Raw genomic sequence first — 72,089 nt, forward strand, 5'->3', positions numbered from 1 at the left:
TAAAAAAATAAAATAAAATACACATATTAGGTGTCACCGCGTCTGTAATGACCGTCTCTATAAATATATCACATGATGGACCCCGTCCGATAAACACCATAAAAATAAAATAAAAAAAACAGTGCCAAAAAAGCTATTTTTGTCACCTTACATCACAAAAAATGCAACAGCAAGCGATCAAAAAGGCTTATGACCCCCCAAAATAGTACCAATCAAATCGTCGCCTCGTCCCGCAAAAAATGATACCCTATTTAAGACAATCGCCCAAAAAATAAAAAAGCTATGGCTCTCAGACTATAGAGACACTAAAACATAATTTTTTGGGTTTCAGAAATGCCATTATTGTGTAAAACTTAAATAAATAAGAAAAAGTATACATATTAGGTATTGCCACGTCCGTAACGATCTTCTCTATAAAACTATCACATGACCTAACTCCTCAGATGAACGCTGTAAAAATAAATAAATGAAAACTGTTCCAAAACAGCCAATTTTTGGGTCACCTTGCCCCATAAAGTGTAATAATGAATGATCAAAAAATCCTATGTACCCAAAAATAGTACCAATAAAAACCTCAACACTTTCTGCAAAAAACGAGCCCCTGCACAAGACGATCGGCAGAAAAATAAAAAACATGGCGTTCAGAAAACCAATCCAGCACAATCTACCTTCCAAAAACCGTACGGCATTCCTTTCCTTCTGCGCCCTGCCGTGTGCCCGTACAGCAGTTTACGACCACATGTGGGGTGTTTCTGTAAACCGCGGAATCAGGGTAATAAATATTGAGTTTTGTTTGGCTGTTAACCCTCAATGTGTTAAAGAAAAAAATATATAAAATGGAAAATCTGCCAAAAAAGTGATTTTTTTTAATTTCATCTCCATTTTCCTTTAATTCTTGTGGAACGCCTAAAGGGTTAACAAAGTTTGTAAAATTAGTTTTGAGTAACTTGAGGGGTGTAGTTTCTATAATGGGGTCATTTATGGGGGTTTCCACTATGTAAGCCCCACAAAGGGACTTCAGACCTGAACTGGTCCTTAAAAAGCAGGTTTTGGAAATTTTCTTAAAAATTGTAAGAATTGCTTCTAAACTTCTAAGCCTTCTAACGTCCTAAAAAAATAAAATGACATTTCCAAAATGATGCCAACATAAAGTAGACATATGGGGAATGTTAACTAATAAATATTTTATTAGGTATCACTTTCTGTTTTAGAAGCAGAGAAATTTAAATTTGGAAAATTGTGAATTTTTCAAAATTTTGGGTAAATTTGGGATTTTTTCATAAATAAAGGTGAAATATATTGACTCAAATATATGAATATCATGAAGTACAATGTGTCACGAGAAAACAATCTCAGAATGGCGTGGATAAGTAAAAGTGTTCCAAAGCTATTACCACATAAAGTGACACATGTCAGATTTGTTAATTTTGACCTGGACACTGGGGCACCAATGACCATTGGTCATGAAAGGGTTAAATCACCTTTCCTTCCCATTAGTACATTGTATATATTTTAAGTAGAAAAATTCCCTGGTAACCCATACACAGTATTTCACTATGACTGCGGCCCAGTCTATGCTGATGTAGCAGTGATGTTATAGGAATAGCTCCTTGTAGTCATTGCAGTGTCTCGCGGAATGTTCACAGTAAAATCCTTAATGTTCTCCTTTAGAAGGCAAACGTAGGAGAGTAAGTTCTCCGTGTGGCCCTTGGCACCGACATGGCACCCATCTTGAGGATGGCGCGACAAAGAGACTGAGACTGTACAGTTAAACTTCAAGAAACTTTACTCCAACAGGGAGGGCACAATGTCAGATGGTTATGCACACGGGCACATTGGCATGATGATTACTAGAGATGAGCGAATCGAATTCCGCAAAGTGGAATTCAATCTGAATTTCAGGATAAATTCGATTCGCCTTGAAGCCGAATTTCCTTGTGCTTCGTGTTAGCGTATTGATTTAACCTGAAAAAGTGTTAAAAACAAAAAAAAAATCATACTTACCTCCTCTATTTGCTCGTGACAGGCCGCCAGCCACCATCTTGATTGAAGATCTCGACCGAAATCCCGTGTGTGATGATGTATGATGCCTTCATGCCCGCCCGTCGCGAGCAAATGAAGGCGGTAAGTATGATTAAAAATAAAATGTTTGTTAATTTTACACTGGTTTTACCCTCAGATGCCGCGATCATGTATGAACGTTGCATCTGAGGGGTACAATGATGGGGGGCGGTGCTATCGCAGCTCCCTGTCATTGCACCCTCTACTTGTAAGCCATGTACCCGGGTGGGCTCCCCAGGATACATTGAAGTCAAAAACGAGGAAAGCAACCCTAACACCAGCTTTTGCCAAAACAGAATCTTACTTAAAGGGAATCTGTCACCTGCTTTTACCATTTTAAGCTGTCACCATCGCTTTGTTCACTAAAGTACCTTATTTCCAGCAGTCTTCTTCTTACTTTATTTCGTTTTGTCCTTTTGATATAAAAGCCCTTTTTATGATATGCTAATGAGGCTCCAAGGTGCCCAGAGGGGCGTTTTTTTTCCCTCTCCGGTGCCCAGTGACGCCCCCTGCAGTGCCCAAGAACGCCTCCTGATCCTGAAATAACCTCCCACAGCCCCGGCGAACGGTTCCGCCCCCTCCCCACGTCATCGTCTACCTTCTTGAAATGCTCCGTCCTTCTTCCTGTCGGCGGCCAGAAAACTCGCGCAGGCGCAGTACCGCCTGCGGCCTGCGCGATCATCAACCTCCTCAGGGCAACAGCCTCAAAAGTCTCACTGGCATGCACCGAGCCCAGTGATGTAACCTGAGCGCTGTTGCCCTGAGGAGGTTGATGATTGCGCAGGCGCAGGCCGCAGGCAGTACTGCGCCTGCGCGAGTTTTCTGGCCGCCGTCAGGAAGAAGGACGGGGCATTTCTAGAAGGTAGACGATGACGTGGGGAGGGGGCGGAACCGTTTGCCGGGGCTGTGGGAGGTTATTTCAGGATCAGGAGGCGTTCTTGGGCACTGCAGGGGGGCGTCACTGGGCACCAGAGAGGGGAAAAAACGCCCCTCTGGGCACCTTGGAGCCTCATTAGCATATCATAAAAAGGGCTTTTATATCAAAAGGACAAAACGAAATAAAGTAAAAAGAAGACTGCTGGAAATAAAGTACTTTAGTGAACATAGCGATGGTGACAGCTTAAAATGGTAAAAGCAGGTGACAGATTCCCTTTAAATGTGGCAATAAACACACAAATGCTGAGAACATACAATAAATTTACATACACCCAGCCTGAAGGCTGAGACGCTTGTGCTGCACAGCATGGCGCCCTCAGATAGATAAATGAGGAAAGTGCAGTAATTTACCTACTGGCAGGCACAACTAAACTGACACACCTTACCTGTTATTACCCTAAAAACAAGAACCACTGTATGGGTGTGTGTTACGGGCTATCCTGCGGTGCAGCACAACAGCTTACAATCTTACCAAGTGGTACAGTATTCCCCCTCCCATAACTGGTCCTGTAGCACGTGCCTGAGTATTCCTCCTGAGCAAACGTCAGCCTGGCTTGAGTTTGTGAGAATTTTATCAGCTCTCCATAACTTAAAGTGACATTTCACATTGGAGTCCTTGAAATGAACAGTAGTAACACTTGTGGCCTGACACAAACAGAAACCCTAACTAACTAACTACAGGCCTGGTCTCAGTCTCTAGGCGTCAACACTGTAATGAGGTGTGTGCACGATCTTACCAACCCGGGTCTGCTTTGCATCCGCTGGTGACTCTGAAAAGAACAAATGTCTCTCCAACAAGCATGCGGTACTGCTGTGTATGTTGCTTTATTCCTCTGCTCTCATTAGCATTCCTGGCAGCAATCTTCCTTACTCTGGACAGGATCAGGGTCTTGGACACGATCAGCTTCATTTAGCTGCAACTCTGGTCACTGAGGGATGATCTCACAATTGGATGCCATCAGATTCTCTCTGCTCACAGACAGATCCTCGGTCTCAGCTTCCCCTAAGATGGCTGCTTCCTTTCCTTCTCCAGGCTCTGAAACCCCACCTCTCATGGATATGAAAATATATGCAGTCTGTTAGCTGTATTTTAGAAACAGCGGCATCTTGTGGCCAAACAGCAGGATGTCAGTCCATAATATTTAATTTAATCCATACAAACAGTGTTTAAACAATAACAAACGCAAAATACAAATGCAATAGCACTCTGCAACCAGCATTCTGCCCTGCCTCTATTCTGAATGAGGCATTGGTGTACATTTTGGCCAAAGCGTAATAAGCCACTCACCACGTCAAGGTCGCCTCTATGGAGTGGTCCCTAACATTAGTTCCTACCTGTTTATGGGCCATTACAGCCACACAAAATCCAGGGAATGCAGGTGCAGCATGCACGCCAAGCACACTCTGCTTTTAACCCCGTCCGGTGCCATTACAGCTTTCATCGGATCCAGGGATGCAAGTACCAACATGCATGCTGAGCCCACTATATACTTCTCCTGGAGCCAAATGGCTACTGGTAGGTGCTATATACGCAGACTCAGTTTTATACTGACTTTAAAACCAGCCTCCAGGACAGATTGACTGGTCAGGTGTGCATGACTGCATGGAGATCGCCACGCCTCCAATATATACTACAAAGAAAAAATGTGGGTGATTGAGTCAGCACAACCCTGTATGCAGGTGCACATCGCTATGGCGAAATACATATACAAACGCAAAATACAAATGCTTGTGCAAGTGTTTAAACAATGAGAGCTGTTTCCCCATCTCACATGCCACCCCAATAGAAGTTGTGGTCCTCGGCAACCCTCCCCAGACAAACTTATCCTGTGCATAATGCTGTGGGGGCACACCAGCATTGGGCCTTGTTGACCTTTCTAGAGTGACAGGCTCAGACGCACTGGAGACGTCAGGCACATTTAATGGGAAAGGAGTTGCTGACCTCTCAACCCTTTCCCTGGGTGGCAAACTTGCCAAAGCTGGAGCCTCTGTGGGCACCGGGGCAGGGACAACCCACCATTCCTCCTCCTCCTCTAAGGGGATTTCCTCTGTACTCTGAGCAGGAGGAGGCATCTTCTCCATCTACACTGGCTCATCAAAATTACAATGCCTCAACATGCTACGGTGCAAGTTTCGTGAGGGCCCCCCAGTCCCTCTTGGCTCTACCTCATAGACTGGTATGGCAGGGTCTACCCTACTCTTCACCATATATGGGACCGCCTCCCACGGCCCATCCAACTTCCCGGACGGCCGCTTGACTTTGACCATCACTCGATTACCCGGGGCATACCCATTCCTCTGCATCCCATCCCTGTACCACTTGGACCTGGCTCTCCTCCAAAACCTTATGGATCGCTCTCAGCCGGCGGCAGTGCTCTTGCACCCATGCGGTGGTATTTCTCATGGTGGCTCCATCGGATCTGGTATCTGGAGATCCTCAATCTCCCGTCCGGCTCTCCCAAACATGAGCATATGTGGTGAGTATCCGGTGGTACTGAGTACCCTGTTGTTATAGGCCCACATCAGTTCACGTAGGTACTCGGGCCACCGAGCCTTTTGGCTGTCTTCCAGAGTCTGCAGCATCTGGAGCAAGGTGCAGTTGAACCGCTCACACGCCCTGTTTACCTGGGGGTGATACAGGATCGTTTGATTCCATACAGTTGGTGCAACTCATTCATTAGAGTGCCCTGAAAGCATGCCCCCTGGTCCAAATGTATCCTCAGTGGACATCCAAACACCTGTATAAAGTGCTTGCAGACCCCTTCAGCAGCTGACTCTGCCGTATGGCCTCTGGTGGGTACAGCCACCCCATACTTTGTGAAATGATCTGTTATAACTAGTGTTGATCAAGCACCAAGCACAATGAAAGTCAATGGGAGAACCCCAGGCACCCCCTGCTCTGAAGAGGGGAGGGTGTCCAGATTCTAGTTCAGCTTAGGAGTCCCTGCTCTGACTCCATATATGGAGTCAGTGCTTTGGGACACCCCAGTGTATTTAAAGAGGACCTTTCACCGATTCTTACCCTATGAACTAACTATACAGATATGTAGAGCGGCGCCCGGGGATCTCACTGCACTTACTATTATCCCCGGGCACCGCTCCGTTCTCCTGCTATGCCCTCCGGTATCTCCGCTCACTAAGTTATAGTAGGCGGAGATACCAGTCCCTAAGTTATGGTAGGCGGAGTCTGCCCTAGCGCTGGCCAATGGCAGCGCAGAGCTCACAGCCTGGGAGGTTATTTTCTCCCAGGCTGTGAGCTCTGCAATGCGATTGGCCAGCGCTAGGGCAGACTCCGCCTACCATAACTTAGGGAACGGAGATACCGGAGGGCATAGCAGGAGAACGGAGCGGCGCCCGGGGATAATAGTAAGTGCAGAGAGATCCCCGGGCGCCGCTCCACATGTATGTATACTTAGTTCATAGTGTAAGAATCGGTGAAAGGTCCTCTTTAAATCAAATTTCTGAAGTTTCTGCCAGGATTTGAACTCCCAACCTTGTACATTAGAGGGAAGGACCTTATCCACTCAGCTATAAAGCTGAATGCTAAACTGTTTCTGCTGTGAGCATTCCTATTCAGCAGAAGACTTATTTTATATTTCTGTGCAGGTTAACATGTAACCATATAGTGTAGTGGTTAATGTCCTTTCCTCTAATGTACATGGTTGGGAGCTCGAATCCCGACAGAAACATTTATATATATAAGATTTTAGCCATAATATATTATTATATATTTAGAATATATAATATATTATAATATATGTAAACATATTATGGCTAAAAACATCAGTAGTAGTTTCCCACATATTATGCATTCATATATATCAGAAGTATGATTTTATATATATATATATATATATATATATATATACAGTACAGACCAAAAGTTTGGACACACCTTCTCATTCAAAGAGTTTTCTTTATTTTCATGACTATGAAGGCATCAAAACTATGAATTAACACATGTGGAATTATATACATAACAAACAAGTGCGAAACAACTGAAAATATGTCATATTCTAGGTTCTTCAAAGTAGCCACCTTTTGCTTTGATTACTGCTTTGCACACTCTTGGCATTCTCTTGATGAGCTTCAAGAGGTAGTCCCCTGAAATGGTCTTCCAACAGTCTTGAAGGAGTTCCCAGAGATGCTTAGCACTTGTTGGCCCTTTTGCCTTCACTCTGCGGTCCAGCTCACCCCAAACCATCTCGATTGGGTTCAGGTCCGGTGACTGTGGAGGCCAGGTCATCTGGCGCAGCACCCCATTACTCTTCTTCATGGTCAAATAGCCCTTACTTTCAAAGTTTTCCCAATTTTTCAGCTGACTGACTGACCTTCATTTCTTAAAGTAATTATGGCCACTAGTTTTTCTTTACTTAGCTGCTTTTTTCTTGCCATAATACAAATTCTAACAGTCTATTCAGTAGGACTATCAACTGTGTATCCACCTGACTTCTCCTCAACACCACTGATGGTCCCAACCCCATTTATAAGGCAAGAAATCCCACTTATTAAACCTGACAGGGCACACCTGTGAAGTGAAAACTATTTCAGGGGACTACCTCTTGAAGCTCATCAAGAGAATGCCAAGAGTGTGCAAAGCAGTAATAAAGGCAAAAGGTAGCTACTTTGAAGAACCTAGAATATTACATATTTTCAGTTGTTTCACACTTGTTTGTTATGTATATAATTCCACATGTGTTAATTCATAGTTTTGATGCCTTCAGTGTGAATCTACAATTTTCATAGTCATGAAAATAAAGAAAACTCTTCGAATGAGAAGGTGTGTCCAAACTTTTGGTCTGTATTGTATATATATATATATATATATATATTATATAAAAATTATATATATATATTTTTTTTGTAATTACACATTGATTTTGTGCTATACATTTTTTACAATTACAAAAAAAATATAAAATCTATAAGTTTAATCTCTATTTCTGAAATGTTTCTGCCAGGATTCGAACTCCCAACCTGGTACATTAGAGGCAAGGATGTTAACCACTAAACTATAGGGCTACATATTAACCTGCACAGAAATATAAAATAAGTCTTCTGCTGAATAGGAATACTCACTATATCAGAAACTAATATGAGGTTTTTCCTGACACAGGTTAATGTTCAGCTTTATAGCTGAGTGGTTAAGGTCCTTGCCGCTAATGTATAAGGTTGGGAGTTCCAATCCTGGCAGAAACTTTTCAGAAATAGATGCTAAATTACATTTAAATACACTGACTCGAGCATAGCGCTTGAGCACACGTGGTGTTCGGCAGAGCATGCTCGATCAACACTAGTCATGACTAAACAGTATGAGTGTCCAGAGGTAGAGTACCCAATCTGTACATAATCGATCATGGGGAGCTCCAGATGGCCTGGACAGGAGCCCGCTGTTCAGTACTCTTATTCAGCCCGCAGGTCCGACATTTAAGACATGCCTCGGCCACCATGTCTGCCAAATCTGTACAGTATACCAGCTGTTGGAGCCCCTTAACCTGTTCAGGACACAGGGCGTACCGGTACGTCCTGAGAATTTCCGATCACCGCAGCGCCGCCTGGCACTCTGTACCAATGCCCAGGGGGGGTCTTGTGACCCACCCGATGTCGGCGATCGCAGAAAACCGCAGGTCAATTCAGACCTGCGGTTTTCTGCGTTTCCGGGTTATTCGGTTCTTTGATAACCCGGAAAGGACGGTGATCGGTGGTGTGATTATACACCACCAATCACCGTTCTGCGATCCTGTGAGGTGGTGATCACGCCACCTCTTAGGAACGCCTGCGATTGGTCCCCATGTGGGCGGAGAGCGGCAAGTTTGACTCTCCGCCGCTGCTCTCCTAGCTCATTCCGGTCCGTGGAGCAGGAGATCGTGCTGCCCACCGACATTGTGAGTTTTTGGTGCCATAAGTCACCTTAGGAGGCAGGGGCAGGCAGGTAGTGGGAGGTGTAGGCAGGGGTAGTTAGGGAAAGTTTAGGGTTAGATTAGGTAAAAAAAAAAATATATATCTTTTTTGGTCTGTGAGCCCCCTGATCGGGTGTCTGGGGTCCACAGCAGTTAGCTGTGTGACCCTAGACCCCTCCCCCAGGGGTGCTGCAGCTTGCCTTCCCCCCCACACACACTTTTTGGGGGTGCAAGGTTATTTTTTTATTTTATTTTCTTTGCATGCGCTAACTGAGGCCGGCACTCTTTGCGTCCGGCCACTGTTAGCGCATCGTCCACCCCGCCCTACAGGACATTTGTATTTTTTTTTTTACACTTTTTTTACTTTTTTTTTTTAGGGATCTTTTTTTAATAAAGTTTTCAACGCACGCGCACACACACACAAGCAGACACACACTCCCCGATGGCCCGCCGGACGTTGTCGGCCGAGGAGGCATACGCCCTCCTTGCCTCCTAGTCCGAGAGCCCCAGTGAGGATGAGGATGACCCCACGTTCCTGTTGTCATCCACATCCTCCTAATCATCAAGCGATGATGAGCCCCCAAGGTGGCGGAGATGCCGCCAGGCGGATCGATGGGACCCCCATGCTCTAGACCCTGTGGCCCAGCCTAGTACGAGTAGCTCTGGGGCTCGTACTAGTTTTCCGGCCCACCAGGTCAGTCCACCTGAGCCCCCTGTAGGTGGACTTGTCTGGAGTACCCCAGAGAACTTTGAGCCCGTGATTCCTGATTTTCTGGGTGAATCAGGAATCCAAATTTACACAGTGGGCTTCACTGAATATGACTTTTTCAGTCTTTTTTTCAGTGAGGAACTGGTGGTGGAGCAGACAAACCAGTACGCCCAACAGTTCGTCGCTCAACATCCGGGCTCGTTTTTGGCTAGGGCCGGTGGCTGGACTCCGGTCAGTGCAGCCGAGATGAGGACGTTTTTAGGGCCTCGTGCTGCATATGGGCCTAGTCAAAAAGCCCAGTGTCAGGCTGTACTGGAGTGGGGATGTCCTCTACCAGACCCCACTCTACAGTATGGCCATGACACGTTCCCGATTTGAGGCCATCCGGAAATGCCTGCATTATGCAGATAATGCAGCATGTCCCCCCCAAGGTGATCCTGCCTATGACCGCCTGTACAAAATCAGGCCGGTCATCGATCACTTCGGGGCCAAATTCATGGAGGCCTACGTACCTGGAAGGGAGGTCGCGGTTGATGAGTCTCTCATTGCTTTTAAGGGGAGACTCATTTTCCGCCAGTATGTTCCCTCTAAGCGAGCGAGGTATGGCGTAAAGCTGTACAAACTTTGTGAAAGTACCTGAGGATACTTCGTGTACGAGGGGCGAGATTCCCGTATTCAACCCCCAGAATATCCCCCCACTCTGGGTGTTAGCGGGAAACTTGTGTGGGACCTTATGCACCCACTGCTAGATAAGGGTTACCACCTATACGTGGATAACTTTTATACTAGTATCCCCTTGTTCCAGTCCCTCGCCGCCAGATCCATGTTCGCTTGTGGGACCGTGCGGAAAAATCAGCGCGGCCTCCCTACCTACCCCCTCCAGGTACCTATCCCCAGGGGTGAGACCCAAGCCCTTACCAGTGGAAACCTGCTGCTGGTCAGATATAAGGACAAGAGGGATGTCCTTGTACTGTCCACAATTCACGGTAACGGCATCACCCCTGTCCCTGTGCGAGGTACCGCGGCAACGGTCCTCAAGCCCGATTGTATCGTCGACTAAAATCGATATATGGGAGGAGTTGATCTCTCTGATCAAGTGCTCAAGCCATATATAACGCCATGTGCAAAACCAAGGCATGGTACAAAAAAGTTGCGGTCTACTTGGTGCAGGTTGCCATGTACAACTCTTTTGTACTGTTCCAGAGCGCTGGCAACACAGGGACATTCCTCCAGTTCTATGAAGCAGTCCTCAAGACCCTGATCTTTTCTGACCGGGAAAGAGCAGGTGGGAGTACCTCGGGAATTGGAGGCACCAGGAGAGTGTGTCACAAGAGGGGGATACGGAAGGACACCACCACTCAGTGTGACACGTGCCCCGATCATCCGGGCCTCTGCGTTATTGGTTACTTCAGGGAGTACCACACTTCCATGGAGTTCTAAATTTATAATCCCCTTCACGAACTTAGCCACTGACTATTCCAAAAAACTATGGTTCTCAAACTTGAGACACCAAAAAAAAAAAATTTTGTAGAACAAAAAAAAAAATGGAGATTTACTAGGTAGCGCCGCGTCGGTAATAATCTCCTCTGTAAATATACCCCTAACCTCCCAGATTAACACGGGAAAACAAAAAACGGTGCAAAAAATGATTTTTTTTTGTCACCTTACATAAAAAAAAGTGTAATAGCAAGCGATCAAAAAGTCATATAGCCCCCAAAATAGTGCCAATAAAACCGTCCCCTCATTCCGCAAAAAATGAGCCCCTACCTAATACAATCTGCTTAAAAACAAACAAAAAAATTACTCTTAGACTATAGAGATACAAAAAATTTCTTTTTTTGTATCCAAAAAGATAATATAGTCTAAAACCTAAATAATTGTAAAAAATTAGACTTATTAGGTATCACCGCGTCCGTAATAATCTCCTCTGTAAAAATACCCCATGACCCCACCCCCCAGATTAACACGGTCCAAAAAAATAAATAAAAAATGGTGCCAAAACAGCTATTTTTGGCACTTTTCCATTTCAATCTGTCGTTTCAGGTAAAAACCAAGGGTTAACAGCCAAACAAAACCTAATATTTATTACCCTGATACTGCAGTTTACAGAAACGCCACATTTGTGGTCGTAAACTGCTGTATCAGTAAAAGGGAGGCGCAAAAGGAAAGGACCAACATGGTTTCTGGAAGGCAGATTTTGATTGCCTTTTTTATTGACACCATGTCCCTTTAGAAGCCCCCCTGATGCCCCCCTAGAGTAGAAACTCCCTAAAAGTGACCCCATCTAAGAAACTACACCCCTTAAGGTATTCAAAACTGATTTTACAAACTTGAGGAACACCTAAAGGGTTAATAAACAGTTTATGGCAAATGGAGATGACATTTCAGAATTTTAATTTTTGGTAACCTTACCTCACAAAAATGTAATATAGAGCAAACAAAAAACAAATGTACCCTAAAAATAGTCCCAAAAAAACGCCACCTTATCCCATAGTTTCCATAATGGGGTCACTTTTAGGGAGTTTCTACTGTAGGGGTGCATCAGGGGGTCTTGAAATAGGACACGGTGTAAATAAACCGGTCCATAAAAATCCGCCCCCAAAACCCACACAGCGCTCCTTTCCCTCTACACCCCGCCGTGTGGCCGTACAGTAGTGTACGACCACATATGGGGTGTTTCTGTAAACGGCAGAGTCAGGAAAATAAAGATACAGTCTTGTTTGGCTGTTAACACTTGCTTTGTTAGTGGAAAAAATGGGTTGAAATGGAAAAATTGGCAAAAAAATGACATTCTGAAATTTCATTTCCATTTGCCATTAACTCTTGTGGAGCACCTAAAGGGTTAATAATGTTTGTAAAATCAGTTTTGAATACCTTTTTGGGTGGTTTCTATTATGTAAGCCTCACAAAGTGACTTCAAACCTGAACTGGTCCCTAAAATTTTTTTATTTTTTTTAAATCTCTGAAAATTTCCAAGAATTGCTTCTAAACTTCTAAGCCTTGTAACGTCCCCAAAAAATAAAATAGCATTCCCCAAATGATCGAAACATGAAGTAGACATATGGGGTATGTAAATTAATGACTATTTTTGGAGTTATTATTATGTATTGTAGAAGAAGAGAAATTGAAAGTTAGAAATGTGCAAATTTTTCAAAAATTTTGGTAAACTTTGTATTTTTTTATAAATAAAAAAGATTTTTTTTAATTCAATTTTAACATTGTCATGAAGTACAATATGTGACGAAAAAACAGTCTCAGAATGGCCTGGCTAAGTAAAAGCGTTTTAAAGTTATCACCACATAAAGTGACACTGGTCAGATTTCCTTAAGGTGAAATAAGGCTGTGTCCTGAAGGGGTTAAGCATTTTATCGCTCCCAAAATGGATTCTCATTGGCTTCCTGGGCAGCCTTTGGTCCCAATGACATGGGGATGACAATCTGTCGCCTGTACAGCAACTCTGATTGCAAGTATGTGGTCTGACACAGGAGGCCCTGGGTAACAGTCAGCTTATCCCACTGCCTCAACAACTTTTGGCCCTCTGAAGTCAGACGGGCGCCCTCTTCTGGCCAAGGCCAGATCTTGGTCCGGACCCATTCTTTCATTTTCCACAGGTCCGGGCAGCCATTCTGGACCCTCTCCCAATCAGCCAACATCTTTCCCACCACCGGGAGAGTGCGTCGGCATTGCCGTTCTCCCTACCTGACCGGAACTTGATGCGGTATTGGTACTCAGAAAGGCGAGTCAACCACCTCTGCTCAAGCGCTGCTTGGCATTCTCCAGATGTGCTAACGGGTTGTTGTCCGTCATCACGGTCAACTCTGCACCTGTCAGGTACTCCGTGAACCTTTCGGTCATGGTCCACACTAGTGCCAGTATTTCCAATTTAAAGGAGCTATAGTTGTCAGGGTTGTGCTCTGACTCCCTCAGAGACTGGCTGCCATAGGCAATGACTCTCTCACATCCATCCTGGACTTGGGATAACACAGCCCCCAGACCATGTAGACTTCCATCAATGTACAGCAGGAATGGGGAGTCGAACTGCGCATAAGCCAAAATCGGGGCACTGGTCAGAGCCTCCTTCATTGCTTCAAAGGCTTCTTGCTGCCGGGGTCTCCACTCAATGGGACGATTGTTCGGGCCTCCCACAGTGCCCCTTAGTAACTCATTTAACAGGCCCACCAAATGAGCAAATTTGGCTATAAACCTCCTGTAGTACCCGGCCAGTCCCACGAATGCCTGTACCTCTCGTAGTGTACTCGGCTGGGGCCACTGCTGGGGGCTGGCTTTACCCCCTCCTGGGTGACCAAGTGTCCCAAATACTCTATCTGCTGTCGCAGCTTCTGGAGGTGATCCTCAAAGGAGGCCCGAAACACTACTATGTCGTCCAGTTATATCAATACCGACTCAAAGTTGAGATCTCCCAGACAGTGCTCCATCCAGCCCTGGAATGTTCCTGGGCCATTGGAAAGGCCGAATGGCATCCGGTTGAACTCATAGAGTCCCATAGGTAGGATGATGGCCGTCTTCGCTTTGTCCTTCTTGGCCACCGGTACCTGCCAATACCCAGGATGATTCAGGGCAGACAATGACTCCTCAATTAACGGAAGGGGATAGACATCCTGGACAGTCTGGGCATTCAGGTTCTGATAATCCATGCAGAACCGGAGACTCCCATCTTTCTTCCGCACCAAGACTACTGGATCAGCCCAAGTACTTTGACTCTCCTGGATCACCCGGTTTTCTAACATGCTGGCAACCATGTCCTTCACCTCCTGGTACATTTTAGGCGGGATTTGCCGGTAACGTTCCCTGATCGGTGCAGCATCGCCGGTGGGGATTTCGTGTTCGATGGTGGAAGCACACCTGAAGTCCTCATCATGTATCGAGAACGCCTCCTGAAATTCGCAAAGGGCGTCTTCCAGCTAATTCTGTTGTCCTGAAGTCAGGGTCTTGCAGTCCACCCCCATCTGGGCCATAATAACTCGACCGTTCCACTCCGCTGTTGGTTACTCCCTTTGATGGACCTCTACCTCATAGGTCCAGGCTGAACTTCTATGTGGCTTTAGCGTGAAGCCCCTTCGTCAAGGGATGTCCCCATCGGACATATAAACTTTGGCCAGCAAGGTATTTCCAGGAACGGTTAACTCGCAGTCTTTACCGTTGAGGCAGCATACAGGCACACATCCATCCTTCACAATAGCGAGGGCCCGGACTACCAGTGAGTCTGCATTTCCTCTTGGTAAGCGGGCTCGATCAGGACCTCCAGTCCATTCAGCTGTTGTCCAGCCCCCACCAGCAGCATAAATATTTGTTCTTATCGAGGTGGGATCTTCACCGGGGTCCTCCGCGGCACCCTCACGTGTCCAATGAGCTGACTGGACCTATTGCTCTTTCGCAGACTACAGCTCCTCACCATCTCATGTAGAACCTTCTGGGTTGGCCAGTGTGTGGTGGCCCGTTGCCAATACTTCAGCCCTTCTTTGGCATATAGTTGATGGTCTAGGTCTCTCAGCACATTCATACCTAGTGTTACATCCATTCCTCTCCGGGATGAATGGTCCACCAGCACGACCCCCTTCTTCTGACGTCTTGCCCAAACAGTCAGACCTGCATCCAGACTATCCCTCAGATGTCCATCTCTCTGTTATTCGCAGCCATCCGCCTGATGGCGCTCCCGTCTTACAGCTCAATCATATGTCCAAAGTGTCTTTCGAAGAACTCCAGAGGCATAAGGGTGCACTCTGACCCTGTATCAACTAGGCAGCATACCTTCTGGCCTTCCAACTCAGCTTCCATAATGGGGCTGCTGGCATACAGGTCGTGTTCCTCACACATAGGGCTTAGCTTCTGGTGTATTGCGGCAGGATGCCCAGCTACTGCGGTGGTCGGAAGTTTAAAGGGGTTGTCTGAGTTATTTTTTTTGTTCTTTGTATGTTTCTAACTAGGCAAATATAAGGACTTTACTATGCATCTCCAGTTGCTGCTTTCTCAGATTTCATTGGGGATCACATGACCTGTGATGTCAGCTTCTCTCCCTGCTCTGATGATGTTTCGTGCACAAGCCGAGAGAGCAGATATGTGCCTGTACACAACATCACAGTGCTAGCCACACCCCCTGCACTGTTGCTGCTTATTGCTCTCTCCCTGGATTCTTGAGGAAAAACATTAACCCTGCTGCATATACTCAAGGCTGAAGGCTTTACTGAGTAGCTGCAGACAGTGAGGAGACAAATGCTGGGCACAGGAGCTGACAGAGGAGTTCTGCAGAGCATTGCACAAGAACAGGTAGGGGGAAGATCCTGTGTGTATGAGCGGTGTTATACAGCTAGGACTTGTAGTCCTACACATACAACATGCTGCTGTGTCTCCCAGCAGGCAGACATGTCACTCAGGGCAGCTCTTGTATTCACTCCCTTTGCAGAGCAGGGGAGGGGCAGAGATTGTTGTTATTTCAACAAAGGCTTATTATCTTAGCTTAGTTATATATATATATATATATATATATATATATATATATATATATATATATAGCTTAGTTAGTCACTCTGGAACTCGCTACCCCAACATATCAGACTCTCACCTACAGTGGAATCCTTTAAAAGAAACCTAAAAACCCACCTCTTCAGACAAGCCTACAACCAGTGACCCTGCTGCCTCTATACCGCCATGACCAACTTCACCCGCACCTACTGTGTCCTTCTCCCATACCATGTAGATTGTAAGCCCTCACGGGCAGGGACCTCTCTCCTTCTGTACCAGCTTGTAACTCGTCTTGTTTATGATTGTATACCCCTTTTCATATGTACAGCGCTATGGAATGAATGGTGCTTTAATAATAAATAATAATAATATATTGCTGCCCATCAGATTTACAGTGCTGTCTTTAATATCCGGTATGACTGTCGTCTTCCAGAGTTTCGCAATCAAGATCCTATATGCAATGAGGATATGGGTTGTCTGGAATTGGACTAGAAGGTTCAGTTTATCTATTCCCATATTTAGTAATGTATTACATCAATGAACAGATATATGCAAGGTGCTCAGGCAGGAATGACAAAGTACTCTTGTTGTGGAATACATGGCTGAAACATTTCCCCAGACAGTAGATTGCGTACTGTGTGTGTCAAGGATTGGTCAAGAGACGAGAATTGACTAACAAATGGAAACTCCCGTCAAATTCTTTATTTTGTCATAAGTTGTTATACATGTTGTACCTCTGAGTCTAGATAATGAATCTATTTCCAAATCTATAACATAATCACACGATCCACTTACTTACAACAAATGTTGATAGCATTAAAGATTGTCCACATGCTTATGATATGAATATTAATATCCATACATGTACCCTCTATTTGTTTGCTTTGTTTTAACATATTATATGACTACATATTTGAAATATGATTGATACTGTTCTTATGTGTACTATCTTCCCTTATGTTTTAAAAAATTTGAAAAACCAATACAAATTACTTTCAAAGATTTACAGTGCTATATATATATATTTTCATAACTTGGACAACCCCTTTAACGTCGGCTTGGACTCATCTATTCTGGGCACTCTCTGGTCATATGGCTGTACTGTCGACAAGCCCAACAGAGGGGCCCTCTTTTGACGTGACCCTGCGCCTGAGTTATCCTGGGTGGAGTGGTCCAGGGTTCTGGGGTTCCAGAGACCGGGAATATTCTGCCTTCATCTGAGACACTTCCAGCCGAAGTTCTCTCAATTATGTCCACAGGGCCTGGACCACATCCTTTAAGGACTCTGAGTTTTCCGACCCCGACCGGTCCCCTGTAGCATGGGTGCTACTCACTACTCTCTCCGCCACAGGCATGTGCTCTTCCTCTCTCTCTATGGCGGCTAGGTAGACGTTGTAGAATGTCATGTCAGCCATTGTCTGGGTCATTTCTTGCAATTTGTCCTGTAAGAACTTGTTGGAGAGCCCCACTATAAACTGGTCTCGTAGTAGCCGGTCCACCTCCCAGAAGGCTCCCATGGCCTCTGGTTCTCGCCGCTGTATTTCATTTAGCGTCTCCTGTAGGGCATTGGAGTACTGCATCAGGGTCTCGCCCTCTCGCTGTCGTCAGTTGAAGAAGTGACTCTGCAGCTGCACTACTTTAGCACGCCTCCCCTGGGCTCTTTCCAGCAGGGAGAAGATTCCCCGCCACGTTCCCGTCTATGATGGTCGCTATATCCTGCCGACTACGCCAAGATGCAAGCCGTGTAGCGGGGTGGGCTCCCCAGGATACAGTAAAGTCACGAACGAGGAAAACAACCCCAACACCAGCTTTTGCCAAAACCGAATTTTACTTAGATGTGGCAATAAACACAACCACAAATGCTGGGAACATACAATAAATTTAAATAAACCCAGCCTGAATGCTGAGACCCTTGTGCTGCACAGCGGCACCCTACTGTACCTACTGGCGGGCACAACTAAACTGCCACACCTTAGGCTACTTTCACACTCGTGTTTTGAGTGGATCCGTCATGGATCTGCAAAAACGGATCCGTTACAATAATACAACCACATGCATCCGTCATGAATCCGTTTATATTATCTGTAACATAGCCGGATCCGTTTTCTATTGTGCCAGATTGTGTCAGAGAAAACAGATCCGTCCCCATTGACTTACATTGTGTGCCAGGAGAGATCCGTTTGGCTCAGTTTCATCAAGCAGACAGCAAAACGCTGCAGGCAGCGGATTAGAGACTGATCGGAGGCAAACTGATGTATTCTGAGCAGATCCTTTTCAATTCAGAATGCATTAGGGCAAAACTGATTTGTTTTGGACCGCTTGTGAGAGCCCTAGACGGATCTCACAAACGGAAAGCCAAAGCGCGAGTGTGAAAGTAGCCTTACCTGTTATTACCCTAAAAACAAGAATCACTGTATGGGTGTGTGTTACGGGCTATCCTGCAGTGCAGCACAACAGCTTACAATCTTACCAAGTTCTACAATATCCCCCCTCCCATGACTGGTCCTGTAGCACGTGCCTGAGTATTCCTCCTGAGCAAAAAAACACCAGCCTGGCTTGGGTTTGTGAGAATATTATCAGCTCTCCAATGTGAAATGTCACTAAGTTATGGAGTCCTTGAAATGAACAGTAGTAACACTTGTGGCCTGACACAAAGATAAACCCTAACTAACTAACTACAGGCCTGGTCTCTAGGCGTCAACACTGTAATGAGGTGCGTGCACGATCTTACCGACCCGGGTCTGCTTTGCATCCGCTGGTGACTTTGAACAGAACAAATGTCTCTTCAACAAGCATGCAGTACCGCAGTGTATGTTGCTTTGTTCCACTCTCTCATTAGCGTTCCTGGCAGAAATCCTCCTTCCTAGACAGGATCAGGGTCTTGGACACGATCAGCTTCACTTAGCTGCAGCTCTGGTAACTGAGGGATGCTCTCACACCTGGATGCCATCAGATTCTCCGCTCACACAGTTCCTTAGTTTCACCTCCCTTCAGATGGCTGCTCTCTCCTTCTCTTCTCTCCAGACTCTGTGTAAACCCCACCTCTCTCATGAATATAGAGATATATGCGTAGTCTGTAGCTATGTTTAGGAAACATCGGCATCTTGTGGCCAAACAGCAGAATGTCAGTCCAGAGCATTTAATTTAATCTACACAAACAGTGTCCAGACAAGGAGAGCTGTTTTCCCATCTCAAATACTTACAAAAAAATGTGCATTGTGACAAAGTATTTAATCACGCAGCAAATATTTTTGTAAAATTTGGCAAAGCAGCCGAATTGAACGTTCTAAAAATTCGCTCATCTCTAATAGTTACAGTCACAGATGTGTTCAGAGCATGGTGGTTACAATAAATGCCACTTGGATCAATGGTTACAGTTCTCAGGTGGTGCAAAGCTTAGTGGTTGTAGTTCTTTGGTGGCCACACAGCTTAATGGTTACAGTTCTGTGCTAGAGCTTAGCTAAGTGGTTGCAGTGCCCATATGAATGGATCGGCGGTTGAGCATGCACTTTGGTGCTTCCAGTAAATAAAGGTTAACTTGATGTAAGCAGAGTACCCCTAAACCCCCTAATGCTAAATTAAGTACATATACATAATTTCTGTGTAGGGAATGTATACACATGTATTACTCTGATCCTGGTCATTTAACCCCTCAGATGCTCAGATGCCTCAGATAGCAACCGCAGCATCTGGGCTCCCTCTGTTCTCCCATCGGCAAAATCACAAGGTTATAAATGGTTACTATGGCAGTCTGAGGCCTTGTGAATAGCAAAACTGACTGTTAAGCCCCGCCTATGGCAAGACTTATAGGAAGCCAGTAAAAATCCCATAGACTGCCATGGTGTATTGCGTATTTAAAGCACCCTAAAGGACCAAAAATTATAGTAAATTAATTTTAAAAAAAAAGTTTTCAAATATTAAAAAACACCAAAAATATAAAAAAAGAAATTCAAATGACCCCATTTCTCAATTTTGCATATAAAAAACATGACTGGTACTGACAAAAATGTATTACAATTTAAAAATATTTATCCTACATGGAGAATGCAGTAATGGGGAAAAAAATTGCGTAATTCACTGTATTTTTTTTGTCACTTTGCCTGCCCAAAAAATTTAACAAAAAGTGATCAATAAGTCATATGTACCCCAAAATAGTACCAATAAAAACTACAGCTTTCTCCACACAAAAAAGTAATTGCCGTCATTATACTGACTTATAGAATATGGGTGTCATATAATTTTAAGAGCTCAGTAAACCCTGTCGAAAAGACACCATGAAAAATCAGATCGAACATAGCGGCTAGAATACTCACCTCTTCCGCTCCACCACACTCTAGGCATCTTGTCAGCTTCCCATTTTCTTGTTCCCGCTCTAGCTAACCAGGGGTGCACCACCAATGAGGCCAGGTGAGGCAACTGCCTAAGACAGCACCAAGAAGAGGCAAGAGGAGGGCAACAGAAGGGCCATAAGCAATGAGTTATTTCATTGTGGCAAAGGGGTTAGGTTAAGAAATTGGCATTGGGGGTTGGGGCGCTGTTTCCGTTTTTGCCTCAGGCAGCAGAAAGACTAGGTGCATCCCTGTAGCTAAAACACGTCCCCCTACGGTGTGCAGATGCGCAGCTTCCTTTTTCTTAAATGGCCAGCATGTGCACAGGCTAACCTGTCCCAAGAATTCCCCAAGGTATATATGGCTCCTTCCCCTGTGGAAAGATACCTGAGCAAAAGGTTCCTAGTGTGTCTAGTTCATGCTAATGTTTGTTTCTCATGTTTTCTGACCTTCATGCTTAACCTCTGCCATATTGACCCTGTGCTGCCTGCCCAAACTTATTACCAGACCACCATATTGCATGAATTCTGCCTGTCTTTACCTTGGCCATTTCTCTAACCACACTTCTGCCTGTCTACTTGGCGCCACAGACTGGTGTCTCCGGACCCACCTGGGTCAGCAGTCTCTAAAAAGAGACTACACCTAGAAGTTGCGGCTTGCTGGCCTCTGCAGTGAAGTTTACATCCCTGTATGGGGATGAAAGGGTAAATACCAGGGGATCAGCCTAAAAATACTCATAATAGCTCTGGTCCATTCAGTGTCACAGTGGATGTACACTCACTGTATTAGAATACCAGTGGCAAAGCTAAACACACTAGAAGAGACATTAACTGCTCATGCACATGGCCGTTCCGTGCATTGGGGACCACAATTTGAGGTCCCCAATGCACAGGCACCATCTGTGCGACTGCCGCAGATGGATCCAGACCCATTCAATTTGAATGGGTCTGTGATCCGTCCGCACTGCAAAAAAATGGAACGTAATCGATTTTTTTTGTGTTGCGGAAGTACGGAGAGAAACCCCATGGAAGCACTCTGTACTGCTTCCGTAGGGCTCTGTGCCTCCGTTCCAAACAGCACCTTCTGGATTGCGGACCCATTCAAGTGAATGGGTCCGCAATCATGATGCAGTGAGTACACAGGCAGTGCCGCTGTTTGCCGGCCACAATACGGACAACGGCTATGTGCATAAGGCCTTAAAATAGACTTGTAGAAAAATGTTGTTATATGTATACAGCCTCTGTGCTGTTCAATGTGTCTCCATAGTATCATAGTTAGTAGGGTTGAAAAAAGACCATTAGTCCATCTAGTTCATCCAACAGACAACAAACCTATTCTGTCGATGGGGGATAACTTAATCTAACCAGAATACCCCTTTAAGTATTTCTTCCTGGGTTCCTGAAGTCTGTCTGTCTGCCAGTGCTCCTAGTTCTGCTTCATGCCTGTATACTAGGTTTGCCTTGAAATTGCATGTACTCTGCCTGTCTGACCACTGCCTGGTTTTTCCTGTGTGCATTGACTGTTTCTCTAGTGCTTTGCACTGGTATCTCTGATCTACATCGGGACTATCCCAAGAGGTAGCGGCCTGGTGGTTCCTCTACAGCAAAGACAAGATCCGCGTTCACCCTTTAACTCCTGTACAGGGATCTGCTCTTTGCTGTAGAGGAACTCCTATACGGGGTTTCCTTTGCAGCAAAGACCAGATCCTCGTACAGGGCTTAAAGGGAACCTGTCACCTGCAAAACGCATATTAAACCGACCACAGTACCTTACAGTATCCCCCAGTGTGTTGCTAATTATGTTTTTCTTTCCTCTTTGTGTTTCTTCATACTTGTTAAAAACGCAGTTTTAATGTTGGTTGGCGCTGTCTGCAAGTCAGGCTTGAAGTCAAGGGGGCAGCGGCCTCCTTGCTTCAAGTAAAGCTAAGCCCGCCCCTTACCCCTCCTCTCTACAATTAGATGGACATGCTGCCATGATGCTCTTCTAGCGCATGCGCGGTACGCTGCCTGTTACAGCGCGATCCTCACTCACCCGCCTGCATTTTGCTGACTGCGGATGCGCCGGACAGTTCGATCGCTGTAATAGGCAGCATATTCCGGCATCATGGCAGCATGTCCATCTAATTGTAGAGAGGAGGGGTAAGGGGCGGGCTTAGCTTTACTTGAAGCAAGGAGGCCGCTGCCCCCTTGACTTCAAGCCTGACTCGCAGACATCACCAACCGACATTAAAACAGCATTTTTAACATTTTTAACAAGTATGAAGAAACACAAAGAGGAAAGAAAAACATGATTAGCAACACACTGGGGGATACTGTAAGGTACTGTGGTCGGTTTAATATGCGTTTTGCAGGTGACAGGTTCCATTTAAAGGGTCAAGACCAGGAGACTCCCAGAATTAGCCCAATGTCCATCTGGTTGGTTGGCACAGTAACAGTTAATCTGGTCATAAAGTAAATGATTAATTAACAATTATTCATCCTTTCACTGGCAGTTCCCTTCCCTGCATCTGTAAGAGGACATATACTGTACACTACACTATAGAAATATGTAATGCAGCCTTTCCTTGGTGTCTGGCCAAGATGAAAGTTAGGATTGTTTGAAGAACACACAAAATCTAATCCAAAATGTATCCATGAAGGCAAATGAGATGCCATCGGATGGTCTTTGATGGATCCCCACACCCCATTTATATGAGACCAACCACTCTCACACACATGGTTTTACTGATGATCCTGATAGAAAAATCTTGTCACCATACACAGTAACCAATGCAGGAAATATACACGAGGGCAATGGAAAATGAGCTGTGACCTGTATGAGGGTATGGGTGCTGAAATGTATACAGATAAGAACACGTGTGATAGATAGATAGATAGATAGATAGATAGATAGATAGATAGATAGATAGATAGATAGATAGATAGATAGATAGATAGATATGAGATAGATAGATAGATAGATATATGATAGATAGATAGATAGATAGATAGATAGATAGATAGATAGATAGATATGAGATAGATAGATAGATAGATAGATATATGATAGATAGATAGATAGATAGATAGATAGATAGATAGATATGAGATAGATATGAGATAGAGAGATAGATATGCGATAGATAGATAGATAGATAGATAGATAGATAGATAGATAGATAGATAGATAGATAGATAGATAGATAGATATGAGATAGATAGATAGATATGAGATATATAGGTAGATAGATATGAGAGAGATAGATAGATAGATAGATAGATAGATAGATAGATAGATAATAGATAGATAGATAGATAGATAGATAGATATGAGATAGATGATAACTATGAGATAGATAGATTGATACATACAATTTATATGATAGATACTATGATTGGGCGCGAATATTCGAATCACGAATTTTAATCGCGAATATCGCCACTTTGAGAATTCGCGAAGATTTAGAATATAGTGCTATATATTCGTATTCACGAATATTCTAGATTTATTTTCATCAGTAACCTCCCTTCTTGCTTGTGGGCCAATGAGAAGGCTGCAATGTCTTTGTCAGAGCTTAGCAACATCCCTAGCAACCAATAGGAAAGTTGCCTTCCCCTTACTATATAAGAACCTCCCCAGCAGTCGTTTTCTGCAGATCTGAGAGAGCAGTGTCATTGCTGTGCTCTGTGCTTTACTGTGTCATTACATTAGATAGTTAGCTTATACAGTATGTATAATACAGATAGTCAGTGTAGGTTAGATGGTGATATAGTGTAGCTGATAGGTTCCAGTGCAGGGTGTTAGGTAGTGTGATAGGGATTACTGTTTCTCTGCTGTCCATACATACATACAGACATAGTGCTGTGATGTCACAAGTTCACAACAATACTTAGTTCAGACCTGTTAAAATGGGAAGTTGCACGTATTGCGCAAAAAGATGCGCATCAATAATTGCCGATTTGCGCAATTGCGAATATATTGGAGCACTCTAACTGCATATAAAGCTATTGTAATGTTCTGCCGTGCCAACCATTTTCTGCCAGTCTCAGGAAACTTCTAGCAGCTTGAAAAATTTTGCAAAAGTGACCCACGCCTGTATTTCGCGCATATTACATTGCCGATTTTTCCAATCAAGAAAATAATTGCGAATTCACGAATTTATGATGAATATTCGCCCAAATATTCTCAAAATATTGCAAATTCGAATATTGTCCCTGCCGCTCATCACTATTGGATAGATGATAGATATCAGATAGATAACCTGTTAGGGAAATAAACGGGTCTAACACCCTTCACAGATGCTGGAGTGCTGCCTCATCATCTGCTTTTGGATATTGTCTATGGATTTTTGCCTGAAGTCCAGGAGGGATTGTACCCATTTTCACCACTGACTGTGCTGCTGCCATTTTTTGTTTGTTGTATTAGATAGATAGTACAGTCGTGGCCAAAAGTTTTGAGAATGACACAAATATTAGTTTTCACAAAGTTTGCTGCTAAACTGCTTTTAGATCTTAGTTTCAGTTGTTTCTGTGATGTAGTGAAATATAATTACACGCACTTCATACGTTTCAAAGGCTTTTATCGACAATTACATGACATTTATGCAAAGAGTCAGTATTTGCAGTGTTGGCCCTTCTTTTTCAGGACCTCTGCAATTCGACTGGGCATGCTCTCAATCAACTTCTGGGCCAATTCCTGACTGATAGCAACCCATTATTTCATAATCACTTCTTGGAGTTTGTCAGAATTAGTGGGTTTTTGTTTGTCCACCCGCCTCTTGAGGATTGACCACAAGTTCTCAATGGGATTAAGATCTGGGGAGTTTCCAGGCCATGGACCCAAAATGTCAACGTTTTGGTCCCCGAGCCACTTAGTTATCACTTTTGCCTTATGGCACGGTGCTCCATCGTGCTGGAAAATGCATTGTTCTTCACCAAACTGTTGTTGGATTGTTGGAAGAAGTTGCTGTTGGAGGGTGTTTTGGTATCATTCTTTATTCATGGCTGTGTTTTTGGGCAAAATTGTGAGTGAGCCCACTCCCTTGGATGAGAAGCAACCCCACACATGAATAGTCTCAGGATGCTTTACTGTTGGCATGACACAGGACTGATGGTAGCGCTCACCTTTTCTTCTCCGGACAAGCCTTTTTCCAGATGTCCCAAACAATCGGAAAGAGGCTTGATCGGAGAATATGACTTTGCCCCAGTCCTCAGCAGTCCATTCACCATATTTTCTGCAGAAGATCAATCTGTCCCTGATGTTTTTTTTTGGAGAGAAGTGGCTTCTTTGCTGCCCCTTCTTGATACCAGGCTATCTTCCAAAAGTCTTCGCCTCACTGTGCGTGCAGATGCGCTCACACCTGCCTGCTGCCATTCCTGAGCAAGCTCTGCACTGGTGGCACTCCGATCCTGGCACTTGCTGGACTTTCTTGGACGCCCTGAAGCCTTCTTAACAAGAATTGAACCTCTTTCCTTGAAGTTCTTGATGATCCTATAAATTGTTGATTGAGGTGCAATCTTAGTAGCCACAATATCCTTGCCTGTGAAGCCATTTTTATGCAATGCAATGATGGCTGCACGCGTTTCTTTGCAGGTCACCATGGTTAACAATGGAAGAACAATGATTTCAAGCATCACCCTCCTTTTAACATGTCAAGTCTGCCATTTTAACCCAATCAGCCTGACATAATGATCTCCAGCCTTGTGCTCGTCAACATTCTCACCTGAGTTAACAAGACGATTACTGAAATGATCTCAGCATGTCCTTTAATGACAGCAATGAAATGCAGTGGAAAGGTTTTTTTGGGATTAAGTTAATTTTCATGGCAAAGAAGGACTATGCAATTCATCTGATCACTCTTCATAACATTCTGGAGTATATGCAAATTGCTATTATAAAAACTTAAGCAGCAACTTTTCCAATTTCCAATATTTATCTAATTCTCAAAACTTTTGGCCACGACTGTAGATAGATAGATATAAGATAGATAGATAGATAGATAATACGCTACTTACTGTAGGTTTTCATTGATGCATAAGAAATCTATTTATTCCCACTTACAAATCTTTGAACCCATAGATAGCACATGTATGTGAATCCTCATTATATAGATCATTTTACCCTGATTCCTTGAAAACCACAAGTCATCCAAACACTCTGCAGTCATTATGTTCTTATAACAAATGGTGTTGAAGATATTTGTACAGTAATTAACATTACGTGGTGCAAAAATGTATCAGCAGGGAGATCAGAGACATGACACACCATACTGCCCTGCTTGGGAACGACCAACGGAAAGAAAGATATAATGCATGTGTTCTATGAAATTCCGTGACTTTCCATAATTTATTTTATATTTCCAGATGTTTTTATAAATGGGTAACCAGACAAAAATGAAATGTGAATTTTCATAAGTGTAAAGAGAAAATTTACGTATTTGTTTTTACTAAAATGTTCTCCCCTTTCTCACTAAGACTACTTTCACACTCGCGTTTTGTGCGGATCCGTTCAGATAATACAACCGTCCGCATCCGTTCAGAACAGATCCGTTTGTATTATCTTTAACATAGCCAAGACGGATCCGTCTTGAACACCACTGAAACTCAATGGGGACGGATCCGTTTTCTATTGTGCCAGATTGTGTCATAGAAAACGGATCCGTCCCCATTGGCTTACATTGTGTGCCAGGACGGATCCGTTTGGCTCAGTTCCATCAGACGCCTCCAGAGCGGAATGGTGACTGAACGGAGACAAACTGATGCATTCTGAGCGGATCCTTTTCCATTCAGAATGCATTAGAATGAAAAACTGATCCGTTTTGGACCGCTTGTAAGAGCCCTGAATGGATCTAACAAACGGAAAGCCAAAACGTGAGTGTGAAAGTAGCCTAACTGAAAAAGATGAAAGGGTCAAGGCTTATAAATTAAACATTCTCAAGAAGGAATCATCACTGACAAATCTATAAGAAAATCATATCAGTGTGGTCCTGTAAGGCTACTTTCACACGAGCGTTCGGAGCGGATCCGTCGGATGTTTCATCAGACGGATCCGCTCCTTTAATGCAGACGTTCGCATCCGTTCAGAACGGATCCGTCTGCATTATAACTTAGAAAAATTTCTAAGTCTGAAAGTAGCCTGAACGGATCCGTCCAGACTTTACATTGAAAGTCAATGGGGAACGGATCCGCTTGAAGATTGAGCCATATGGTGTCATCTTCAAGCGGATCCGTCCCCATTGACTTACATTGTAAGTCTGGACGGATCCGCTCGCCTCCGCACGGCCAGGCGGACACCCGAACGCTGCAAGCAGCGTTCAGGTGTCCGCTCACTGAGCGGAGCGGAGGCTGAACGCCGCCAGACGGATGCATTCTGAGCGGATCCGCCTACACTGAGAATGCATCAGGGCTGGACGGCTGCGTTCGGGACCGCTTGTGAGCCCCTTCAAACGGAGCTCACGAGCGGACACCTGAACGCAGGTGTGAAAGTAGCCTTAGATGGCGCTGTAGCCTGATGGTCCTGGACCTAATAAAGGCTCAGCTGGGCTGTCCAGCATTGGTGTCTGTTAGAGAATATACTAGATATGCCTCTACCGCAGCTCTGTGCCTTTTACATGCAGGTATTACTGTACTTTCTGAGATCTTGATACTACAACATTGTTATGGAAAGTGGATGTGGAGCCAGTGTGCCAACTAACCGGTTTGGCTTTGGGCTAAACCAAATGGCGTTAATCTGGTGCTTCCTTGATATTCACCCTTTAACACTTGTACAGGGATCTGGACTTTGCTGCAGGGAACCAACTAGGCCTCTATCTTCTGGTGGGAGCAGAAGTTATACCTTAAATGGGTTTTCCCATCTCAGACAATGGGGGAATATCACTAGGATATGCCCCCATTGTCTTATAGGTGTGGGTCCCATCTCTGGGACCCGCACCTACACCGAGAACGGAGCCCCGAAATTTGTGGAGGGCACACTGCGCATGCTCGGGCGCCCTCCATTAATTTCTACGGGGGCCACCAAAAATAGCTGAGCGCTGGCTCAGCTATTTCCATCGGCCCCATAGAAATTAATGGGAGCCGGGGCTGCACATACGCAGTGTGCTTCCATTCACAACTATGGGGAGAGTTTTGAAGGTGGCCGGACCTGAGGAAATGGACCCAGGGTCCTCCATCCACCACCTTCTCCACTCCGTTCTCTGGGACCCGCACCTATCAGACAATGGGGCATATCCTAGCAATATCCCCCCATTGTCTCAGATGGGAATACCACTTTAAAGTGATTGTCAGTTTAAAAAAAACATAGCTGCTTTCTTCCAGAAACAGCATCGATAGAGGCAAAAAATAAATAAAAATAAATTCCCTTGGTCCTCAAGGCTAAAATTGGATTTGTCCCTTAGTGGGTAAATACCTTTCAAAGGTAATTTTATTCTTGATGAAATTTACTAGGTGTCGAACCCTGAGATTAGAACTTTCTGGGAAATGAGTTGATATTTCTCATCAGTCTGCAGAGAGTGATTATTGTGGGAATAAATTTAGAAAGTAAATTGGGAATGGTTTTACTAGGGCCTGTACTCTCTCAGCTCCATGATAGCATTCACACTGAGGGATAATATCTTACATTGTCTCATATTTTTTATGTAAAACATAAAGAAGCCAAAAATATCTTTTGTTTTTACAACCATATATTCTGTAGTCCCATAGCAGTAGTATAGATGGACCTTGGAAAAACTAGCTGGTTAGAATTTCATATCAGTCAAGTAAAATTCCCATCAGCATTGGATCCCTCATGGCAGATTCTGTTGATTTAGATGGGAAAAATAACTTTGCGTGCAAAGTTTTTAAGCTACTTTCACACTAGCGTTCGGGGCTCCGCTTGTGAGTTCCGTTTGAAGGCTCTCACAAGCGGCCCCGAACGGATCCGTCCAGCCCTAATGCATTCTGAGTGGATGCGGATCCGCTCAGAATGCATCAGTCTGGCACCGTTTGTCCTCCGCTCCGCTCAGCAGGCGGACCCCTGAACGCTGCTTGCAGCGTTCGGGTGTCCGCCTGGCCGTGCGGAGGCAAACGGATCCGTCCAGACTTACAATGTAAGTCAATGGGGACGGATCCGTTTGAAGATGACACAATATGGCTCAATCTTCAAACGGATCCGTCCCCCGTTGACTTTCAATGTAAAGTCTGAACGGATCCGTTTGCATTTTTTTTTTGTTCATGGTAATGCAAACGAATCCGTTCTGAACGGATCCAAGCGTTTGCATTATAGGTGCGGATCCGTCTGTGCAGATACCAGACGGATCCGCACCAAACGCAGGTGTGAAAGTAGCCTTAGTTGCATCAAAATGAAGGCCACGACTGAACACAATGGATCTCATTGTGGGACTGGACTACGTACATTGTAAGGGTTGTACCCAAGAAAGAGGTCAGACTTCGCTGCAGGGAACCAACCAAGCTGCTACCTCCTTGAGTAGTTCTGGTGTAGATGGCAGCTATCCCACACGGGTCAGAGACAATGGTACGAAATGGTGTTGAGCAAAGCGAAGCAGTTGAAGCAGAATTCGGTTTGAAGTTTAGGAAAACTTCAATTTACAACCAAGGCGAATTTCCTCATGCTTCGTGGTAGCAAATCAGGTTTTCATAAAATGGCGGCTGCACAAAGCAAAAGTAAGAAGCCCCGGAACGTGAGATCACCCATACTGCTGTACAGCCAGCCAATCCGCAAATAGCCCTCCCCTGTGATGTCACAGCCCTATAAAACCCTCATCCTGCGCAGTCTCCGACATTGTCCTGTGAACTGAGGATAGAGACGTGACAAGCGCTCATGTGCTAGGCACAGTGTTGCTGCAATGATCCAGCTTCCATGTTTGATCAATCCACAATGTTTTAACCCTAATAATTTTAAAAGCGGCATGTACATGATGTGATCGGGTGGGTGCAAGCGCTGCACCCACCCGATCCGCAGCATGGGCCCAGCTGTTACTGATAGCCGGGCCCCTGTTGCCTCTGCCGGAATCACTGTATGCGGGAAGGTCGCCGGATTAACCCTTTCATGTGCAGGGTTTATAGAGGGAGGGGCTCCCTCTGACTCCATCGCATCCCGCGCTGCGCTGGCAGGGGGGCGATGGTTGCCATGGAAGCCTCGATGCCTTACACAGGCATCGGGGCCTGCCAGCTACGGAAGCCCAGGAGATCCAGCCTCAGGGCTGGGTCTCCTAGACAACTGTCAGCGTCTCACTGTGTAAGACGCTGACAGTTCAATTCAGTACAATACAGAATGTATTAAGTAATAAAACAGGAAAAGGCAGCTCTCACCTGTGTCTTCTTGCCACGAGCACAGACGTAGTGCCTGGTTTGCACAATAGGTAAAACCTCAGAAAAAAGCTTGTAAGTCCAGCTCAAGTGTTCAAGGTATAAACTTTATTCCAGCGGCTTTAAAAACTTGCGGTACAAGCTTTGTGTGTACTGCAAGTTTTATAAGCCGCTGGAATAAAGTTTATACCTTGAACACTTGAGCTGGACTTACAAGCTTTTTTCTGAAGAATACAGAATGTATTGTACTGAATTGAAACAGGGATCAAACCCTGAGAAGGTCAAGTCCAACAGTAGGACAAATATAAAAAGTTTTAAAAAGTTTTTTAAAAAAGAGGTTTTTTTTATAATAAAAAAATGTAAGTTTCAAGTAAAAAACCCCCTCACCATAAAATAGTGTTTAAAAAATAAATAAATAAAAAACATACATATTAGGTATTGCCGCGTCCGTAACGACGCACACTATAAAAATGTCACATAATCTACCACCTCAGGTGAATGCAGTAAAAAATAAAAAATAAAAACTGAGCAAAAAAAAGCCATTTTTTGTCACCTTTCATCACAAAAAGTTTAATACCAAGCGATCAAAAAGTCATACGCACCCCAAAATCATACCAATCAAACTGACATCTGATCCCGCAAAAAATTAGATACTAAAACATGATTTTTCTTTGTAAAAAAAATGCTGTTATTGTGTAAAACTTAAATAAATTTAAAAAAGTATACTTATTAGGTATCACCGCGTCCGAAAGAGCCTTCTATAAAAAAATATCATATGACCGAAACCCTCAGGTGAACACCGTAAAAAAGAAAAAATTAAAAGTGTGTCAAAAAAGCTATTTTTTGTCACCTTACATCACAAAAAGTGTAATACCAAGTGATCAAAAAGTCAGATGCACCCTAAAATAGTAGCAATCAAACCGTCATCTGATATCGAAAAAAATGAGCCCCTACATAAGACAGGCGCCCAAAAAATAAAAATAAACTATGGCTTTCAGAATATGGAGACACAAAAAAATTTTTTTTTTCAAAAATGCTTTCTTATGTAAAACTGAAACAAACAACAAAAAGTTGTCATATTTGGTATTGTCACGTCCATAACAACCTGCTCTATAAAAATACCACATGATCTAACCTGTCAGATGAACATTGTAAATAGCAAAAAATAAAAACGGTGCCAAAACAACTATTTTTTGTTTCTTTGCCTCACAAAAAGTGTAATATAGAGCAACCAAAAATCATATGTACCCTAAAATAGTACCAACAAAACTGCCACCTTATCCTGTAGTTTCCAAGATTGGGTCTTTTTTTGGAGTTTCTACTTTAGGGGGACTTCAAATGTGACATGGCAACTTAAAATTATCCCAGTGAAATCTGCCCTCCAAAAACTACAAGTTGCTCTTTTCCTTCTGTGCCCAGCCGTGTGCCCATACAGCAGTTTACGACCACATATGGGGTGTTTCTGTAAACTACAGAATCAGGGTAAAAAATATTGAGTTTTGTTTGGCTGTTAACCCTTGCTTTGTTTCTGAAAAAAATTTATTAAAATGGAAAATCTGCCAAAAAAGAGAAATTCGGAAATTGAATCTACCTTTTCCTTTAATTCTTGTGGAACACCAAAAGGGTTAATAAAGTTAATAAAATTAGCTTTGAATACCTTGGGGGTATAGTTTCTAAAATGGGGCCATTTATGGGTGGTTTCTATTATGTAAGCCTCACAAAGTGACTTCAGACCTGAACTGGTTCTTAAAAAGTGGGTTTTGGAAATTTTCAGAAAAATTTCAAGATTTGCTTTTAAACTTCTAAGTCTTCTAACTTCCCAAAAAAATAAATGTCATTTACAAAATGATCCAAAATGAAGTAGACATATAGGAAATGTAAAGTAATAACTATTTTCGGAGTTATCACTATCTGTTTTAAAAGCAGAGAAATTGAAAGTTAGAGAATTGCGAATAATTATTTTTGTAAATTTTTTTTTTTTATAAATAAAAATGAAATATTTTGACTCAAATTTACCACTGTCATGAATTATAATATGTGACGAGAAAAAAATCTCAGAATGGCTTGGATAAGTAAAAGCGTTTTAAAGTTATCACCACATAAAGTGACACATGTCAGATTTGCAAAAAATGGCCTGGTCCTTAAGGTAAAAACTAGCTTGGTTCTGAAGGCGTTAAAGGGGTTCTCCAGGAATTAAGCAAATGAAAATACTTAAATATTACTTTATTATAAATATATTCCTGATGTGACGAGACCAATATTGCCACATTGCATTGGAGAAGCCTGGTTGCCCGCTTGCTCCCTTTAGACTATGGCCCCATGTTGAAACGCTTGATTTTCCCCTGCAAAGACATGAAAGCCGGGTCATTTGGTACCTATTTGAACAGTGATACCCCAGATAGCTATGCCATGGAGCCAATTCGGATAACGAAAGACTATGTGAAAGAATTTGCCTCCATGGCGATTCTACTGTATTCGTGTAGTCTAAGTGCCATTGACCTAATAAAATGCACTCAGACCTGAGCTATCTGGGGATATGTTAAATGTCTGTGTTTACTGTAATGGTTGTGACATTGTATATTTGAATAGTGATTTCTGTCCTGTTGTCCCCACGTGTACAATGGCGATTTCCCTTTGTCCTGAGAGATAATTGAATTACTCCTCGGTTGTCTCCAGGGCAGAGAGGAGGAAACCAGGATGCTGTCACGGATGAAGTTGCAGATAGCTGGAAGTTATGTATAAACATCCCACTGGCTTGATCCCAAACTAAGTGTCACGTACCGGGAGGACAGGTAGTGGATCCTCTGGACCAGTGTCACGGCCACGGTTATGGTCGTGACTCCTTGGGAGTCGCATACAGTTGCCCGCGGTTTTGGTTGTTGTGTCAACCGCAGCTGAGGCATTATGTAGTTGGCCTCGGTGCGGTTGCCGCGGACAACAGCCTTGTGTGCGGTTCCCGGGGAGTTGTTTTGGATGCACGTTTGTATGTCTGGTGTGCACTGTGTTTTATGTTTGTGTGCGCACGGACATCATTCCCCGCACTGTGGTTACCCGTGGCAACCTTAGGTGGTATTATGTACATGTGGTGGCAGTGTCCCGGCCTTCGGGCTGACTCCCTGGACACGTGTGCCACCCATGTCGTTGCTTGCGGCAACGGCCACAGTGTGTTCTGTTGGACACTTTTCCTTTTTGTGAGTTTCCCTTCTGTGGTGTGTGTAGGGTTAACTCCCTTCCCAGTGTGTGTGTGATGTCACTGGGTGTGTCCTTCCTTTGGGTGTGGCCACTTTGGGCCTATATAACCTCTCTCTGTGGCAGGGCTCAGGAGGTTGCTTCAGCATGCTTGCTGATAGCAGCCTCCTGTGTTTTTCCATCTGCCTGTGAGAGCCACCACTGTGGTCATAGATTTAAGTTTATGTTTATGCCTTCTTGTATGTCATGTTGTATGTGATGTTCTGTTGGGACCTTCCTTGTCACTTTTGTGCAGTTTACGGTTCTGGATTCCTGTTGCTCAGGGATCCAGTCAGCAAGGCTGTGGCAGGTTGGAGGAACTTCTAGTTCGCCTGCCATACCCGTAAAACTGTTTGTGTTCCCCTTTTTCCCAACAGCTTGGCCAGTGAGACTCCTGCTCCTCCGCGTCTAGGAGGAGTAGGTCGTCTTACCCTGACTCCTAGCGCAGGGACCGGACGGAGGGTGAGTTAGGGATCCGAGGTTCCTGCGCATGGGTCCTCCTACCTTTAAGGTCGGCCCATGCAGTTAGGAGTTAGGGTCAGGGTAGGGACGCTGTTAGGAGGTGACCTGCTCCCTATCCTGTTCTCCTGGCCGAGTAGGCCTACAGCATCTGGCATTGCACGGCTGAGGATTTCCCCCATCCTCAGCCGTGACAGTATGACCACAGCGGCATCTCATGTGGCGTTTTTCCCTCGAAAGAGGGTGAAGCATGTACCGCCGTCTGCGGAAGGGGTACATGCGCGCTCTTCGGAGGGAGAGCGTTCTGGGGGCTTCGCCTCTGACGGCGCGGTGAGTGGCATTTCCCCACCATCATCGTTGCCTCGTTTGGCGTTCCTCCTGATTTTAGTTACACGTGGTGTTTGTTTGGTATGCGGTATGCATACCTTCGAAAGAGGGTGCAGCATGCAGTGCCATACCCTTGTGGCCTGCATGCGCGTTCTCCGGAGGGAGAACGTCCCGGGGGGATCATACTTAGCGGCACGGTTGGTGGCTATTCCCCGCCACCGTACCTTCCGTGTCCATGGTCCCTCGTGCCTCTCCATGTTCCCATCTCTGGTCGTTTGCTGGCAGCACTCCGTAAGTAGTCCAGCTGCGTGCTGGTTGGGGGTGTCTGCTGGCAGCGACTGGAGTGGGGACGTGTGTGGAGAGTCCCTTCGTCCATCTCTCAGTGGTTCTTTCCCCTTTGTTGCTGGTGCGGGCTGCAGTCCTCGTCGGACTGGCTAGTGTGAGCCGGGAGAGGATGCAGCTGACAGCGACCCCTTTTTAGAACCGGCACTGAGAGTGGACGTCCCCTTCTCCTATCCCCTTGTCTGAGTCCCTCACGTATTTTTTTTTTGGTGGGGGGGCTTTGAGGGGTGGGAGTGTCACGGCCACGGTTATGGTCGTGACTCCTTGGGAGTCGCATACAGTTGCCCGCGGTTTTGGTTGTTGTGTCAACCGCAGCTGAGGCATTATGTAGTTGGCCTCGGTGCGGTTGCCGCGGACAACAGCCTTGTGTGCGGTTCCCGGGGAGTTGTTTTGGATGCACGTTTGTATGTCTGGTGTGCACTGTGTTTTATGTTTGTGTGCGCACGGACATCATTCCCCGCACTGTGGTTACCCGTGGCAACCTTAGGTGGTATTATGTACATGTGGTGGCAGTGTCCCGGCCTTCGGGCTGACTCCCTGGACACGTGTGCCACCCATGTCGTTGCTTGCGGCAACGGCCACAGTGTGTTCTGTTGGACACTTTTCCTTTTTGTGAGTTTCCCTTCTGTGGTGTGTGTAGGGTTAACTCCCTTCCCAGTGTGTGTGTGATGTCACTGGGTGTGTCCTTCCTTTGGGTGTGGCCACTTTGGGCCTATATAACCTCTCTCTGTGGCAGGGCTCAGGAGGTTGCTTCAGCATGCTTGCTGATAGCAGCCTCCTGTGTTTTTCCATCTGCCTGTGAGAGCCACCACTGTGGTCATAGATTTAAGTTTATGTTTATGCCTTCTTGTATGTCATGTTGTATGTGATGTTCTGTTGGGACCTTCCTTGTCACTTTTGTGCAGTTTACGGTTCTGGATTCCTGTTGCTCAGGGATCCAGTCAGCAAGGCTGTGGCAGGTTGGAGGAACTTCTAGTTCGCCTGCCATACCCGTAAAACTGTTTGTGTTCCCCTTTTTCCCAACAGCTTGGCCAGTGAGACTCCTGCTCCTCCGCGTCTAGGAGGAGTAGGTCGTCTTACCCTGACTCCTAGCGCAGGGACCGGACGGAGGGTGAGTTAGGGATCCGAGGTTCCTGCGCATGGGTCCTCCTACCTTTAAGGTCGGCCCATGCAGTTAGGAGTTAGGGTCAGGGTAGGGACGCTGTTAGGAGGTGACCTGCTCCCTATCCTGTTCTCCTGGCCGAGTAGGCCTACAGCATCTGCCATTGCACGGCTGAGGATTTCCCCCATCCTCAGCCGTGACAACCAGAGAGGCGATGGCACGGGTTGTACTAGAGGACCGGTTCTAAGCAGTTACTGGTCTTCACCAGAGCCCGCCGCAAAACGCGGGATGGATTTGCTGCGGCGGTAACTACCAGGTCGTGTCCCCTAGTAACAACTCGACCTCTCTGGCTGGTGATATGGCGTGGTACACAGGGAGAAGGCAAGAGCGAAGTCGGACGTAGCAGCGGTCAGGGCAGGTGGCAAAGGTTCAAAGGCGAGTGGACGGTAGCAACGGGTACGGCAACAGGTAAGGCAAACTAACATAGTAAGGAACGCTTTCTCTGAGGCACAAGGCACAAAGATCCGGCAGAAAGCTGTGGGAGGAGAAGGTATAAATGGGTAGTGCACAGGTGCAGCCTAATTAAGTCAGCACTGCCTCTCACAACCTTAACCCTTAATAACCCCTTTGGACCAGGCACCAATCACCGGTGCACTGGTCCTTTGAATCTAAGAGTCCCGGCGTGCGCGCGCCCTAGAGGATGAGGACGCACACGCCGAGACGCTGGAGTGCTGCCTGGGGGCATACGCTGTGAGCGCTCCGAGGCCAGCAGGGGACCCGGAGCGCTCAGCGTAAAAGTACCCCCCCCCCTTTGGTCTCCCTCCCTTTTTGGTACCGAAGAACTTGCGGATGAGACTGCGGTCCAGGATGTTCTCCTCCGGCTCCCATGACCTCTCCTCAGGACCGCAGCCCTCCCAGTCGACCAAAAAAAATCTTTTCCCCCGGGAGATCTTGGTCGCCAAGATCTCCTTGACAGAGAATATATCGGAGGTACCGGCGACAGGGGTGGGAGAAACAAGCTTGGGAGAAAAACGGTTAAAGACAGCAGGTTTAAGAAGGGAGACATGGAAGGAGTTATGGATTCAGAGGGAGGGAGGAAGATGGAGCTGATAAGAAACTTGATTGATACGACTCTTGATTTTATAGGGTCCCAAGAAACGAGGGCCCAACTTGTAACTTGGGACCCTAAATCGGATGTACCTAGAGGAGAGCCACACCTTGTCACCCGGGCGAAATTCCGGTGGAGATCTGCGTCTCTTGTCAGCTTGAACTTTCATACGGGCGGAAGCCCTGAGGAGAGCAGCATGGGTTTCTCGCCAGATGGAGGAAAAATCCTGTACAAGACTGTCAACGGCAGGTACAGAAGAAGGAGTGGGAGACTGCGGCAGAGGTGGAAGAGGATGATGGCCGAAAACTACAAAGAAAGGAGACTTGTTAGAGGCAGAGGATTGTTTGTAGTTGTAGGAGAACTCCGCCCAGGGAAGTAGATCAGGCCAGTCGTCATGGCGTGAGGATACAAAGTGACGCAGATAGTCACCCAAAACCTGGTTCACCCGTTCTACTTGGCCGTTAGACTGAGGATGGTACGAAGAAGAAAAGTCCAATTTGATCCCGAGCTGAGCACATAGAGCCCTCCAGAATTTGGAGACGAATTGTACCCCACGATCCGAGACAATATGTTTGGGAAGGCCATGGAGACGGAAGATGTGTTGGAAAAATTGTTTGGCCAACATGGGTGCAGAGGGTAGACCGGGCAGGGGTACAAAGTGAGCCATCTTGGAGAAGCGATCCACCACGACCCAAATAACGGACTTGCCATGGGAGGAGGGAAGATCTGTAATAAAGTCCATGGCGATGTGAGACCAGGGAACTTCAGGAACAGGTAGAGGCAAGAGGAGACCCGCTGGTTTCTGGCGAGGCGATTTATCCCGGGCGCAAATCATACAGGCCTGGACGAAGTCCGAGACATCTTTCTCCAGAGAAGGCCACCAGTACCTTTGGGAGATTAGTTGGAGAGACTTTAGCACCCCTGGATGACCGGCAAAAGGGGAGGCGTGGCCCCACTTGAGGATTCGCAGCCGCTGACGTGGAGGTACGTAGGATTTGCCAGGAGGAAGAAGGCGCAGGTCCACGGGAGCGACTGTAATAAGGCGTTCTGGAGGGATAATATATCGAGGTGTTAACTCGTCGCCCACCACATCAGAGGAGAGAGACAGAGCATCTGCCCTAATGTTCTTACAAGCCGGACGGAAATGGATCTCAAAGTTAAAGCGGGCGAAGAACAGAGACCAACGAGCCTGACGGGGATTTAATCTCTGAGCAGACTGGAGATAAGCCAGGTTCTTGTGGTCCGTGAAGATGTACACAGGATGTGTGGCCCCCTCGAGTAAATGTCTCCATTCCTCCAGTGCCAATTTAATAGCCAGCAGTTCCCTGTCCCCAATGGAGTAATTTCTCTCTGCGGAAGAGAATGTTTTTGAAAAGAAGCCACAAGTTGAAGTTTTGCCCCGGGAAGACTTCTGGGTGAGGACAGCTCCGGCTCCCACCGAGGAGGCATCCACTTCAAGAGAGAAGGGCTTGGTGGAATCTGGTCTAGAGAGAACGGGTGCAGAGGCAAAGGCGGATTTCAGGGACTGGAAGGCTTCCTTGGCAAAGCCCAGAAATCTTTGTATGGCTCGGAGGCCAGAGGGACGTGGCCAATCCAGAACCGCCGAGAGTTTGGCTGGGTCCATTTGAAGTCCTTGGGCTGAGATAATGTATCCCAGGAAAGGCAGGGAGGTCCGTTTAAAAATACATTTTTCAAGTTTAGCGTACAGGCGATTTCTCCTAAGACGAGTAAGAACTTGTTGCACATGGACCCGGTGTTGATCCAAATTGGAGGAAAAGATGAGGATATCATCCAGGTATACGACCACGCAGGTGTAAAGTAAGTCCCTGAAAATATCATTGACAAATTCCTGGAAGACAGCAGGTGCGTTGCAGAGGCCGAAGGGCATCACCAAATACTCAAAATGGCCGTCCCTTGTGTTAAAGGCGGTCTTCCATTCGTCTCCCTCACGGATACGGATCAGATTATAGGCCCCTCGAAGGTCCAATTTAGTGAAGATCTTAGCCCCTCGGAGACGATCAAATAGCTCAGAGATTAGAGGCAGAGGGTAACAGTTCTTGATGGTAATTTTATTAAGACCTCTGTAGTCAATGCAGGGACGGAGGGAGCCGTCTTTTTTTGTCACGAAGAAAAAACCGGCCCCAGCAGGAGAAGAAGATTTTCTTATGAATCCTCTATGTAGGTTCTCACGTATATAGTCGGACATGGCAAGAGTCTCAGGAGGAGAGAGAGGATAAATTCTGCCCCGAGGTGGAGTAGAACCGGGTATCAGGTCGATCGGGCAATCATAGGATCGGTGAGAAGGAAGAACCTCAGCTTGTTTCTTGCAGAAGACATCCGTGAAGGAATGGTATGGCTTGGGCAGCCCAGAAGGCGGAGAAACTTGCGGGTTCTGTTTGACCAGAGCAGGCTTGAGACAGCGGTCCGAACAGGAGGAGCCCCAACGCAGGATCTCACCGGTGGACCAATTCAGGACAGGACTATGACGTTGAAGCCACGGCAGACCCAGGAGGAGTTCGGAGGAACAGAAGGGAAGGACAAAGAACTCTAAAGTCTCGGTATGAAATATTCTGATGTCCATCTGCAGAGGCTGGGTACGGAACTGCACGGTGGCAGAGAGTCTCTCACCGTTAACAGTAGAGATGAAAAACGGCTTGGGTAGATGGATTACTGGAATACGGTACTTGTCAACCAAGGAGGCGTGAATGAAGTTGTCAGCTGAACCGGAATCCAAGAAGGCGGCTGCGGAGAAAGAGGACTTGGAAGAGATGATCAGCTGCACGGGTATGATGAGACGTGGAGAGGAAGAATCCACACCTAGCAACGCCTCTCCCACGCTTACTAGGTGCGAGCGTTTCCCGAACGCGGTGGACGGAGAGGACAATCTCTAAGGAAGTGCTCGGTACTGGCACAGTACAGACACAGGTTCTCGTTTCTGCGGAGGCTTCGTTCTTGCGGAGTCAAGCGTGACCGATCCACCTGCATGGCTTCCGCGGCGGAAAACCCAGTAGCGGGTTGAGGTGGATGCGGAAAAACGGGAGCCAGACGAGGAAAGCGTCTAGGATGAGCTTTTTCCTTTTCAAGGAGGAGTTCCTCTTGTCTTTCGGCGAAACGTTTGTCTATCCTAGTGGCCAGCAAGATGAGGTCACTAAGAGTGGAAGGAAGCTCACGTGCAGCCAGAACGTCCTTTACTTCACTGTTAAGTCCTTTCTTGAAGGTGGCGCAAAGGGCATCATTGTTCCAGTTCAGCTCAGAGGCCAGGGTGCGGAACTGAATGGCATAGTCACCCACGGAAGAACCTCCTTGGGTCAAATTTAGCAAGGCAGTCTCTGCGGAGGTAACCCGGGCAGGCTCCTCAAAAACATTCCGGAACTCTAGGCAGAAGCTCTGGACGGAAGTGGTGGCAGGATCTGCGCGGTCCCATAGTGGTGTAGCCCAGGCCAGGGCCTTCCCGGACAGTAAACTGAGAATAAAGGCTACCTTGGCTCGCTCAGAAGGAAACTGGTCGGACAGGAGCTCGAGGTGGAGAGAGCACTGCGACAAGAACCCACGGCACTGCTTAGGATCTCCATCATATTTGTCTGGTAGGGACAAACGGATTCTGGAACCGGTGGTAACTGCAGGCGGAGGTGATGCAGCAGGAGCAGACGGAGGAGCTGGCTGTCGCAGAGAAGGCAGGAGCTGCTGCAACATAGCGGTCAACTGGGCCAGCTGTTGACCGTGCTGGGCCACAATGGTGGTGAGGTCCTCCAGGCTTGGCAGGGGAACATCACCGGGATCCATGGCCGGTGATGAAGTAGACATATAGGAAATGTAAAGTAATAACTATTTTCGGAGGTATCACTATCTGTTTTAAAAGCAGAGAAATTGAAAGTTAGAAAATTGCGAATAATTATTTTTTGTAAATTTTATTTTTTTTTATAAATAAAAATGAAATATTTTGACTCAAATTTACCACTGTCATGAATTATAATATATGACGAGAAAACAATCTCAGAATGGCTTGGATAAGTAAAAGCGTTTTAAAGTTATCACCACATAAAGTGACACATGTCAGATTTGCAAAAAATGGCCTGGTCCTTAAGGTAAAAACTAGCTTGGTTCTGAAGGCGTTAAAGGGGTTCTCCAGGAATTAAGCAAATGAAAATACTTAAATATTACTTTATTATAAATATATTCCCGATGTGACGAGACCAATATTGCCACATTGCATTGGAGAAGCCTGGTTGCCCGCTTTCTCCCTTTAGACTATGGCCCCATGTTGAAACGCTTGATTTTCCCCTGCAAAGACATGAAAGCCGGGTCATTTGGTACCTATTTGAACAGTGATACCCCAGATAGCTATGCCATGGAGCCCATTCGGATAACAAAAAGACTATGTGAAAGAATTTGCCTCCATGGCGATTCTACTGTATTCGTGTAGTCTAAGTGCCATTGACCTAATAAAATGCACTCAGACCTGAGCTATCTGGGGATATGTTAAATGTCTGTGTTTACTGTAATGGTTGTGACATTGTATATTTGAATAGTGATTTCTGTCCTGTTGTCCCCACGTGTACAATGGCGATTTCCCTTTGCCCTGAGAGATAATTGAATTACTCCTCGGTTGTCTCCAGGGCAGAGAGGAGGAAACCAGGATGCTGTCACGGATGAAGTTGCAGATAGCTGGAAGTTATGTATAAACGTCCGACTGGCTTGATCCCAAACTAAGGAGCATATAGGTGACCCCTATAAAACCCTAAGAGCTCACCCTGACTGCTAAGCACATACAAGGGTCTCAAAGGTAGACGATTGTATGCCCTCCAGGTTCGGAGGGAGCAGGCTGCCTCTATTCCCCTTTCATCATTTTAGGGATTTTTAGGGTATTCTCAGCCCAGGCACGAGGACACGTTATTCCCACTTTAAGGGTCTGAACGTGGGCTTAGCAGTATAGGGAGAGCTGGTAGGGATTTATCAGGAGGTGACCTTGATCCCCAGCTTCTCGCCTAGAAACTTGTTTGTTTATTTATCTGTGTTTCTATATCCTGTCCGCCGTGACATTATAACCCGCCAATACTTTGACTGCCATTGCTCAGCGGTTTTGAGATGGAGTCAATTGATGCGCTAGTTGAGATGGAGTCAATTGATCCACCGGTCGGTGGAGGAATTTTTTGGAGTCTTGGGATTAATATATGATGATCCAGATCGGGTCTCAATGGCGGAATCTAAATTGCGCAATTTATTACAAGGTGAACATACTGCAGAGGCTTATTGCGTCGAGTTTAGGAGATGGGCTACCGAGTCAGAGTGGAATGACCCCGCGTTACGTAGTCAGTTTTGTCAGGGGTTATCTGAGAGATTGAAAGATGCCCTTGCCTTTCATGAGTACCCGGATACATTGGAGAATGCAATGTCTTTGGCAGTACGGTTAGATAGACGTATTAGAGAGAGGTGTAAGGCTCCCTCCGCGCAAGGATTCCCTTCTGTGAGTGGTTTCGTCTCACCTGCTCCCCAGGGTGATATTACATGTAACTCTGGGGTAGGGGAGGAACCCATGCAGCTGGGTCAGGTATCTTTCCGTTCTGGTCGTAGAGACTTTAGGAGGTTGCATAAACTATATTATTACTGTGGAAAAAGTGGTCATTTTATTTTTGCTTGTCCTTTCGTTAAACCGCATGTTGATGAGAAAGAATCACCAAGAGGTTTACTTAAAGAAAAAGAAAAAACATTCCTGACACTTGGTAGTGTGAATTGAGTGGTGGAGCAAGCAGGTATGCAAACTCCCTGTAGTACTCGTTTTCTCCTTCCAGCTATGGTGGCGCTAGACTCAAGAATTTTTTTTGTTGAAGTATTCATTGACTGTGGTGCTGGGGTAAACCTTATTGATTTTCTTTTTCTTCAAAATCTGGGTCTAAGTACTTGCACTTTAGAAAGAGAGATTCTGGTTTTCGCAATTGATTCTTCCCCTCTTTCTCAAAGGAGTCTCACTCATATTGCTCATGGTTTTCTGTTAAAGGTGGGTGATTCACATGTTGAGATTATGTCTTGTTTTGTCATGAAGGACTTACCCGCTCCTATAGTCTTAGGGTTACCATGGTTGACAAAACATAACCCAATTATAGATTGGCAAGCAAGACAGATCATTGGTTGGAGTGAGTTTTGTTCAGATAATTGTCTTGGCACATCTATCTCTGGTGTGTCTACTATGGCTCCACCTCTGTATCTCTCAGATTTTGTGGATGTCTTTTCGGAGGGTGGGGCTCAGGAATTGCCCCCTCATCGTGACTATGATTGTCCAGTTAATCTCATCCCAGGGGCTAAGTTGCCAAAGTCTCGGCTTTACAATCTTTCTCAACCTGAAAGAGAGGTCATGCGGAAGTATATTGCCGAGAGTTTGGCAAAAGGTCATATTAGGCCATCTAAGTCTCCAGTGGCAGTGGGTTTATTCTTTGTAAAGAAAAAGGATGGATTGCTGAGACCTTGATTGGATTTCCGGGAATTAAACCGTATTACGGTCCGTGATCCGTATCCCCTTCCTTTGATCTCCGATCTTTTTGATCAGATTGTTCGAGCCAAGGTGTTCTCCAAGTTGGATTTAAGAGGGGCCTACAATCTGATCAGAATCAAGGAAGGGGATGAGTGGAAAACAGCCTTCAACACACATGAGGGTCATTTCGAGAATCTGGTTATGCCTTTTGGGTCAACGAACGCGCCAGCAGTATTTCAGCGATTCGTCAATGACATTTTCCATCATTTTGTGGGGAGGTTCGTGGTAGTTTACTTGGATGACATTTTAATTTACTCTCCTGATCTGAAGACCCATCAGAATCACGTGAGACAGGTTTTGACGATCCTTCGGGAGAATAAATTATATGCGAAATTGGAGAAATGTGTGTTTTCTGTGCAGGAGCTTCCGTTTCTGGGATATCTGCTTTCTGACTCTAGTTTTCGTATGGACCCCGAAAAGGTCCGGGCGGTTCTGGAATGGGACCGACTGGAGAATCAGAAAGCTTTGATGCGGTTTCTGGGGTTTACTAATTATTATAGAAAATTTATTTTTAACTATTCTACCATTGTGAAACCTCTGACCGATATGACTAAGAAGGGCGCCGACGTCTCTGTCTGGTCGGATGAGGCATTGTAGACCTTTTCGACTATTAAAGAATGTTTTGCGCCTGCTCCCATTCTGGTGCAGCCCGATTTGTCTCAGCCATTCGTGGTGGAGGTTGATGCATCAGATGTGGGGGTTGGTGCAGTGCTGTCTCAGGGTTCATCTCCTGGCAAATGGGTTCCGTATGCTTTTTTTTCCAAGAAGCTCTCGGTCGCCGAGAGGAATTATGATGTAGGAGATAGAGAATTGCTGGCCATCAAATTGGCCTTTGAGGAATGGCGTCACTGGTTGGAGGGGGCGTCTCACCCCGTTACTGTATATACGGATCATGAGAATTTGGCTTACCTGCAATCTGCCAAGCGTCTGAACCCTAGACAGGCCAGATAGTCACTGTTTTTTACCAGGTTCAATTTTGTAGTTACTTTTCGCCCGGGGGTTAAAAACGTTAAGGCAGATGCGTTGTCTCGCAGTTTTCCTGGGGGATGTGATTCAGAGGATCCTGCTCCGATTTTGGATGATGGGGTGGTGGTCTCCGCTCTCTATCCTGAATTGGAGATGGAGGTGTTGGGAGCCCAGGAGGGGGCTCCTGGTTCTTGTCCCCCAGGGAGGTTGTTTGTTCCTGACGGACTGCGATACAAGGTGTTCAAGGAACATCACGATACTGTCCTTGCTGGACATCCTGGTGGTAAGTCCACCTTTGATCTTGTGTCCCGGAGGTTCTGGTGGCCCGGGTTACGTAAGAGCGTTGAGGATTACGTGGCAGCCTGTGAAACCTGTGCACGGTCAAAGGTTGCTCATACTCGACCTGCTGGTTCACTTCTTCCTTTGTCTATTCCGTCTCGTCCTTGGACGCACTTGTCTATGGACTTTATTACGGATCTGCTGAGTTCCTCCGGGAAGACAGTAATTTTGGTGGTTGTTGACCGTTTTAGTAAAATGGCTCACTTTATATCGTTAGCTAGTCTGCCCAATGCCAAGACTCTTGCGCAGATTTTTGTGGATAATATCGTGAAATTGCATGGCATTCCTTTGGATGTGGTTTCTGATAGGGGCACACAGTTTGTCTCCAGGTTTTGGAGGGCGTTCTGCTCTTGGCTTGGCATTCAACTTTCGTTCTCTTCGGATTTTCATCCGCAGTCGAATGGGTAGACAGAGCGTACTAATCAAAACCTGGAGACTTACTTGAGGTGCTTTGTGGCTGAGAATCAGGAGGACTGGTCCTCATTCTTGTCCCTAGCAGAGTTTGCTTTGAATAACCGTAGGCAGGAGTTCACGGGTAAGTCACCATTTTTTGGCGCATACGGTTTTCATCCTCAGTTTGGTACCTTTTCTGGGACTAGTTCCTCTGGGATGCGAGAGGAGGAGAGATTTTCTTCTGCCTTGTCTTCTATCTGGCGAAGGTTCCAAGTGAATTTGGAGAAGATGAGTGAGAGGTATAAGCGAATGGCTGACAAGAGACGTATGACTGGTCTGGACCTGTGTGTGGGTGATCTGGTGTGGTTGTCTACTAAAAATATTAAACTGAGAGTACCATCTTGGAAACTGGGTCCAAGATTTATTGGACTGTACTAAATATCTGCGGTGGTCAATCCAGTGGTGTTTCGGCTGGATCTTCCGCAGACTTGGAGGATCCATGATGTGTTCCACAGGTCTTTACTGAAAAAATATGTGAAACCGGTGGAACCATCGCCTTTGCCTCCTCCTCCTGTTCTGGTTGATGGAAATTTAGAGTTTGAGATCTCCAGGGTTCTTGACTCAAGAGTTCTTCGGGGTTCCCTTCAGTACCTGGTACACTGGAGGGGATACGGCCCTGAGGAAAGGATGTGGGTTCCGGCTCGGGATGTTAGTGCCAGCCGTCTGGTGAAGGCTTTTCACAGATCCCACCCGGATAAGGTTGGGCCAGGGTGTCCGGAGGTCACCCGTAGAAGGTGGGGTACTGTCATGCCCTGCTCAGGCTATGTGCGGAGGTCTGCCAGATTAGCAGCACATGTCTAGCCTTTTGTTTTATTTTGTTTTGGAGTCAAGCTAGATCCGCCTTCCTTCAGGTGCACTGGGTGGGGTCGTTGGTTTCAGTTTAAATCACACCCACTCCCAGTGTTCCCTGCGGGTTATAGCTTCTGTCTGGCTCTGTGTTTGCAAGGAAGGAAGGATTGGCTGTTCCTGCTCAAAAGATAAGTTGGTTTTTGTTCTCTTGTGGTTTGCTGTCTAGGCTGTTAGAGAGACACCTGCCCCTCCAGGTTCGGAGGGAGCAGGCTGCCTCTATTCCCCTTTCATCATCTTAGGGATTTTTAGGGTATTCTCAGCCCAGGCACGAGGACACGTTATTCCCACCTTAAGGGTCTGAACGTGGGCTTAGCAGTATAGGGAGAGCTGGTAGGGATTTATCAGGAGGTGACCTTGATCCCAGCTTCTCGCCTAGAAACTTGTTTGTTTATTTATCTGCGTTTGTATATCCTGTCCGCCGTGACACCCTCTCCAGACAATGTCCCAAACTGCGGATGAAACCCATATGCACAAAAAAATTTTGACTTATCAGAGGACTCCTGGCGACGGTTATTAAAAAGCAAACTCAGCAAGGGACAAAAAAGAATACCCTCGTTCCTCGACTGTATGAAACCTGAACACTCTATCATAGTGAGGGGACACGACCACCGGCTCCCTACACTTAATACAGAGGGAGTCAGGGTCACCTAGGATCAAGCAAACAGGAAAACACAGATAAATGAACAGACTTATCTGTAGAAGCATCAGTTGTAGCATCCAGCATGCACACACTCCAGGAAGTTGTATAAACCGCAAGTGATGCAGTATGGGAGGGGATTTAAAGGGATGCAATCAATGCAAATAGATGACAGCTGAGAGAGGGAAACGAGATGACAAAACAAGCAAAACAAAAATACCTCAAGCAGGAGGTTCTGAAGAATGTCTGTCAGAGCTTCTCAGATGTCTGGCGGTGACAGTACCCCTCCTTCTACGAGTGGACTCCAGACACTCAGAGCCCACCTTCTCAGGATGGGACCTATGGAAAGCCCTGGTGAGACGAGTGGCCTTAATGTCTGTCACTGGGACCCACATCCTCTCCTTAGGACTATAACCCTCCCAATGAACGAGGTACTGGAGAGAACCGCGGACAACACGAGAATCCACAATCCTAGAGACCTGAAATTCAAGATTACCATCAACCACAATCGTAGGAGGAGGCAAAGAGGAGGGTACAATGGGTTGGACATAAGGTTTTAATAGGGACTTATGAAAAACATTATGGATCTTCCAAGTCTGAGGAAGATCAAGACGGTAGGCAACAGGATTGATGACGGACAAGATTTTGTAAGGACCAATAAACTTAGGACCCAACTTCCAGGAGGGAACCTTCAATTTGATGTTCTTAGTAGACAACCACACCAGATCACCAACATTCAGGTCCGGACCAGGCACACGTCTCTTATCCGCCACACTCTTATATCTCTCACTCATGCTCTTTAGATTATCCTGAATCTTTTGCCAAATAGATGACAAAGACGAGGAGAATCTCTCCTCATGAGGTAAACCAGAAGACCCCTCTCTAGAGAATGTCCCAAACTGCGGATGAAACCCATATGCACCAAAAAATGGTGACTTATCAGAGGACTCCTGACGACGGTTATTTAAAGCAAACTCAGCAAGGGAGAGAAAAGAACACCAATCCTCCTGATTCTCCGCCACAAAACAGCGCAGATATGTCTCCAGATTCTGATTGACGCATTCGGTCTGACCATTCGACTGCGGATGAAAAGCAGAAGAAAATGACAACTGAATCCCCAAGCGAGAACAGAAGGCCTTCCAGAATCTGGAAACAAATTGCGTGCCCCTATCAGAAACAATGTCTGAAGGAATGCCATGCAATTTAACAATGTGATCAACAAACGCTTGCGCCAACGTCTTAGCATTGGGTAACCCAGGAAAGGGAATGAAATGCGCCATTTTGCTAAAACGGTCCACTACCACCAGAATCACAGTCTTCCCCGAGGAACGAGGCAGGTCCGTAATGAAGTCCATGGACAGATGCGTCCAAGGACGGGAAGGAATGGGTAACGGGAGGAGAGAACCCGATGGCCGTGAATGAGGGACCTCGGCACGAGCGCAGGTCTCGCAGGCTGCCACAAAACCCTCAACCGTCTTACGAAGAGCCGGCCACCAAAATCTCTGAGCAATGAGATCTACTGTGGCTCTACTCCCCGGGTGCCCAGCCAGGACAGTATCGTGGTGCTCCTTAAAAACCTTGTGTCGTAAAGCGAGAGGCACAAACAACCTCCCAGGAGGACAAATATCAGGAGCCTCTGCCTGGGCTGCCTGAACCTCTGCCTCCAAATTAGGATAAAGAGCAGAGACGACCACCCCTTCAGCCAAAATGGGACCCGGGTCTTCAAAGTTCCCCCCTCCCGGAAAACAACATGACAGGGCATCCGCCTTCACATTTTTAACCCCAGGGTGGAACGTGACAACAAAATTAAACCTAGAAAAGAACAAAGACCATCTGGCCTGTCTCGGGTTCAGACGCTTGGCTGATTACAAGTAGGCCAGATTCTTATGGTCGGTAAACACGGTAATAGGGTGTCTGGCTCCCTCTAACCAATGGCGCCATTCCTGAAAAGCTAATTTGATGGCCAACAACTCCCTATCTCCCACATCGTAATTTCTCTCTGCAGAGGAGAGTTTCCTTGAGAAAAAGGCACACGGTCGCCATTTGGCAGGAGAGCGACCCTGAGATAAGACCGCACCCACACTCCCCTCAGAAGCGTCCACCTCAACAATAAAAGGTAGAGAGACATCAGGTTGTACCAAAATGGGAGCGGAAGCAAAACTCTCTTTGATACTAGAAAAGGCCTTAAGCGCATCTACCGACCAGGAGGAAAAATCTAGCCCCCTTTTAGTCATATCAGTGAGTGGCTTAACAACAGAGGAATAATTCAAAATGAACTTTCTGTAATAATTGGCAAAACCCAAAAACCGCATCAGCGCCTTCTGATTCTCAGGAAGCTCCCAATCAAGCACAGCGTGGACCTTTTCAGGGTCCATGCGAAAACCAGAAGCGGAGAGAAGAAAACCGTTACAGAGCCGATACTATGTTTATAACAAACAGTACACCGTCTCTCACACTAGGCTTCGGTGTTTCTTGTTAATTACACTGCATAGATAGCCGATTTCAAACCTGTGTGATCGGCGTTAGGCAGTCTAGGTGTAGTGGCTACTTGGCTCCTAATGACGTGCACATACCAGCTGCACAGAAACGCGTAGAGCCGTAGCTCAGTGTTCAGACCGGCTGGTTGTTGGAGTGCTTATGCCAACATCAGCTAGTGTCTAGTTGGTTTACTCACCTATGGTGGTAGAATCCGGGAGTTGGCACAGTGCACGGCCGCTCTTGTGACTCACCGCCGCTGCTCAGTGATTTGTGGTCACTGGTCAGACCAGTGTTTGTTATGTGTGCCAATCCCTGAGTTGAATGTGGGATCTCTATATAACAATAGTCTTCCTAGGGGTTGCTACACATAGTATCTATCTCCGTCAGCACATTATAATTGAATAGGCTGTAATTTGCCTTTTCGGAGCACCATATCCGAGCATCAGTGCGGTGGTTTTTAGATTATTAGTCCGTCTATCCCCTCATGACATTTATGACAAATCCTCCTATTTTAGGTAGTGATACTGTGTTTGTATGAGGCTGGATAAATCTGAATAGACGGGTTCGGCCCTATTGATTTAGATAGGTCTCACCCCCCCTTCCTATTTGAGCACAATAAAGATTTATTATTTTGCTCCATTTTAAGCGTCCTCTTTCATAATAATTGTATTTGCTACAAACCGGATTCCAAAAAAGTTGGGACACTAAACAAATTGTGAATAAAAACTGAAAGCAATGATGTGGAGATGGCAAATGTCAATATTTTATTTGTAATAGAACATAGATGACAGATCAAACGTTTAATCCGAGTAAATGTATCATTTTAAAGGAAAAATACATGGTTTCCAATTTTCACTGTGTCAACAAATCCCAAAAAAGTTGGGACAAGCAGCAATAAGAGGCTGGAAAAAGTAAATTTGAGCATAACGAAGAGCTGGAAGACCAATTAACACTAATTAGGTCAATTGGCAACATGATTGGGTATAAAAAGAGCTTCTCAGAGTGGCAGTGTCTCTCAGAAGCCAAGATGGGTAGAGGATCACCAATTCCCACAATGTTGCGCAGAAAGATAGTGGAGCAATATCAGAAAGGTGTTACCCAGCGAAAAATTGCAAAGACTTTGCATCTATCATCATCAACTGTGCATAACATCATCCGAAGATTCTGAGAATCTGGAACAATCTCTGTCAAGGCCGTAAAACCATACTGGATGCCCGTGATCTCCGGGCCCTTAAACGACACTGCACCACAAACAGGAATGCTACTGTAAAGGAAATCACAGAATGGGCTCAGGAATACTTCCAGAAACCATTGTCAGTGAACACAATCCACCGTGCCATCCGCCGTTGCCAGCTGAAACTCTACAGTGCAAAGAAGAAGCCATTTCTAAGCAAGATCCACAAGCTCAGGCGTTTTCAATGGTCCAGGGATCATTTAAAATGGAGTGTGGCAAAATGGAAGACTGTTCTGTGGTCAGATGAGTCACGATTCGAAGTTCTTTTTGGAAATCTGGGACGCCATGTCATCCGGACCAAAGAGGACAAGGACAACCCAAGTTGTTATCAACCCTCAGTTCAGAAGCCTGCATCTCTGATGGTATGGGGTTGCATGAGTGCGTGTGGCATGGTTAGCTTGCATGTCTGGAAAGGCACCATCAATGCAGAAAAATATATTCAGGTTCTAGAACAACATATGCTCCCATCCAGACGTCATCTCTTTCTGGGAAGACCCTGCATTTTTCAACAAGATAATGTCAGACCACATTCTGCATCAATCACAACATCATGGCTGCGTAGGAGAAGGATCCGGGTACTGAAATGGCCGGTCTGCAGTCCAGATCTTTTACCTATAGAGAACATTTGGCGCATCATAAAGAGGAAGGTGCAACAAAGAAGGCCCAAGACGATTGAACAGTTAGAGGCCTGTATTAGACAAGAATGGGAGAGCATTCCTATTTCTAAACTTGATAAACTGGTCTCCTCGGTCCCCAGACGTCTGTTGAGTGTTGTAAGAAGAAGGGGAGATGCCACACAGTGGTGAAAATGGCCTTGTCCCAACTTTTTGGGGATTTGTTGACACCATGAAATTCTGATTCAACATATTTTTCCCTTAAAATTGTATATTTTCTCAGTTTAAACTTCTGTTCCGTGATTTATGTTCTATTCTGAATAAAATATTAGAAGTTGGCACCTCCACATCATTGCATTCAGTTTTTATTCACGATTTGTATAGTGTCCCAACTTTTTTGGAATCCGGTTTGTATATTAAAGGACGTGTACCTTATATATATATAATTATTTTTGTAGTGTGTATTCTAATAATTGGCAAAACCCAAAAACCGCATCAGCGCCTTCTGATTCTCAGGAAGCTCCCAATCAAGCACAGCGTGGACCTTTTCAGGGTCCATGCGAAAACCAGAAGCGGAGAGAAGAAAACCAAGAAATTGAATCTCCGGAACCGCAAACACACATTTTTCCAGTTTAGGGTACAATTTATTCGCCCGCAGAATGAGCAAAACCTGACGTAGGTGGTCCCTATGAGTTTTGAAATCAGGAGAAAAAATCTAAATGTCATCTAGATACACCAGTACAAATTTCCCCATTAAATGATAAAAAATGCTGTTCACAAAATGTTGGAAGACGGCCGGAGCATTTATCAAACCAAAGGGCATAACCAAATTCTTGAAATGACCCTCAGGGGTATTGAAGGCCGTCTTCCATTCGTCCCCTTCCCTGACCCTGACTAGGTTGTATGCCCCTCTTAAATCCAACTTAGAAAAAACTTTAGCCCCAACAATCTGGTTAACCGGGGTCAGAGGAAGCGGATATGGGTCACGATATGGGTCACGAATTGTGATACAGTTCGGCTCCCTGAAATCCAGACAAGGTTTTAAAGAACCATCTTTTTTCTTAACAAAAAAAAAAACTGCGGCAACAGGTGACTTCGAGGGTCGGATGTGTCCCTTTCTCAGGCTCTCAGAGATATAAGTACGCATTGCGACTCTTTCAGGATGGGAGAGATTGTATAAATGTGATTTTGGCAGCTTGGCACCTGGGATGAGATTAATAGGGCAGTCGTACTCCCGGTGCGGGGGCAACTCCTGGACACCACTCTCGGAAAACACATCCGAAAATTCAGAGGGAAAAGATGGCACAGTCTTGGTAGAAACCTCTGAAAGAGACGCCGTGATGCAATTCTTTCTGCAAAACTCACTCCAACCATTTATTTGCCTTGCTTGCCAATCAATGGTGGGGTTATGTTTAGTGAGCCAGGGTATCCCCAACACTAGAGGAGTAGGTAATCCGCTTAGGACGAAACATGACATATCCTAAACATGAGCATCACCTACAGTCAAACGGATATTGTGAACTATGCCCTTTAACGATCTTTGAGAAAGTGGAGCGGAATCGATAGCAAAAACAGGTATATCCTTTTCCAAAGTGCATACCTGGAAACCATGCGTTATAGCAAATTGATTATCAATAAGATTGACAGCTGCTCCACTATCTACAAAAATCTCACAAACAATGTTCTTGCTGCCTAGCGCCACCCTGGCAGGTAGGAGAAAACGGGAACTACAAGCAAACGGCGAACCTTCAATTTCCGCATCAACCTTGCCAATAGTAGCAAATGGAAAGTTTTTTTTTTTGTTTCTTTTTTATTACCCTCAGAAAACTCCATGAATCTCCTAGAGGGGCATACATTAGACAAATGATTTATACCCCCACAACAGAAACAAACCCTCCTCTGAGAGCTGAATTCTCTACTATCAGAGGCAAGCAAACCCAGCTGCATGGCCTCCTCCTCAGAGGGGATTGAGAGAGACTGAGGCCCCTGCGCACTGAATGAGACCGCCCCACTGTCCTTGGGCTGAATATGACAGGAAGGAGTGGTCTCTCCTCTCTCTCTAAGACGCCTGTTAATACGAACAGCTAGAGACATGGCAGACTCCAACGAGGCAGGTCTCTCACGAAAAGCAAATGCATCTTTCAATCCCTCCGAAAGACCATGGCAAAATTGACTTCGGAGTGCAGCATAGTTCCAACCAGTATCAGCTGCCCATCTCCGAAAATATATATCTCTGTGGACTGTTTACCCTGGCATAAAAGACGCAGTTTAGATTCAGCCAGAGCAATACGATCCGGGTCATCATATACAGTATCTGCCCCAGGGCTACAAAAAATTCATCCACCGATCGGAGGGGCCGTGCCCCCACCGGCAGCGAAAAGGCCCAAGACTGAGCGTTATCCCTGAGCAGTGAGATGATGATCCCCACCCTCTGCTCCTCATCACCAGAGGAATGGGGAAGTAGGCGAAAATGGAGTTTGCAAGCCTCTCTAAAGCGAACAAAATTCTCACTACCCCTGGAGAACGTATCCGGAAGCGAGATCTTAGGCTCGGAACAAACTCCATGAACGCAAGCAGAATCGGTCACCTGAAACTGAGACACAGTTTTACGGAGATCTGCTACCTCCAGTGAAAGACCCTGCATGCGGTCAATCAAGGCTGAAACCGGATCCATGCTTAAGACGGTAATGGCAGTTTATAATGTCACGGATGAAGTTGCAGATAGCTGGAAGTTATGAATAAACGTCCGACTGGCTTGATCCCAAACTAAGGAGCATATAGGTGACCCCTATAAAACCCTAAGAGCTCACCCTGACTGCTAAGCACATACAAGGGTCTCAAAGGTAGACGATTGTATGCCCCCGTACCTAAGACTTTGTGACACCTGAAAACCCTATAATAGTGAGGGGACACGACCACCGGCTCCCTGCACTTCATACGGAGGGAGTCAGGGACTCATCTGAACAAGCAGCAGCAGAAGACTCCAGCAGTGAACACTTCAATCCAGGAAGTAGTATAAACCGCAAAGTGAGGCAGTATGGGAGGGAATATAAAGGAAAGAGGATTAGTCTAACTAGGTGACACCTGGCAGAAGAAAATGAGATGAGAAAGTGAAACCAAAACAAAGAACATCATGCAAGAGGTAGAGAAGGACGTCTGTCAGACCTTCTTACAGAAGTGGCGGTGACAGATGCATTGTGGGGATGTATTGTGTCTGTGTATCCTGAATTGCTTCTTATCTGTCCTGTGTCACAGTCCTCCATCTGGTCCCCCTAGGGGAGTGTCCACCAGATGGGGACCTGCATAAATACGGGCGGGTACCCCTCAGTAAAGTAAGATTCTGATTTACCCTCAACACAGAGCTTGGCCTTGTTCTTGGAGGGATTTATTGTATGCTGTTCCAGTTCGACTGCTAGGAGTGTAAACCTTTCATATGGTTTTTCCTATTCGGCTGTATGCAGCATTCATATGGTTTTCAGTTCGGGAGATTGGTGTCATTAGTAGCTGCCTTTGCATCTGGAAAGGGAATATCTCTTAAACGGCTTTTACCCCCTTTTATGCCTGGGATGCCGTTAGATTCCCAAATACCTTTCATTATTTATAATGGCTCGTTTGGTCTAGAGAGCAATCATTAGGAGAAATAAAATGGCCGCTGTCCTATTAGTACACACAAAACCTGTCCTAATCACACAGGAGGACAAGTTACTTCACATCACTGAGGTAAAGAGCTGCCTAATCCTCTTCTCTGCTTGTCAAGGATTATGATCCTGTATACAGATGAAAAGATCTTCAGCTGATTCCCTGTAGGAATGGAGTTCATGAGGAGACATGAAGTACAGAGAGGAGGGTGGGGGTAATGAGCAACAGCACTTGTATGCAGTTTCCATTACCACAGTCTGTCCTCTTTCTACTTCATCTCTCCTCATGAACTACAGAGATTCAGCTGAAGATCATATTAAACTGTATTCAAAGAATGTTCTTTGCCTTTGTAAACTTTATTGGGTATCCTATGGTGGTGGAACAGGTTAAAGGCTCCTTGTAGACTTTTGAGGTACCATGTGAGTTACTGGTGACTAAATCTCTTTATTATTCTTTTCTCTGTATTCCTTTTACATTAGTAAGCACATATGGACTGGACTCACAGTTTGAAGCAATAAAAAGTGAGAAATATAAGCACACGAGCAGATTGCTTTCTATTTATTTCCACTTTCATCACTGAGTTGAACAGAGAACTTTATCTTCTAGGCTGTTTTACGAGAACTTGTTCCATTTTTGATCTATCATTTTACAGTTGTTTGAACTTAGTACAGCTGTTGAAATGTGATTCCCGAGTTAGTGAAATGGACTTTAATGATGGTGGATACACAAGTCAGCCATAGAGGAGCTTTTCTATCCCCTTTGTTATCCTTAGTCTTGTATTTCTTGAGTGACTTTTTAGAAGTTTCAGCTGGAGACCCTTGAAGTGTGTTTATGAAATACAATGTTCTTCAAAGCATGCATTGACCCTTATCTATGATATAGAAGTCATAAATCAAAAGCCGGCCAAGTGTATTTATTCAGTGCTGTACCAATAACAGTTTATTCAATTTTCTACGTAACAAAGTGGAATAAACATAAACCACATCAGGGATTCACTCAAGGACAATAGTTCCATCGTATAGAAGATGAGGCCACAATATGTACATCCAAGTTGGTGCCCCAATGTATAGAAATCATGCTTAATGACGACTACTTTAAGTCGACAGTAGCCTCAGCAGCCATTTTATTACCATAAATAACATAAAGTATATCTTGACCCAAGTGATATCCAAATTACCATCACATAAAACAATGTATAACGTCCCCAATATTACATAGTATACAGTATGTAACTAGAGCACTTAATTTCCCCCCAGACAGTGGCGTAACTAGAGTGTTATGGGCCCCAGTGCAAACTTTGGATTGCCCCCTCTCCCCCAATTCATACAAAGAGGCGGCAATTTTTTTTTTACACTAAGCCCAATGCATGGCTACACTCACCCAGTCCTAATTAATAAAATCTGGTCCTACCTCATCCATAGTGTCGCTGACGTTGGCGTGATGTCCACTGTATCCGGAATAAGGTCCCTGTAGTGATAGAGAGAAAAATAATAATCACATAAGGAAGGGATTGCGACTGCCCCTGTGAAATAACCAGCAGGGGGTGCTGTGCTGGTCCTGTAAGACTGAGCCATCCCAATGTATAGCAGGGTAATCTATGATATTTCCCCTAAGTGCTACCACACAGTACTAATGACCACATTGTGGTCCCTTTAAAATAGTTATGTCCTCCTTGTGGCCCCTCACAGCAGCTATACCCACCTTTATTCCTGTCACAATACTTATGCCCACTTTTGTGTCCCCTCACAGTAGTTATACAAGATATGTGCCCCCCTCACAGTAGTAATGCCCAGATATGTGCCCCCTCACAGTAGTTATGGCCAGATATGTGCCCCCTCACAGTAGTTATGGCGAGATATGTGCCCCCCTTACAGTAGTTATGCAAGATTATGTGCCCCTCACAGTAGTTATTCCCAGATTATGTGCCCCCTCACAGTAGTTATGCCTTCTCATGTGCCCCCTCCTAGTAGTTATGCCCACATATGTGCCCCCTCACAGTAGTTATGCCTTATTATGTGCCCCCTCATTGTAGTTATGCCCACATATGTGCCCCCTCACAGTAGTTATGCCCACATATGTGCCCCCTCACAGTAGTTATGCCTTCATATGTGCCCCTCACAGTAGTTATGCCCAGATTATGTGCCCCCTCACAGTACTTATGCCTTCATATGTGCCCCCTCATAGCAGTTATGCCCACATATGTGCCCCCTCACAGTAGTTATGCCAGATTATGTGCCCCCTCACAGTAGTTGTACCTTATTATGTGCCCACTCATTGTAGTTATGCCCACATATGTGCCTCCTCACGGTAGTTATGCTCACATATGTGCCTCCTCACAGTAGTTATGCCCACATATGTGCCCCCTCACGGTAGTTATGCCTACATATGTGCCCCCTCAAAGTAGTTATGGCAGATTAGATGCCCCCTCATATTAGTTATTCCAGATTATTGTAGGTGCCACCTCAGTAAAAATGCCCACTTTTGTGCCCCCTCACTCCAGTTGTGCCCCCCCTTTTGCCTCCAGTCTGCAGCTTTATAGGGGGGGGGACACATACTTACCCTCTTCCCTGATGACACGCTTCCACACTCACATCGCGCTGCTGGCTGTGCTGGAGGCCGATTCCCGGGCCTTCAGCGCTCCTCCCACAGCCAGCAGCGCGATGTGTGGCCAGCAGGGGGAGTGCCTGAGCTCAGAAGAACAGTGAAGCAGGGAGTAACAACATCTCAGTCGTGAAGCAATAGACCAAGCAATTCACGCGATAGACCACGCTGAAGAGCTGGGCACATACAGTCTGCCTCCAAACTGACCCCCAAGAAATGTTTTTGGGAAAAGGCTCTGACATCTACTTACGTTAGCCTAAAGCTGATACCCAGGGGCGTAGTTAGGTCAAAACATTCGGGGTTTGAGCCCCGGATGTTTTGACCAGTGCCCGAATGTATTGCTGGCACTGGCAGGGCCGGCCGACGCTCTGACTCTCCTGCGCAGCTGCGCTACACCGGCCCCGCCGCTCATGTGTAATCCTAATCCGCCTGCCCTGCCTGCAGAGTACTTAACTTAACTTGAAAAATCATCCGCAGCTCCTCCCACTAGGCGGCACAGGCGCGTGACGTCAGTGAGTGAGCACCGCCCGCACTGCCTGGAGCTGACTAGCTGAGACTACAGAGAGACTCTGAGTAAGACTAGGTCACTATGAGCAAAAGTTAAAGTTACTAGGATTACAGTTTAAAATAATGTACAGTTGTAGACTCCAGTGAGTGAAGGGGAGGGGGATCTGTGGATGGCACTGTTATGGGGAGGGGGATCTGTGGATGGCACTGTAATGGGGAGGGGGATCTGTGGATGGCACGGTTATCGGGAGGGGGATCTGTGCACTGTTATGGGGAGGGGGATCTGTGGATGGCACTGTAATGGGAGGGGGATCTGTGGATGGCACGGTTATGGGGAGGGGGATCTGTGGATGGCACTGTTATGGGAGGGGGATCTGTGGATGGCGCTGTTATGGGGAGGAGGATCTGTGGATGGCGCTGTTATGGATGATCTGTGGGGTTGCCCAGACGGCTAGGCCCTTCACTGTAGTTATTAACCCCATTCAGCAGTCCCCCATTCACTGAAGGGGGGACTGCTGAAAGGGGTTAATAACTCCAGTGAAGCCCCCCCCCCCTCCTACGATGGCGACGAGGGCATGGCTTCATGGGATGTGGGCGTGGTTTCACGTGGGCTCGTGCCCCAGATGTCTTCAGACCCTAGCAACGCCCCTGCTGATACCATTCCTGCAAAGTCAGGGATCAGCACTAAACTAAGTAGCTCTTTCTCCTACCAGAATTTTCTCCATAGACATCAGAAGATTTGTGTGGTTATCCACTAGATGACCAAAAGAGAACCAAGTGGGTGGACAAACACTGTCAGACTGTCACGGACGTTCCCGCGACAGGTGGCAGGAGATCGGTGAGACTGGAAACACAAGGTTTGATCGGAAATGTTTTCCGTTTGGATCAAATGACGTCTGTGTTGTTTCTGGCGCTTGCCGCACCTTCTTTCCCCAGGTGTGGTTATTATGGTTTATAGCTTCATTTTGAGTTGTAGATAGCTGGTGTGTGGATCTCGGCTGAGTTCCTGGTGCTGCCATAGCCTCTCAAAGTGTTTTTCTTTTTTGTATTTTGTTTGGGCTATTTTGTGTGTTGCATTTCCCTGTCATTTGTATAAAGGCCTGAGGGAGACTCCTGTTCATCGTTCCTTTTGGAGGGACAGGTTTTCTCAGTCCTGATATTAGTACCAGGGTCCTATAGGGTGAGCTAGGATATTAGGTATTCCTGTGTATGAACTCACCTACCTATGGGGTCTGTTCATACTGGTAGTTAGTCAGGACTTTGATTAGGGTTTCACTAGGAGGTGTCCATCTCCTTTCCCTAGTTTCCAGGATATTCCCTCAACTGGTTACCTCCCCTCTGTACCCTTACTGAAGGCTAATAGCAATTCATTCATAACTTCTAGTAGAAATAATAAAGGAACGGCACAACATAGAGCCATAAAACTCAGATCCGACAGTATATTCTAACACAGAGGCGTTCCCATGGTGATGGGGACTCTTCAAGTTAGAATATATTAAAAGAACTGTGTACATGACTGCCCCCTGCTGCCTGGCAGGTGCTGCCAGGCAGCAGGGGGCAGACCCTCCCCCCCTCCCCTGTATTTAACTCATTGGTGGCCAGTGCGGCCCCCCCTCCCTCCCCTGTATTTAACCCATTGGTGGCCAGTGCGGCCGCCCCCCCTCCCTCCCCTATATTTAACTCATTGGTGGCCAGGGCGGCCGGCCCCCCCCTCCCTCCCCCCCCTGTTTTTAACTCATTGGTGGCTAGTGCGGCCGCCCCCCCCTCCGCCCCCTGTTTTTAACTCATTGGTGGCCAGTGCGGCCGGCCCCCCCTCCCTCCCCCCCTGTTTTTAACTCATTGGTGGCCAGTGCGGCCGGCCCCCCACCCTCCGCCCCCTGTTTTTAACTCATTGGTGGCCAGTGCGGACGGCCCCCCCCTCCCCCCCTAATTAAAATGACCGACCCCCCATCATTGGTGGCAGCGGAGAGTTCCGATCGGAGTACCAGTTTAATCGCTGGGACTCCGATCGATAACCATGGCAACCAGGATGCTACTGCATTCCTGGCTGCCATGGTTACTTAGCAATTTTAGAAGCATTATACTTACCTGCGATGTCTGTGACCGGCCTGGCGCTCCTCCTACTGGTAAGTGAAAGGTCTGTGCGGCGCATTGCTTATAGCACAGACCTTTCACTTACCAGTAGGAGGAGCGCCCGGCCGGTCACAGACATCGCAGGTAAGTATAATGCTTCTAAAATTGCTAAAATTGCTAAAATATACCATCGGATTGGAGAAAACTCCGATCTGATGGTATATTAATAGGGACTCCTGACTTTACATTGAAAGTCAATGGGGGACGGATCCGTTTGCAATTGCACCATATTGTGTCAATGTCAAACGGATCCGCCCCCATTGACTTGCATTGTAAGTCTGGACGGATCCGTTTGGCTCCGCACGGCCAGGCGAACACGAAAACGCTGCAAGCTGCGTTCGGGTGTCCGCCTGCTGAGCGGAACGGAGGCCAAACGGTGCCAAACTGATGCATTCTGAGCGGATCCGCATCCACTCAGAATGCATTGGGGCTGTACGAATCCGTTCGGGGCCGCTTGTGAGTCTTCAAACGGAGCTCAAAAGCGGAACCTCGAACGCAAGTGTGTAAGTAGCCTAATTATTTTTTGTCAAGTGGCCAGAGCGTGACCTCTGAAAATAAATATTTTTACTTACCTGCTCCACACTGCTCTGGTCCTCCGCACTGCCTCCGCTGTCTCCATCTACTGGTCCTCACACTGTTTACATCCGGGTGGTCACATGCACTGCTCCAGCCAATGACGGATGTCAGTCACTGGCCTGAGTAGTGCACGTGATCATGCCCAAGCATCATCAGAAATAAACAGTGCAGAGACAAGAAGATGACACAGTGGAGGCAGCAAGGAGGAGCAGATAAGTATGAAGCTTCTGTATCAAGGTGCATGCTGTGGGCACTTGAGAAAACATAATTATTACTGCAACGTGCCAGTCCGCAGGGGTAGAACACGTGAGGTTCACGGTGGGCCGAAGTGCACAAACAGTTCATCGGTTATTCATGGTTTAGCAGTCGCCTCCCTGGGCCAGCAGTGCAGTGAAGGGGAGAACAGCACTGGATTCTCTGGGGCACACTCAGTTACAGGGGACACCGGCCAGGTGGTGATTGAGGTGCCCTTGATAATGATTGGGTTTCTGAGTGATTGTGCGGCTGGGACCCTGACTTAGGTAGTGTCGTAACGGCAGCACTTTGGTGGTGCAAAATGTTAAGAGTTGTAGTAGTATGGAGTAAAAAGAATGAGACAGGTTTAAATCCAACGGTAAACTTTACTACAACCAGGTTCTTGATAACAGTTTACATCCCGCAATAAGACAGTCTCTGGTATACATGCAAGTTGGATGTGATGAATCCTAGTAACAGGCTGTGCTGGTAGTATTGTGTCAGGCTAGGGTAGTTAGTTATGTACTCACTGATATTCAGCTCTTTACCTTGCTTCAGTCTCAGTTGAGGTAGTTCAAGTCTTTATCTTCTACACACAAGTGATGCAACAGAATCCTTATCTGTCCTTAGAATAATGGTGAGGCTGCCAGAAGCTAAGAAGACCTTCACCTAGATACAAAGGCGCCTAGAGCCTAGAATAACGGCTTTGTCCTTCCTTTGTCTTTATCCAACAATAAACTTGACCAAGATTCACTTACTACTCCTGAAGAGTGAATGACAGAATATAGACTTTCCTTCTGCCTATCTTCCTGGCTTGATACTGAGATCCACGATGGCTCCTCTGGGCCGTGGAGCCCAAGAGAGAGAGCTGAGAGGAGAGGGGACCTCTCCTTCCCCCTAGCTCCTCACTCCATCTCCTCTTTCTTCTCTCACCAACTCCCAACTCCCTAACTAGGCCTGAACTACACTATATATACTGTGGTGCTACCCCCATCTAGTGGTGGAATGCATGTAGTGCACTTGACAGCCTGGTAAAAGGGATTTCACATAATAATACAATGCAGCATGATATTACAAATGACAGAAACAAGCTTTTGCAGTGTCCACATAAGCTAGTCGGACGCTGCATACCCCCTTTGTTTGATATGTGTCGCCCTCGACACATTCTGGACGAAGTCTCCCGAAAGATATAAAAGAGGAAAACATGCAAACAAGCATATGGACATAAATAACAAACAGCATGAAAATTCACATTATATAGATACCCTTTATAGAAAAACACAATAAATTACGTGATTCATAACGCAAAATGGGATGTGGGACGGCGTTTTCTTCAGTTCTTGCCGGTGACACAAATGGGCATTGATCTCACAAACATAATATAAAGTTCATGGCAAAGTACAACCAAGTCTTTAGTATATAAAACTTTAAAGTGCAGCAGAATACGAAAAGTGCAAAAAGTCTGTTGAATTTGCAAATGTAGGAATTACACATAAACAAGTCACAGAAGAATGTCTTTCTGGGTAAAATGATTTAGAACAATATGATAGTCCTGTTGCATAACCCTCATCAACCTGAAGAGGGAATAGGAAGGGAAAAACTTTGCGCAAAACAGGCGCAACTTGGGTGAAAAACAGAGGTTATAAGGCAGGGAGTCCTGAATGTTAAAGAGCCATTAGGCTGTACAGTGGCCTAGTGAACTGCCCCTTGCCGTGGTGAAATGGCATCAGTCCATCCTGGGTCAAAGACACTGGCTCCATTGGACACAGTTGCTGTAGAATGGCCTACAGGCCTACTTACTGGCATGGATCAGGTGATGAGGGCACATCCATGGATAGTGGACTCCCAGAATCCCACTCATCCGGAGATGAGCCATCAGGGACAGTTCCCATTGGACAATGTACAGACATAGTTGGTAACTTCAACTGCCTCCGAATTTCATTGAAGATGGTGATCTTCCCTCCGGTCGCTGGCTTGCTCATTTCTTTGCGGCAGTTCCTAAAGGGACAAACTTTGCAGCCCCTGAACACACCCTTCGTTGTCATTCCGCCTACAGGTAGAAGCAGTCCTCTTTTTAGGGCGCCTTCTCCGGGGTTTGGATCTAGTACCTTGTGATGAGGAAACGATGGTGGGCTGCCACACTACTTTAGTGCTTGCCATTCCTGTCGCGTACAGGCACTGCACTGGATTGGCGGATAGCCTTTGTGGTAAACTCGGCCACCCAGGTTTAGTACATTACTCCTTGGCCCTCTTCTGTCTCTGGTTAGGCCGTGGCCCACTCCTCGTGGGTGCCGCTGGCGTCCGGTCTCCTCCTTTAGCAGCGTTGGAAGTAAAGGACTCCCGTTGAGCCTGCAGAGGCTCCTCTGTCTTCAGGGCGGCCTTAGGTGTCCCCGACATCACCTCTTCAGAAGCGGTGAGCAACTCCAGCTCTTTGTTAGACCCGGCGGGCACATTGGCGGCCCTCCTCACGAGTCTGTCTCCCTCCGTGTCTGTAGGCAGGAACACATCTAGCAGAGTCGTCCACTGATCGCATAGACTCCACCTCTCTTTTGGCACGCCCCCTAGGTTCTGCAGCATAGGGGAGGCGGTGATCATATTGTAATCCATGGTAATGGAGCAGTACTGGCGCAGTAGAATTTGTTTTCCCACACTTTTCAAGGGGTGGAACTCTATTTTCCCACTGTACAGGGTGTTTTGCAGAGTGATGGCGCCATAAATCAGACAAGAAGGACTTCGGCGGCCATTTTAGGTTCAAGGTCAAAGTCAATTCAGTCACAGCAAGCAGTTCTAGTGACACAAAAATCTGCGCTTTTCTCAGTTTTACCAGTGCGATTTCAAAGTAGTCAATTGGCACAGTATATTCGTGCAGTTTTAAGCAGTTTAAACAGTTCTTTAGCCCAATAAAAACAGTCAAACAAATGGGGCTCAATCACATAAGGCACAGAGGATATTGATCCTGTTCGTGACGCTAATTTTGTTGCAACGTGCCAGTCAGCAGGGGGTAGAACACGTGAGGTTCACAGTGGGCCGAAGTGCACAAACAGTTCATCGGTTACTCACGGTTTAGCAGACGCCTCCCTGGGCCAGCAGTGCAGTAAAGGGGAGAACAGCACTGGATTCTCCGGGGCACACTCGGCTACAGGGGACACCGGCCAGTTGGTAATTGAGGTGCCCTTGATGGTGATTGAGTTTCTGAGTGCTTGTGCGACTGTGCCCTTGACTTAAGTAATGTCGTGACGCCAGCACTTTGGTGGTGCAAAATGTTAAGAGTTGTAGTAGTATGGAGTAAGAAGAACGAGGCAGGTTTAAATCCAACGGTAAACTTTACTATAACCAGGTTCTTGATAGCAGTTTACATCCAGCAATAAGACAGTCTCTGATACACATGCAGGATGGATGTGATGAATCCCAGTAACAGGCTGTACTTGTAGATATGCCTCAGGCTAAGGTGATTAGTTATGTACTCACTGATATTCAGCTCTTTGCCTTGCTCCAGTCTCAGTTGAGGTAGTTCAAGTCTTTATCTTCTACACACAAGTGATGCAACAGAAATCTTATCTGTCCTTAGAATAAATGTGAGGCTCCCAGAAGCTAATAAATCCTTCATCTAGATACAAAGGCGCCTAGAGCCTAGAATAACGGCTTTGTCCTTCCTTTGTCTTTATCCAACAATAAACTTGACCAAAATTCACTTGCTACTCCTGAGGAGTGAATGGTAGAATAGAGACTTTTCTTCTGCCTGTCTTCCTGGCTTGATACTGAGATCCACGATGGCTCCTCTGGGCTGTGGAGCCCAAGAGAGAGCTGAGAGGAGAGGGGACCTCTCCTTCCACCTAGCTCCTCACTCCATTTCCTTCTTGTTCTCTCACCAACTCCCAACTCCCTAACTAGGCCTAAACTCCACTATATATACTGTGGTGCTACCCCCATCTAGTGGTGGAATGCATGTAGTGCACCTGACAGCCTGGTAAAAGGGATTTCACATAATACAATACAGCATGATATTAAAGATGACAGAAACAAGCTTTTGCAGTGCCCACATAAGCTAGTGGGACGCTGCTTTACATAAAAACCGCTTTAATAGCATAGCCTAATAGGCATGTACCTGTGGCATACCTGTGTCCCTTAGTTAGGCCTCAGTTGCCATAATAACCTATTGTCACACCACTATTGTCTTGCAAGGGTGCTGATAAGCCGAAGAAGAGAGATCCAGCCCTTTGTCAAACTCCTTAGGTGTCACAGTCTCTATTGAAAGTGTCATCTAAAGGGTTCAATGGCTGAGACATTTGTTATCTTTGGTTGGTTCTTATCTCTGGTTGGTTATGATGGCTCTATATTACAGGCTGACTGAAATACTTATACTTAGAGAGTGTATGTAGGACTTTGAATGCAAGAACCGTAGGATCTAAAGCTTCAGTTCCCCAAAGTCCCAATATTGTCAGGTCCCCTTAGGGCTACCCAGACATTTGCAAGTATTATTTTTTGTTATTCCAGTGCATCTAAAAGCTTCATCTAAATGTGTAGCAACTTTGCAAATAGTCTACCATTTGTACCTACAGCTTTTATGCAGTCATATGTGTTTCCATGGTTAGAGATTTCAAATGCCGCAAGCAGCCTAATACAGGCAAAAGTGCACATTCCCTTTAACGTATATAAATATCAGTAGCTTCTAGGATTAGTCATCCTATTAACTTTGTAAAGGGAACATACAAAAACTGAGCGGCCAATCACAAAACACCACTTATCTGAATTTTTTCATGTGTAGTCAGGGCACATATGAGGAGGCACGTGCCTTGGGACTTCCACCACTGAGGCTTCCACCCAACAATAACCACATGGTGATCCTATCCAGGTGACAAGTTGGTTGTGCATACATTAGGGCATATTGATGAAGATGTTATTTTCGAAAGAAAGTGAAAAGAGCCCCAGAAATCTTAATATTGTGGGACCTCACATCACTACAATTATTAGAGGTGGAAGATCGACCGTAGCCAAGGCAAAAATCTTTAGTTTTCACCTGCACTTTTACTATAAGGGGTTGTCTATTTTTGACAGATCTCTCAAAAACAAGCTGAACATAGGCTGCCCTGCTGCCGGGATCGCCAGTGGTCATCTGTAATCCTCAGGTATACTTTGTCTCAAGTATTCTATTTCAATTCTGTGCCACCACAGGCAAAACAAACATTACATGGTCCCCCCTGAAATCAATTGACACCATGGACATAATGATTCCTCCAAAATAATAGAAGTTCTGTGTGGTGTCTCTCTGCTCCAGCTTAGAGATGAGACCCCCTCTATAACCAAAAATGCCCCACAGCGGTTTCTCGAAATAGAGGTGAATAACAGGTGAATATTCAAGAGTACAGTCAGGGGAGATATGTACTGAGCTTGGTAGTCAGATTTGGAGAAGTCATAGTGAATAGAGCTCTTGACATCCCATTAATAGCAAGGTTTTAACGAGCTATAAATCTCCACATAAAGCCTTATGTGTGAATTTTCTTACAGAATGTAGGACTTGCCATGGAAACCTCCATTGGCTCTGCACTTGACCTTCCATGCAGCTACCAACCAAAGCTTCATGACCATGAATCATAGACTGGGATCCTCCTCTAGATGTGCACTAGCTGTGTCTTCTTGATTTTCTACTCCTTCCTGTTATTTTTGACATGCTTATCCGTTGCTTCCTTTTTGAAAGCCTCCTGGACTTTTCCACATCTCCTTATCTCTTGGATCACTCATATTGTCTTTACTCATACTTATCTAATTTTATAAGCTCAGTGACCCGGTGACCTTCTCCCACTCATATTGTGGCTGGATTTACCAGATGACCCTTGCAATGTCATATATATAAAGCTCATATAACTGTATGTACAGAAGGACGGTAAATGTCATTGTTGGTGTCCACGTTGCTAAGATCCTTCTTCACAGTGTGCAAAAAATGCTATTTCTATTCCCTTAAATAGCGTCCTTTATCCACCCCTTCAGTTATAAATCATCAAAATGAAATCCTGAATTACTTTGTGCAACAATTTTTAAGAGTCCCCCCCCCACCTACCATGTAACATTCATAATAACAGTCTTTTCGTATAGCATTGTGACCTTTGGGACTTGCTTGTGCACCCCCTATGCTGCTGCTGCCAAGTGAATTGGACTGAGCTGGAACTGAGCAGCAACACAGAAGGCTGATAGGACCTCTTCGCTTGCATCATTAGTGGTCACATCCATATATCCCCCCCCCTATTTTTGTAGGTAGAGGGGACCTGCCTATCGAGCACATCTAGTCTTTACACTGGCTATGACAGTGTATAAGGTAATCATTTTGTATTAAAATCACTATTAGTGTCTAAGCTACACTTCCTTGTCACTAGTCCAAGCTGTCTGTAACAGCGGCTGTTGTGCGCTGCTGTTCCCCTGCTTACCGCAGCGGTCTCGGGCACCGTGTTCAGCGGTGATCTGCGGCCAGTGCTTCCCATTCACCTCTGCAGTCCTGGACTCTGTCTGTGTAGGTACTGTTGTTCTGGGATCCGCTCCACAGTTTCCTCTAAGCCCTGGCCACAGCATGTTTGCTGTTTGTTTCCTGCAGCACTTCCTTAAGGGCCGGCGCGCGTCACTTCCTGGGCTTTATGGGTTAGGTCATGTGACCTCGCTGACCAATCCTAGCCCAATCCTAGCCCAATCCTAGCCCTCCTGCAGATGGCTTTCCAGATGCCTCAGTGTCAAGGTCCTTGTGTCCTGCAAAGGTGCCTGATATCTGCTTGTGTGCCTGTGTTCCTGACTCGTACTTGTGTTCCTGGATTCTGCTACCTGTTTGATCCCTGCCTGCTTGCCTTGAGTCTCCTGTTGCCGACCCGGATTGCCTGATGTATACCTGTGCCACCTGCCCTGACCTATTGCCTGTCTGACTTCGCCTCTGCCTCATCCTTCAGCCCTGCACTGTTGCTCCTGGTAACAAATCAGCCTTCTGACAATGCCTGTACCTCTGGTACCTTTCTCAGGTACTTCCTGGTCTATCCACACCTTCAGGGGTACTGTGAAGATCAAGGGGTTCACTTAGACAACACCCTTAAAGGAGGTAGGACACCTGGCACAGTGGGTTCACAACCGCTGGTTCGTGACACTGTCCTCAGATTGGGTCGCGTAATTTTAGTGACAAGTTCCCTTTCAAGAGGCTGCAAGAATTATTATTTTTTTTTTAATCAGATACAACCCCATGGGTTCACTTGAATAGGGCAATACCATATGAAGCCCACGGATAAGCGAGATTTTAAGAACTTTGCCTTAAAATCAGCCCTCTGCTTACTCAGCCTCAGTCTACACAGCAAAGCTAGCAAGTGAGCTGCAGAAAACAGGAATGTCTTTGTGTCTACTTTAGTGTGAAAAGAGGAAAATTTCAAGATTTTTTATGGGGATAAAATTTTTAAAAATTAAATTAAGATCTATAAAAAACATGATTTAAGTCATATGTAATTTTCTGCCGATGCATTCTCTTGAAGTGGCTAGTATTATAGGAAATCATTGGACACTTCTAATGGCATTCCTAGCTCCAATATGGGAAGCAGTGATGTTTTCTAGATTAACAGCCCTTCCCCCTCTTGTGCAGAGTCCCAGCCGTTCATACTATTATCTGGTAACGTACAGTAGTACATTATACGCTTCTGAGTGACGTGCACCAGTTTGCTGGTCTTCAATAGAGCCTTTTGTACCTCCTGCTCAGTGTCAATAAAAAAAAAAAAGAAGAAAAGTGGAAGAATAAAAATGTGCAGATAAGGAGCTGAGATTTTGCAGTGGAGTTTGATAAATGTTCCACATAATAAAATAACCTTTATGCTATAAAACACAAACAATGTGCAAAGTACCACGGGCATAGACCCGCCGCAGAACTGCATACAGGAAACAGTGGGACATTCATTGGATGCTGGGAGGGAGGTCATCCAGGCTGCTCCTGCCTGAACTTTATAATGTGCATGGGGAATACTGTAGAAAAGGCACGTGGGAAAGTAATCGACCGCTATAGAGGCTTTCTAGGAAAACTAAAACAGCTACCTAGAAGCAACAATAAAACGCACTAAGGTAATAATCCACTGTAGCACATTATGATGGGTTTATGGCAGTAAGACTAGATATATAGGCAGCTGAGATACAGTGGGAAAAAAAGACTGAAGCTGAAATATTTGGAATTTCAGGAAAATTTGATTCCCAGTTCCAGCTATCAAAATACCAGAAGTGCCCCTTTATTTGGCATAAGCTACTCTCCCTTTGCTGTCTAGTTCTTAAAACAACCCCATAAAAGTAGGGATTGTTGGCAAGCCATCTGCTGCCTATATCTATGCTTAAAGGGGTTATCCCATGACTAACGTAAAAGATAAAACTCAGACATCTCATAGTGCATGGAAATCTCTTTCTAACCAAGCTAGAACCAACCGTGTACCTCACATGGGTCCAGAGATCTCCTCATTTATTGCTCAAATTGCTCTGCTAGATTCACATCAAGCTAGCAGCTCAGGGTGCGTGTCTTTTCTGCTGCAGTTCTCTCCCTATCACAGCTCAGGAGGGAGTTGAAAGATGCAACTGAGCATGTGCGTCCACTTCTGTGAGGTGGACAGAGAATAAAAAATAAAAAAACATACCTGTTATTGAATAACTAAGTGGCTAAAACGAAATGTTTAATTACATACAGTTACAAAAGTATTCAGATACAGTTGCTGGTCTAAAAACTGCTAAATATTTTTCATAGGACAACCCCTTTAAGAGGCACAGGTTAGGACTCCACTTGTAGGCTTCAAGACTGGACCGGACAACCCCTTTAAATGTCACAGGATGTATATACATTGTGTCTTTTGCAGGCAGAATTTGGTGAGGATTCTGTGTCAAAAAGCCCCTGCCAAGCCTCCATGTGGCTTCCCTGCCACTCATGATACTGTAGTTTATTGCCACGACCATGACAAGAAAGGTCATTGTGCACCAAATTTGTAAGAGACGCCATGTGAACTGTGCCTTAAAAGAATTGAGTTTTCTAGGAGACTGTTACAGGGGAGGTGTATTGTGCTGGCTAAGCCCAAGAAGAGCCTGGTGCTAATTATGGACAGAGCAAGGTGATGCTGATATGCTGCACCTCAGTGACAGGAGGGGGCAGTGAAGAACTCATAAAAGGATGAGTTTTTAGTGCCATTTGTGGCTATCTGCTGAGGAATGTGTAGAGGATGGGAGTGGTGGTTGTGGGCTGGAGGGTGGTTGTAGTACTCAAAGATCACAATGGCAATTTCCCCTCAGGTTCTCCCTGGGGATGTGCAATGACAGGAGGGTGCACCTGTTCTTCCCTCAGGGCATACCCTGGTCCTGGCTGGTGGTAGTTGGGATGCCCTTAATGTTAGGTGTTTCTCAAATAGTGGGGCGCGCCCCCCAGGGGGGAGCCAGGCTCCGTGAAGGGGGGCTCGTTCAGGGCCGGCCTTTGGGGTGTGCGAATTTCTTCCGTATAATGCCGGCAGGCAGGCCGGGCGGCCGGCGCGTCCCTCAGTGATGTCACATGTCTGCGCCGCCTGCTTTATGAATGAAGCAGGCGACGCAGACAAGTGACGTCACTGAGGGACGCGCCGGCCGCCCGGCCCGCCTGCCGGCATTATACAGAAGATATACGGTACTATTAGGAGTGAGGGGGGCATGTTTAATAACTTTAAACGGCGGCGGCGGGCACACGGAATCGGTGGATGGCACAGTTAAGGGGTGGGGGTCTGTGCATGGCACTGTTATGGGCTGGGGGGGGGGCACTGTGGATGGCACTGTTATGGGGTGGGGGGTCTGTGGATGGCACATATATAACAGTGCCAGCCACAGATCCCCCTGTAACAGTGCCAGCCACAGATCCCCCCATAAGTGTCCGTCATCCACAGATCCCCCCATAAGTGTCCGTTATCCACAGATCCCACCATAAGTGTCCGTCATCCACAGATCCCCCCATAAGTGTCCGTCATCCACAGATCCCCCAGTAAGTGTCCGTCATCCACAGATCCCCCCATAAGTGTCCGTCATCCACAGATCCCCCCATAAGTGTCCGTCATCCACAGATCCCCCCATAAGTGTCCGTCATCCACAGATCCCCCCATAAGTGTCCGTCATCCACAGATCCCCCCATAAGTGTCCGTCATCCACAGATCCCCCCATAAGTGTCGGTCATCCACAGATCCCCCCATAAGTGTCCGTCATCCACAGATCCCCCCATAAGTGTCCGTCATCCACAGATCCCCCCATAAGTGTCCGTCATCCACAGATCCCCCCATAAGTGTCCGTCATCCACAGATCCCCCCATAAGTGTCCATCATCCACAGATCCCCCCATAAGTGTCCGTCATCCACAGATCCCCCCATAAGTGTCCGTCATCCACAGATCCCCCATAAGTGTCCGTCATCCACAGATCCCCCCATAAGTGTCCGTCATCCACAGATCCCCCCATAAGTGTCCGTCATCCACAGATCCCCCCATAAGTGTCCGTCATCCACAGATCCCCCCATAAGTGTCCGTCATCCACAGATCCCCCCATAAGTGTCCGTCATCCAGAGATCCCCCCATAAGTTTCCGTCATCCACAGATCCCCCCATAAGTGTCCGTCATCCACAGATCCCCCCATAAGTGTCCGTCATCCACAGATCCCCCCATAAGTGTCCGTCATCCACAGATCCCCCCATAAGTGTCCGTCATCCACAGATCCCCCCATAAGTGTCCGTCATCCACAAATCCCCCCATAAGTGTCCGTCATCCACAGATCCCCCCATAAGTGTCCGTCATCCACAGATCCCCCCATAAGTGTCCGTCATCCACAGATCCCCCCATAAGTGTCCGTCATCCACAGATCCCCCCATAAGTGTCCGTCATCCACAGATCCCCCCATAAGTGTCCGTCATCCACAGATCCCCCATAAGTGTCCGTCATCCACAGATCCCCCCATAAGTGTCCGTCATCCACAGATCCCCCATAAGTGTCCGTCATCCACAGATCCCCCCATAAGTGTCCGTCATCCACAGATCCCCCCATAAGTGTCCGTCATCCACA

This window comes from Bufo bufo, chromosome 5, assembly GCF_905171765.1.
Source record: "Bufo bufo chromosome 5, aBufBuf1.1, whole genome shotgun sequence".
In the NCBI taxonomy this organism is placed as follows: Eukaryota; Metazoa; Chordata; class Amphibia; order Anura; family Bufonidae; genus Bufo; species Bufo bufo.